Genomic DNA, 71,046 nt, shown 5'->3' with positions numbered 1-71,046 from the left:
AGCTCAGTGGTGAAGCGCTCGCCTGTTGGGCAGTCGTTTTGGGATCGATCCTCGTCGGTGGGCCTATTGGCCTATTTCTCGTTCCATTCAGTGCAACACGACTTGTATATGCAATCCTGTCTATGGGAAGATCCCTGCCTACTAACTGATTGCAAACATATTTTATTGTACAAAGAACAAAATAATTGGGCATAAGTTTGACAACTTACGAGGCCCTCTTCTATATTCATACAATATACTTGGCGACCTATATTACATAGCTGTAAATATAAACTACATGTATATATTCAAGGATAACCAGTGTAAGGAAATGTATTATATACAAAAGAATGTGAAGGAAAGAAAAAAAAATGATACAAAAGATTACACAAATAGTACACCACGTGCAGTTAAATTCGCTATCACATTTACAAATAATCCTTATGGTAATTTAAATAATACTTTATTAATCAAAACGATGAGGGTTTTTTTTATATATATATTTGAACATAAGTAAATATTTCTTTATCATTCGCATCGCTTAATAACCTACTAATAGAAAACTGTAGCGGGTTTCCTCTTTGTGACTATATATAAAAATTACCAACTGTTTGACATCCAATAGCCGGTAATTAATAAATCAATGTCCTTTAGTGGTGTTGTTAAATAAAACAAACTCTCTTTCTCTCTGTGGGAAATTGGATATACAAGTCCCTTGCGGATTTCCTCGGACTACGAGTCACAATTACCGAATGTTTGACATCTAATAGCCGATGATTAATTAATCAATGTCCTTTAGTGGTGTTGTTAAATAAAACAAACTCTCTTTCTCTCTGTGGGAAATTGGATATACAAGTCCCTTGCGGATTTCCTCGGACTACGAGTCACAATTACCGAATGTTTGACATCTAATAGCCGATGATTAATTAATCAATGTCCTTTAGTGGTGTTGTTAAATAAAACAAACTCTCTTTCTCTCTGTGGGAAATTGGATATACAAGTCCCTTGCGGATTTCCTCGGACTACGAGTCACAATTACCGAATGTTTGACATCTAATAGCCGATGATTAATTAATCAATGTCCTTTAGTGGTGTTGTTAAATAAAACAAACTCTCTTTCTCTCTGTGGGAACATTGGATATACAAGTCCCTTGCGCATTTCCTCGGACTACGAGTCACAATTACCGAATGTTTTACATCTAATAGCCGATGATTAATTAATCAATGTCCTTTAGTGGTGTTGTTAAATAAAACAAACTCTCTTTCTCTCTGTGGGGAATTGGATATACAAGTCCCTTGCGGATTTCCTCGGACTACGAGTCAGAATTACCGAATGTTTGACATCTAATAGCCGATGATTAATTAATCAATATGCTATAGCGGTGTCGTTAAACAACAACAACCTTTAACTTTAACTCTCTTCCTCTCTCTCTCTCTCTCTCTCTCTCTCTCTCTCTCTCTCTCTCTCTCTCTCTCTCTCTCTCTCTCTCTCTCTCTCTCTCTCTCTCTCTCTCTCTCTCTCTCTCTCTCTCTCTCTCCTTTGTGGTTATTTTGGCTGAATACAAAACAGTTGTGTGCTTCACATTAAACCCTCCAAAATTACCATGTTAGACGTTTTAAACATCATCTAATAGACGTAGTTATAACTTTTTATTTATTATTAATATTATTCAAATCGTAGTTTAACATGCATTTATAGACGCTATTTGACGACTTCTGTCAAACATTAATCTTATCTACAGGAGTTGTGTGACAATAAACACGTTTTTATCTTTCGCTTATTGACGAGTTGATATACAAACTAAATCTGAGGAAGCAGTAGGACATGGCGTGTTTATTATTGTCATATTCCTGTACAGTCAGGTTTCCAGTAGCAGTAGGTAAAGTCAGAAAACAAAATATACGATTTGTTTCTTCGTTTTAAATCGTCTAACAAAACATCACGGAATGATATATCAGCAGTTTTCGGTTTATTAATTTGTTATATGTAAAAATGGTTACAATCTAATTAAAATTAGCTCCACTATTACATGTGGATCTAACAGCAGCACGTTGGAGCTCATGTCCAGTTGACTTTTCATTCGACCAATCAAAACCTTACTTGCAAAATCATGCCAGTGATTTGAGTGCGAGTGCGAATAATTTTTACATGCTCATATACCACTAGAGTTTCGGGACAGAAAATAATTAAGCGGACAATTTTGAAATTTACATCCAAAAATTAAATAGTGGGCCTTTAAAATTTTGATGCGCATCTCTAATTAATATAATTAATAAAGAAAATTCTACTCATTAAATTTGGTCGCTAGATTAGATCGGGTGGTCAAAAAGAAATTAGATAAGATCCATGGCCTGACTCAGGATGGAGGGGGGGGGGGGGGGGAGAGTTGAAAATGGGCAGAATTTTGAAAATAGCAATTAGTAAGAAGGTTAATAGAATTTTTTTTTTTTAAAGTTACAAGCCAAAATTAAAAAGAATTGACTGCTCGGTCGAATATTTATATAATTTGGAGCATTTTAGAAGGACAGTCCAAAAATAAATAAGAGCAAGAAGAGAGGATCGGACTATTTAATAATATTAAAAAAAGAAAGTAATTTCGACATAAACTTTTGAACGAAGGTCTAAAAGTTTAAAGTCCGATCTATATGTCCACGTGAGTGGCCTCGTTAAGGCCGTTATGGTGCACAGCTTGTAAGGACGAGGCGGGTTGCATCCCGTCAAGAAAACCCCTAGATTGACAGTCAATAGATGTTGAACGTGTAGTGCTGTGCTGAAATACAGATTTTGAGAAGCCGGATCCGTCTGAACGAGAGAGAGAATCAGACTAGGGTATAGTCCAGTCGTCATGGGTTGGTATAGTGGTGCGGACGGGCCCGACTCCGGAGGATACGAGATGGTATCACAATAAAACAAAGTAAAGTCTAGAAAAGAGTAGTAGGGGCCGACCCCGCTTCCTTTTTCTTCTTAGAGTCAATCTTCCAGTGCTGCTAGGAAAGGCTCGAACATGTAGAGACTAAACGCGAACAACCGTGGCGTTTTGCAGAATGGCCGTCATACGAGTCACGAAAAAACCCAAGTCAACATAGTCAGACGGAGAAATGACGTGGAGGCAAGGAATCTGCTAAAAAAGAATCCAACCTTGTGGTGCAGACTGTCGAAACGAGAAGCGTTCCAGCGTTCAATCAGTTCCAATGGCCGCATACATCCCAGTAGAAAACTTCACTTCGTTGACAAAAACCAAAAAATTGAAGGATCCCCAATTCGAGCCGCGAAAGAACGTGCAGTGTGTACAAACACGTCTTACCGCGACGAACTCCAGACTGGGAATGCAGTGATTTGAAAACATTCGGGATTATGTCGAGAGTATACGAAATGATTCGGGTAAATTACGAAGTATGCCGGAAACTAATTTCAATATAAAATTTTATATAAAATTCGTTTTAAGACGAAAAAAAAAAACCGTGATGGTATAGCCATAATATCTGTTTATACTAGTATACAATCCAGAGTTTATTACTGCACTTTTCCCCCTGTTTTTTCAATGTTGAAATAGACCAACAAGTTCGCCTATTGCATAAATAGTCTCGCCCGATATTTTTAGAATTTGTATGTTCCCGAATAACGCTATAAAAGGCGACGTGTAATTGGTCGATATTTAAATTGTTATTTATAGATGAAATGTCACCTGGACATGGGAGTCCACGCAATGCTGTTAGATCTACTGGTATACCAGTAGAGCTAATTTTAATCAGATTGGGATGGTTAACACATCAATATATTTATTATTCTAATTAGAATTTGCATTTTGATATTCGCATTTGCAAACATTAGCATTTGTTATACATACGGGGCGGGATGTAGCCCAATGGTAAAGTGCTCGCTTGATGCGCTGTCGATCTATGATCGATCCTCGTCGGTGGCCCATTGGGCTATTTCTGGTTCCACCCAGTGCACCACAACTGGTATGTCAAAGGCCGTGGTATGTGTTGTCCTGTCTGTGGGATGGTGCATATAAAATATCCCTTGCTATATAAGAATATATGTCAAAATTACTAATTGTTTGAAATCCAATAGCCGATGATTAATAAATCAATGTGCTCTAGTGATGTCATCTTGTTATGCATACAAAGTACAGTTTGCTTTGAACTTCCAAAACCAAATCTTGTATATCCGTGTGGTCAGTATATCCTCACCTACTCGTCACCATCGTCACGTGACTCGTTCGTTTCAATCAATCATAAAAATGCATTTCTACCTCAACCTTGGCCGATTCACCTTATTTAAATTAAAATGCTTCAAGGATGTCAGAATTTCCATTGGTGCATCTGCCCTGGTTAAATTATATCTTTGTGACAAACTGACATTAGTGTAGGAACTAGAATACATTTTTATTTTTGAAAGAAAAAGCTGAAGCTTGTTTTGTTTAACGACACCACTAAAGCACACTGATTTTTAATCATCGGCTATTGGATGTCAAAACATTTGGTCATTTTAACATATAGTCTTAGTTAGGAAACCCGCTACATTTTTTTCATTGGTAGCAAGGGAACTGTTATATGTACCATCCCACAGACAGGATAGCACATACCACGGCCTTTCATATACCAGTCGTAGCGCACTGGCTGGAATTATAGTTTTTACTGCTATGTGATCGACACGTAACGGGGACTGTCTTACGAGACGGGATCTGGCACAGTCCGCAGAGTGCTCGTCTGAGATACTTGCATCGTAGGATCGAAACACCTCAGTGGAGCCATTCGTTGATTGGTTTTACCCGTTCCAACCAGTGCCCCACGACTGGAATATATACGGCTGTGATAGGTGCTGTTCTGTCTGTGGGGAAATGCATATAAAAGATTCCTTGCTACAAACTGAAATTTCCTATAAGACTTCGTGCCAAAAATGACCAAATGTTTGACACCCAATAACCGATTATTAATTAAGCATGTGCTCTAGTGGTGTCCTTAAACAAAACACATTTTTTTCAATAGTCGGTGATTAATAAATCAATGTGTTCTAGTGGTGTCGTTAAACAAAATAAACTTTAACTTGTATTTAGTTTTTAGAATATCGAGCAAACATTTATTACTAAGGTCAAACGAAACATAGCACGCTCATCCGGGTAACCGACTGTGTCTCCCGTTAAGTCAAGCTCTGCCTCGCTTTCACCATTTTTCATCAGTTATGTTGGAGGTAGGGTCAAATAGTAGTAGTATGGCCAAAAACAAGTACGCCTCACACGGAAGATATAGTTTTGTTTAACGACACCACTAGAGGACATTCATTTATTAATCATCGGCTATTGCATGTCAAACATTAGGTAATTCTGACATATAGTCATCAGAGGAAACCGGCTACATGTTTCCTTTAATAGTAAGGGCTCTTTTATATGCACTTTCCCACAGACAAGAAAGCACATACCACGACCTTTGACCAGTTGTAGTGCACTGGTTGGAACAAAAATAAACCCCAAAAAACAATCAGTTGAATGGATACACTAAGATGGTTCGATGCTGTGACGCAGGTACCTCATGCGTGCACTCAACCGACTCGGCTAAATCCCGCCCCTGATATTTAGACATCTGATTGGCTGATAGGATCTTCAGACCAGTCCGTGGGTTCACCAGGAAATGCACTTGTTTATAGGTCAGATTAAATATTTATGAAAAAAAAGGAGATAAATGTGCTCTTTGGTGTCGTTATGCACAGTATTTGCATTAAAACTAACGAAGCATACATAACATAAACTAACACCTCTACATGGAGACCATTAGTATTCCCCATTGCATTTTTATTCTTTTGAGTGTCTATATAAAATTGTATCATTACAATTATTACCATTGCGTAATGCTTATATGGTTGCAGTTTAAATAACTGGCTTAATATGTAGAGGGCTCATACTGTGCTACTAATGATACGCCATGCAAAATAATCTGAGCGCACCCGTTGTAAGTTGGGAGTTGGGGAAATTACAACGCAACCGTTGAGTTGACCAACTTCGTCGTAACAGTTGACAGTCTAATCCTAGCATAAAAGAAGTCGTCCTGTAGTCGTGGTACTATTAATTGTTCGGTACATGAAAACCATGAACGGTGATATTAGTCTGCCAGCCAAATCTGAAAAGAGGCCTAGTTTAGGAGTTAGTCAAGTCGTAGGGTAGAAATATGCCAGTGGTACCAGCTGTTACAATTTGATTAAAATTAGCTCTACTGGGTCTACCCTGGTAGATCTAACAACATTGCGTGGACTCCCATGTCCAGGTGACATTTCATCTATAAATAACAATTCAAATATCGACCAATTACACTTCGCCGTTTATAGCGTTATTCGGGAGCATACAAATTCAAAAAATATCGGGCGAGGCTATTTATGTAATAGGCGAACTTGTTGGTCTATTTCAACATTAAAAAAACCAGTGGGGAAGTGCAGTAATAAACTCTGGATTGTATACTAGCATAAACAGATTTTATGGCTATATCATCACGGATTTTTTCTCGTCTTGAAACGAATTTTATATAAAATTTTATATTGAAATTAGTTTCCGGCATTCTTCGTAATTCACCCGAATCATTTCGTATACCTTCGGCATAATCCCGAATGTTTTCAAATTCTTTTTAATTCACTGGCATGATTTTGCAAGTAAGGTTTTGATTGGTCAAATGGAAGGTCAACTGGACATGAGCTCCAACGGGCTGCTGTTAGATCCACATGTAATAGTGGAGCTAATTTTAATTAGATTGCAGCTGTTAGGGGGGTCTAACGGCGTAATGACCAGGGTGGATGTAGGCTCTGAAAGTGGTGCAATTATTTTTTACAGAAGCGTTTTCATGGTTACCAACAAAAATTACCACTAATAACTAAATTCGTTCTAAATCGTATAACTTTTTTTATATTTTAGAAGTTAGAAACACATTTCTGGTGTTGATTGAAAGGTCTAATCATCCTCTAAATATTAAGTACCCATCATTGTTAGTGTGGAGCTAATTTGCATAAATTATGACGTCACAAACAAGAAAAAGTGTCCTTTAAAAAAAAAAAAAATCGTTTTTAGTTTTAGCTGTGCATTTCCGGTGCATGTTTTAGTAGAACATATCTGTGGTATAAAAAAATGTATATTATATGGAATGCATGGTCTTGGTAATGTTGATTAAGCCTTAGTTTTCATAGTGACGTTAATAACCATGTTGGTAGTGGAGCAGTTATCTTCCACTGTTAAAAATCTCTATAACTCATATAGTGTTTTTATTATAGAAGCTAGAAGTTAAACACACAATTCGGATGTTGAATGAAAGGTTTGATCATCGTCTAAATACTAGTATCCATTATTGTTATTGTGGAGCTAATTTGCATAAATTATGACGTCAAAAATTTAACCGGTTTCCTCAAAGACAATGTGTCAAAAGGATTAATTAATCAATGTGATCTAGTGGTGTTATAATGGATTTGTGACTATTTTTCTTTCCAAACATAATCCAGTAGTTATGATCTCCAACCCACTCAATTTATTGAAACCAAGAAGGCGCACGTACAGTGTAGAACTAGGAAAGTATATTATCTACCAAAAGAAGAATGGACAGAAACTGAGGCACAGTTCAGTCCATGTCTTAAATCATTCCTTGCTGTCCTCAAAAAACAAAATCATGCTTTAATATGCATTCAGTTTAATGGACTGGAATCTTTGATACAAGTCTAAGACTATAACGAATATATATTATTTATCAAATCACAAGCTCGTGTATTTTGACATAAGCAATGATAATCGTCATTTATATCAAAAACAAATTTGATGGTTTGGCAGTCGCCGGTCGACAAGCCAAAGATTACCTCGAGAATCGTTTGACTGTGGCTTAAACTCTTGCAAAAAAAACCCACACCAAATAGGTGTTTAGTCCAAGCAGGAGTTTTCGAATTTCAGTCACAAAGAAAGATTAGTGGTAACTTCACTAAGCTGACTAAATTAGACGCAAAGTACAATAAAGCTTGTCACTATAAATATACCAAGTCAGCAAGGCAGCTGTAAGCAATCATGATAATACGTTTGAAGAACTTGTTTCTTACATAGAACTTGAACTTGCAAAGGGCAAAGCCTTTGATATGAACTGCTTGGTCAATCGTTATCAACTGCCAAAACAATGATGAAGCTGACCACACGCACCAGCATATGTTAGAGACAAGGTAGATTGACATATTACACATTCAAAATCTTGGGCACCAAAACACCCAGACGTCCATCGAAATACAGGATCTAATCAATTAATCAATAAAATGAAAGAAATGAAAGAACTGCTAACTGTCACACAGGTTGAAACAGGTATCCAAGTGAAAGATGGAGATACCTTTACCTTTCAAACAATTAGGCTCTTCAATGCTGCGTTAATAACGTATAGCTCTGAAGTCATAGGAACGAAAATACCACCAGCCTCCTATTCCTCATTTGAAACTGTACAGTTGTTAGATGATGAAGTGGGTACATTTCTATATATTGGATCCTTTCAGCATTCATGTTGGATGTCACAACAGCATGGACAACTAACAATGTTGTGATTTTCTACCAATCACAACTCAAAATGGTTTTGAAGGCATTTTTCGGAAAAGGATAAAACATCTAGAGAGAAATGAATACACACCCTATCATGTCTGCCACGTTATTGATTTGAATCTGTATTTCGATGGATTTTATTAAAATCAAATCTGATTTCTTTTGGTGTCCAATAGTTTCAATGTGTAAGGTGTCATTGTACCTTTTCTCTTAACTTATGCTTAAAGCGGCAATATCCGAAACAGAAAATCCAATTACATTTGGTGCATATACGACGCCGCACTCCGCATTGGTTTCACTACGCTGGCTTATCCAGGTCAAAAACAAAGCCAGTATTTTGAAAGTGGGACACTTTTGACGGGCTCGTACCGATCTCGGTTTTCATTGGCTTATCACAAGTATAGAATTCCCCAACAAGAGATCACATGAGATTTCGCAATTTTTGAACAAATTAACTGTCTTGATTGAGGGGTCGTCTCATATCTCCAAAACATATTTATATCCATAGACGTATGGTACAACGCCTTTCCAGGGGTCGGTGGGTGGGGGTTTGCCTTGAAATTTTGACAGTGGCCAGCTGTTGGCATACGCGTTACATGTAAGGGGGTGTTACTAATTACGTAACGCTCTAGGGGTAGAGGAAGAGGGTACTGTATTCGATTTACGTAACATTTTTCAAGACTATATGTTATTTTTATTCATTAATTAGACCTTAAAAGGTGTTTTTTGGAAATGCGCGGTCAGTCTAGGATCGATCCCCATCGGCGGGTATATAAAAGACCATGGTATGTGATATCCTGTCTGTGGGATGGTACATATAAACAATCCCTTGCTAATTCTTGTTTAGCGGGTGTCCATGGCGGTGTGCAGGGATTTCAGCGGGGTTGGGGTTATAGACTGTGTTGAGCGAAGTTTATATGGGGTCATGCTCCCCCAAAAAATACATTTCAAAAAAAATTTAAGCTTGGGCAAGTAAGGGTTTCGACCTCCAATACCCTCCCCTTGCACATGCACCCGATTCCTCTCTAAGATTATATGTCAAAATTACCAAATGTTAGACATCCAACAGCAGATGGAAGGAAGGATATGATATGTTTTAATTAACGACGCACTCAACACATTTTATTTACGGTTGTATGGGGTCGGATGATTATTAAATCAATATGCTTTGATGTCGTTAAACACCCCCCCCCCCCCCAACTTTACCCTTTCCAAACAAAATAATATTTATTTGAATTTGTCGATTTTAACACGTAAAATTAAGAAGTGAAAACGTTCATTGTCTACTTTAGTATATTTTATTTTAAAAATATATACATGATTAATGTGTTACTAGTATACAAATTAAACTTTGAAAGTAATTGAATGTAGCGTATATCAATGTCGTTGTTTGTTGTTTTCCTACTCTTCTTCTGTGGGATAATCCCGCCGATATTTTGATGAATTTTACACCAGTGGTTACGGTTATCTAAACGTCAAAATTGCAATGCATGTCTGTATAACTTAATTTCATAAACAAACAACAAGAACAAAAATCATCCAACAACTACAGAATATATAATTTAAAATAATTACTGTATAAATGAGTACAGGTCAAACCGATTAGAAAAATGTTGTCCACTACTTTTAATTATAATTATTTGTAATAACAATTGTCCTAAATAAAAATAATAACAACAACAAGACAACAGTAGTTACGGTAGTTTTTTTTATAAAATTATAAATTTAAGATTTTAGTAGGTTGGATTATAAATACATTATCTCACTACCAAGTACACATGAAGTCATGCACACTTCTTGGCTAATGTCTATTTCCTCAAAGTAAAAATCTACTTTTGTAGACACAAAATCAGTTTCAAAGTTTTGGATGAGTTATTTAGATAGATAAATGAAGGGCAAAGCGCTCGTTTGATGCGTGGTCGGTTTGGGGTTGAAACCTGTCGGTGTGTCCAACAATCTAATTAAAATTAGCTCCACTATTAAATGTGGATCTCACAGCAGCCAGTTGGAGCTCATGTCCACCAATCAAAACCTTACTTGCAGAATCATGCCAGTGATTTAAAAATAATTTGAAAACATTCCGAATTATCCTGAGGGTATACGACATGTTTCATGTGAATTACGAATGCCTTCTGAATTTTTTTTTTTTTTTTAGGATGATGGGAAGGACTATAGTTTTAGAACTATTCAATCCAAACTCAAAGAGAAGGTAGACTTTCACATTTTCATTTATTTTTTTAAAATAAAAATTCAAAAGATCAAAACTGTTCGCAATATATCGCTATTAGTTTGTAAAGTGTTCCCCAAAGGATCATAGTACCAAACTTTAGAACAGTCCAGTCAAACAGACTTCAAAGGAGAAGTTGACAGATCATAGTACCAAGCTTCCAAACAGTCCAGTCAAACAGACTTCAAAGGAGAAGTTGACAGATCATAGTACCAAGCTTTAGAACAGTCCAGTCAAACAGACTTCAGCATATCAATACAACCAGATTAAAGTAATCTGATATGGTGCAAATCCATGCTGAATATGATGCTGATAACCACCAAGATGTCTTCTGAGAAATACATTAATTCAACATATTCATTATCTGAAAGTATACTAAGGCTAGATTTAATTAATTCCAACACTTATTTTATGCTGCATTTATCAAAAAAATTGAAAATTTGAAAATTTAGGATTTTCACCAAAAAATTTGGGCTTTTTAGGATTTTGAAGCTTTAATAAGGAATATTAGGGCTGCTGTCAAAAAATAAGGAAAATTAGGAAAATAAGGGCCCGCTTGCAAGCCTGTTATTTACAAACTGTACACACATACTGAACTAAAATCTCATATACATACATTCAAATACATAAGACAAGCAACCATGTAACAAGGCTATGTAAATTAAATGTTGTTTAATCAGAAGAAAGGAATGAAAGAATATTTTGTTTAACATCACTTAACACATTACTTACGGTTATATGGCATCAGACCACATAGCTGAGAGAGGAAACCTGTTGTCACCACAAAATAGACTACTACTGACGATTTGCTGCAATGGATCTTTTATATACATAATCCCTGACATGACAGGACATACCATGGCCTTTGTTACACCAGTTTTTAACAACTGGCTGGAAGAAAAAAAATAGCCCAATGGACCCATCAAAAGGGATCGACTCTAGACCGACCGTGCATCAGATGTGTGCTTTACCACTGTGCTACACCCCAACCCTTTGTTTAATCAGAGGCATGTCTAACAAGGTCAATGCAATACTTCATTTAGAGAATAACAGAACAAATCCAATGCTTCATTACTACTCTTGCAGATTAGCAATGTTTGGTCATTAATGCACACAAAAATAGTATTTTTCTGTTATTTCCAAAACACTTACTTTTTTTCTTATGTCAAACCAAGCTGAATTTTTTTTTTTTTTTTAGGATGATGGGAAGGACTATAGTTTTAGATCTATTCAATCCAAACTCAAAGAGAAGGTAGACTTTCACATTTTCATTTTTTTTTTTTAAATAAAAATTCAAAAGATCAAAACTGTTCGCAATGTCTCTATTAGTTTGTAAAGTGTTCCCCAAAGGATCATAGTACCAAGCTTTAGAACAGTCCAGTCAAATAGACTTCAAAGGAGAAGTTGACAGATCATAGTACCAAGCTTTAGAACAGTCCAGTCAAACAGACTTCAAAGGAGAAGTTGACAGATTATAGTACCAAGCTTTAGAACAGTCCAGTCAAACAGACTTCAAAGGAGAAGTTGACAGATCATAGTACCAAGCTTTAGAACAGTCCAGTCAAACAGACTTCAAAGGAGAAGTTGACAGATCATAGTACCAAGCTTTAGAACAGTCCAGTCAAACAGACTTCAAAGGAGAAGTTGACAGATCATAGTACCAAGCTTTAGAACAGTCCAGTCAAACAGACTTCAAAGGAGAAGTTGACAGATCATAGTACCAAGCTTTAGAACAGTCCAGTCAAACAGACTTCAAAGGAGAAGTTGACAGATCATAGTACCAAGCTTCCAAACAGTCCAGTCAAACAGACTTCACAGGAGAAGTTGACAGATTATAGTACCAAGCTTCCAAACAGTCCAGTCAAACAGACTTCAAAGGAGAAGTTGACAGATTATAGTACCAAGCTTCAGAACAGTTCAGTCAAACAGACTTCAAAGGAGAAGTTGACAGATTATAGTGCCAAGCTTCAGAATAGTCCAGTCAAACAGACTTCAAAGGAGAAGTTGACAGATTATAGTACTAAGCTTCAGAACAGTCCAGTCAAACAGACTTCAAAGGAGAAGTTGACAGATGTGGAGGTAGTGGGTATCCTTATAAAACTATAGACTCTATACTGGCGAAGTCAGCATTTTTGTATTGAGGGAACCAACCACACTGGAAAGTGGGGACAAACACATTGTCTGCGAGTTATGTTATGGGGTGACAGAAAAATACATAATGTGTTCTGGGGGGAGGGGCACTGCTACATGGTCTTCCCACATAAGTGGCACCAGTGCTATCAAACAAATTTCAAAATAACAATTATGTTAGACACCATAGTATTGAAATATTCATATGAAATATTCTGTGATGTCATTAACATTCCTTTCCTCTTTAAAAATAATAATAATAACAACAACAATAATAAATCCTGTTTTTTATTTACTTTTTAATCACTGATGACACTTATTTACAAACTGTACACACATACTGAACTAAAATCTTATATACATACATTCAAATTCATAAGACAAGCAACCATGTAACAAGGCTATGTAAATTAAATGTTTAATCAGAAGAAAGGAATGAAAGAATATTTTATTTAACATCACTTAACACATTACTTACAGTTATATGGCATCAGACCACATAGATGAGAGAGGAAACCTGCTGTCACCACAAAATAGACTACTACTTCCGATTTGCTGCAACAGATCTTTTATATACATCATCCATGACATGACAGGACATACCACGGCCTTTGTTACACCAGTTTTTAACAACTGGCTGGAACAAAAAAATAGCCCAATGGACCCATCGAAAGGGATCGACTCTAGACCGACCGTGCATCAGATGTGTGCTTTACCACTGTGCTACACCCCGACCCTTTGTTTAATCAGAGGCATGTCTAACAAGGTCAATGCAATACTTCATTTTGAGAATAACAGAACAAATCCAATGCTTCATTACTACTCTTGCAGATTAGCAATGTTTGGTCATTAATGCACACAAAAATTGTATTTTTCTGTTATTTCCAAAATACTTTTACTTTTTTCTTATGTCAAACCAAACTGATTTTTTTTTTTTTTTTAGGATGATGGGATGGACTATAATTTTAGAACTATCCAATCAAAACTCAAAGAGAAGGTAGACTTTCACATTTTCATTTATTTTTTTTTAAATAAAAATTCAAAAGATCAAAACTGTTCACAATATATCGCTATTAGTTTGTAAAGTGTTCCCCAAAGGATCATATTACCAAGCTTTAGAACAGTCCAGTCAAATAGACTTCAAAGGAGAAGTTGACAGATCATAGTACCAAACTTTAGAACAGTCCAGTCAAACAGACTTCAAAGGAGAAGTTGACAGATCATAGTACCAAACTTTAGAACAGTCCAGTCAAATAGACTTCAAAGGAGAAGTTGACAGATCATAGTACCAAGCTTCCAAACAGTCCAGTCAAACAGACTTCAAAGGAGAAGTTGACAGATCATAGTACCAAGCTTTAGAACAGTCCAGTCAAAAAGACTTCAAAGGAGAAGTTGACAGATCATAGTACCAAGCTTTAGAACAGTCCAGTCAAAAAGACTTCAAAGGAGAAGTTGACAGATCATAGTACCAAGCTTTAGAACAGTCCAGTCAAAAAGACTTCAAAAGAGAAGTTGACAGATGGATAGAAGAACAATGGACAATGGGTTTTGTCACAACAGGCATCGCAGTTTTGGAACTGAGCCAAATACACTTACATTTTAAGATTTAAATTAAAAGAACAAACTAGTATATATAAATATAATTATCTTGGAGCTGTGTTGGGGTGCGTGACTGGGCCGGGTACTGGGATAACAGAATATTAACTAAACTCTGCCCAGTTTTTCGCCCTTTACATAATTATATCCTCGATATTATTATTTTTATTGTGGTATATGAAATTTTAGTAAATAATTTAAATGTTTTGTGGGTCTATGTTGGGGTGCGGAGTGGGGGTGCGGAGTGGGGGTGCGGAGTGGGGCTGGTCCATACATTAATTAAAATGAAAGCCTAAGTGGACCTTGCTTTACTTCCCGCTCCTTACATATACTTTAATAAACTTTGATGATTAATTATTATTAATTATAAATTTAATATATAGTTGAATTTATGGTAAGCCAAATTTTCATTTTGTATAAACCCACCATTGGGCAAATAAAAGGTTCTAAACTCTGACTAATTTCAGATCTGGTTCAAAATTTGTCTTAATAGTCCGATCAAAATATTTTTAAATTAGTGAGCCGTCTAAATTGCGTACAAATTTAAACAAATAAAAATAAAACATTTGGATATACATAAACAAATTTAGTTTTTGTCTATTAATTTTACAAAATATGTATCCATTAATTTTTTTGGTCCAAATTTCAGTTGCTTTCTTTTACCCCTACCCCCTTTTCTCATTTGGGACACATTTTCTGGCGGAAGTCAAGAGTCTGTGCCCCCAGTGAGTGTGTTTGAACATTAATTTGATATAAGCACATTAAATTCCGACATTTGATCTGACAGTTTTATGTGGGCATACATACATACTTGTATCATATATTTTCTTTATTTTGTTAAAAGCCTTCCTTAAGGGTTAACTTTATAATAAAATTATGAACTATGAGCTATATTATACATGGTTTAACTCTATTTCGCTGTTTAATTTGCATGCCTAAAGTATTATTCCAATGTAGCGCTGCAAAGAATTTTACAAAATACCTAAGCTAAAGGTTCCAAACGTTATCAGAAAAAAAAGGGACCATCACTACATTTTTTAATTAGCAACATGGGATCTTTTATATGCAATTTCCCAGAGACTAGACAGCACATACCATGATCTTTGATATACCAATCGTGGGTCACTGGTTTGGATGGGAAAAAACCACTCCGAGAATGGGTGCACTTACATGATGTGAATGGAATGTTTCCAGTACCTACATGTACACTATACTGACTCTTGGTCCGGTTTTCTTTTAATGGGTGCACTTACATGATGTGAATGGAATGTTTCCAGTACCTACATGTACATTATACTGACTCTTGGTCCGGTTTTCTTTTAATGGGTCCACTTACATGATGTGAATGGAATGTTTCCAGTACCTACATGTACATTATACTGACTCTTGGTCCAGTTTTCTTTTAATGGGTCCACTTACATGATGTGAATGGAATGTTTCCAGTACCTACATGTACACTATACTGACTCTTGGTCCGGTTTTCTTTTAATGGGTCCACTTACATGATGTGAATGGAATGTTTCCAGTACTACATGTACATTATACTGACTCTTGGTCCGGTTTTCTTTTAATGAAGGATTTTCAATAGATTTTATAAAACTCAATTAGCCTTTATTGAAAATGAAAGCAGACAAACATGTAGTCATCTCGTGATATTTGACTACCACTTGGTACAACCTTTTTGTCAGGTTTTAACTTTACAATAGATTTAACCTTTGAAATACTGTTGCTGCTGCTGTAAATAATATAGTGAAACCTACATGGTACTGTCATACAAGGAATCCATATTGGGATATATCTGAATACAAAAATTGTCTTAGCTGCTAATCAAAATCCTTTTTTCTCTGATGACTGCTTTCTAAAATATTTCACTGGAAATAAAATTAAGTTTTTCAGTTTATGAAAGATTGCAACTTTTTCAATTTTGTTTTCTTTTGTTGCTTTCCACATGCCAAGACCTTTCCTTTCCGCAACCGATTCCAGTTTGAGTAACCTTTCAAGAACTTGCCCATGCAGGTGACTGTCGGAAAAAGGTTGGTCTTCAACAAAATGAACTTTACCAAAACCCATTTTTATCAGTTCTTCATTGACGTTTACTTTTCGCAAGAATCCCTGAAAGAATTTAATTAGCAAATACAGTGAACCTTTGATATCTCTACATGGGAGAATTTGCTGTTTAACGACACCACTTCAGCTCATTGCCAAATTAGCCAATTACTATTTTTTATACAACGTGGCTATAAGTACAACATTCCTTAAATTAACCACATTTCAATAATGTTCAAGGAAATACTCTACATATCAACAAATTGGCTCAACCACAATTCATTCCAGTGTGAGCCCTTGTGTGCACTGATTAGTCCAGGGCTCGAAACAGCAAACTGCAGAACACAGAAAGCAGTCATTGTTTTAGACCTGGCAGGTGAAATAACAATCCTTAGAGCACAGCTGAATTTCTAGTCCAATGGGAGCTTCATATTTGGTCACGTGAAGTACATTTATATCCCGATAAAGTACTTCAGACATTCACTTTATAAGCGGTATTGCTGCACGAGATTTTGGCTCTGCTCTAAGACAGTTAGAGGACGAGTAACAATACTTTATCGGCGTATAAAGGTAGTGTCGCACGAGAAAACGCTCGGCTAACGCCTCGCCTTTGTCTCGTGCGACACTACCTTTATATGCCGATAAAGTATTGTTACTCGTCCTCTAACTATTACAGAGACAGATGTATGTATGATCATCTCATCTTCTATTGTGCTGAGACTGAGCTTGTGATTCTCTTATATTTTATAATGCTATAAATTACATCTCATTCTCAGAGCTCCCAATTTATCCACTCACTCCGAGTTTTGCTAGTGATGAAGACAGACGTGTCGCTCTGCTCTCTCGTGTTACCCCCCCCCCCCCACCCCCACCCCCACTCATCGAAACCTATGGATCAGTGTTAGAATACCGTGTCGCCTACACCGGGTCTCGGTCAACCGTGACCCTGGTGTACGGCGACCGGCTCAAGAAGAAAGGAAGGTGGAGGAAGAGGAGACGTGCGCCAGGGGTGGTTCGGGGGGGGAGGCAACACCGGTGGCTAAACTGCCGGCAGCGGCTCCTTCTGCTTCGCCGCCACCCCAGGGATTGTCAAGAGGACTGTAGAGGCACCTGCCCCAACGGACCTGACTACAACCACGACGGAGCCAGACGATCTGGACACAGCGATTTTTTATTCACCGTACCGGCGACCGGCTCCACCATCACCTACTTCTGCGCTTCCGGCTGTGCCACTGATTATACAGGCGACACCCATCGAGGCGCCGGCCCGAAAGGCAGCTGTTCCGAAGCGGAAGGCAACCATCCCCCCGGGCGGCCGACTTCACTACCGCCGCAACCTGACCTTCAACAAGCTAAACATTGGTCACTACAGGCCGGCCGATTACAACAGTGATATGTTCAGCTCGTGAAGACGAACGTGGAGGACGTCTGACGACTCATTAATGCACCGAAGCATGAAGCATACCATCAGCTTCCAACAAGCCATGCAGAAGGGGAGTTCGCATTCCACAAGGTCAAGCTGCGTGAGGGACAGGACGCACTTGTCATCGCCGTTCGCCGTGCGGGACGTTACCACCAAGGACTGCTGTTGAAGGAGATGGACAACCCAACCATACATCTAATCATGAAGGCAGTCACGGGGAAAGACTACCGTCCACTCACCAGTCAGCTAGCATCCGACCCGTACCGGCAGTTCCTCCCCCAGCTTGACACCGCCAACTTCATCGGGACTCCCTAGTCGTCAACCACCCTACCAACCTCCTTTGCCTCCGTGAGTATGGACTTAGTCAGACTTTAAACTTTTTGGCCGTCATCTCTAAAACTTTGTTTATTTTTTTTGTAAATAGTCTGACACCCTTTCCATTCCCATTTATCTACTCACCCTATGCTATCTTATTTCCAGAAGGCTGTATTTTTTCTTTTAGCAGCCATATTTCTTTTGGCCTGCTATTTTAAAAGAATTACTACCCATATTTTCTCATTTAAAACTAATTTTGGGTAATATTGTGATAATATTTAAGTTTACAGAATAGACTAGTGATGTTCCAATGATTAATTATAATCGAAAAGATATACAGCCAAGATGACAAATTTAATAAATTAATATTTCTAAACAAAGACAAATAAAGTCAGGAGAAGGAGGGGGAGAGAACGAGAGAGAAAGAAAAAGAAAAAGAGAGATCGGTTGGAGAAAACTGATTATATCTGATAATCGATGATAAAATTGCAGACGATTCCCAACACTGACGTGTGACGATACCATATTTGACAGGCAATAGGATGATGATCCAGTGAAACCATAGCAACAGTTTCATTTCAACAGATCCTTTTGTTTTGAAATATGTTTTAGGGTTAATGCTGGCTTAGTTATATGTACACAACATAAACCACATTAAGGAAGTAAAAATAGATATTTCATTAACATACAGGTGCACGAATCAGTACTGAACAATTAAGATGTCAAATATATAGAGGTTATTACCAGAGTGTTTTTCGGTATTGTCAATATCATATATTAGGAATAAACATTATTTTTATTCCTAATATATGATATTGACGATACCGAAATACACGAGGGTAATAATCTCTTTATCATATAAGCTCAAGCTTAATACAACGTGTTTTTGTAACCTGTACACGCAACTTTAATTCCAGTCCGCCATTACTAGACATTCAAATGACGTAAGAATATGTGGCGCGGTGTATTTTTGAATGGAAATGACGTCAAACTCGAAAGACGTCATTTTGGATGTCCTTACATCAAAATAAAGTTATGCCTAACGTTTTTTTGTTTTCTGAATGCTGGACAGCTTTCAGTGTCAAATTGCCATTGAAATGTTTTTATTTGACGACTATGAATGCATACGTCAATCATGGAGTGTAAGATATTATATGATAAAATTATTTATCATATAATATCTTACATTTTCAGTGCAATCAAAGTATGTGATATTTTTCAGATCGCATACTATAAAAATGTGATAACTTTGCAAATTAGATGTAAATTAGTCGAGGTCTCAGCACTAGGTTTATTGACATTTAAGCAAATATACTTGAATATCAAGTAATGGCGGACTGGAATTAAAGTTGCATGTACACTTAACAAAAACACGTTGTATTACGCTTGAGCTTATATGATAAAGAGATTATTACCCTTGTGTATTTCGTTATCGTCAGTATCATATAATAAAAATTAAAATAAGGTATTATGCTCACCAGAGGCTTGCATAATACAATTTTTATTCCTAATAATATTACGAATAAAAATTGTATTATGCGAGCCTCTGGTGAGCATAATACCTTATTTTTATTTTTTATAGTAATATATGATATTGACGATACCGAAAAACACTGGTAATAACCTCTATTTCTGAAAAAGGACCTTGTCCATTGTACTGGTTATTATATTTTCAAACTCATCCATCAGAATTTTCACTTCATTTGTCAAGCAGAACTCTGTTATAAGACCAGGAGGTGAGATTGTGAATTTATTAAAACGGTAGCTATGTTAGTGTTTTGTATTAGTAAATCATGGTAATACTTAAAGTTTGTCTTCTTTAACGACACCACGAGAGCACATTGATTAATTATTGGCTATTGGATGTCAAACATTTTGTAATTCTGACTGTTAGTCATCAGAGGAAACACACTGGTTGGAACAAGACAAAACCCTATCAGTTGAATGGATCCACCAAGGTGGTTCGATCCCATGATGCAAACACCTCAGGCAAGTGCTCAACTGACTGAGCTACATGTAAATACTGCCACCCATGGTAATAGATGCGGGACAGGGAGCTAAGATTTTAAAATAAATAATTTCATAATACTACTTACAGGTTTCCTATACACAATACACTGTACCGATGATGGTGAGGATCGGAGGAGTTTGAACCATACATGTCTGTCTTTGATGCTATCAATAAGCCACTTCCGACCACCAGGTGTCACTGCAACGCCAATTATTTCAACTGGAAGTAAACCCTCTAAAATAAAGAGATATTATACATATATAAAACTGTACTTGTATTTATGCTTTGTATTAGTAAATGCATTTATGGAACGAGGGGTGGAAATAACCCTCTGAGAGAAAGAGAGAGAGAGAGAGAGAGAGAGAGCGAGAGCGAGAGGGAGAGCGAGAGAGAGAGCAGGAGAGAGAGAGCGAGAGAGAGAGAGAGAGAGAGAGAGAGAGAGAGAGAGCGAGAGCGAGAGGGAGAGCGAGAGGGAGAGTGAGAGAGAATGCGAGGGAAAGAGCTGGAGAGAGAGAGAGAGAGAGAGAGATTACAGATATATATAAGTGTAGTTTCCTGTTGTATTTATGCTTTGCATTAGTATATTTGTTTACTGAAAACAGTAACCAAGTGTATGATCTACAGCAGGGCTTGAAATAGCAGCCTGCAAAAAGCAGTCTATTTCTTGACTGATTTATTAATCATCGGTTGTCAAACATTTGGTAATTCTGACATATAATCTTATAGAGGAAACCCACTATATTTTTCCATATCTTACCATCATTTTGAGATGATAGCCACGTGGGTGTTTGTAGTATAGGCTGGTGTTGAGTTAGTAATGACCCTGTGTCTGTCACATAGCGGACATTTCCTTGTAGCGTCACATTCTTTTCTATGTAGCTTGTAGGTATTTGACCCACTGATGTGAACTTTGTAGTCTGAAAATTAAAGTTTGTTTTGTTTAATAACAGCACTATAGAGAACATAGATTTATTAATCATCAGATATTGGATGTTAAACATTGGGTTATTTTGACAAAGTCTTAGAGAGAAAACCCGCTACATTTTTCTATTAGTAGCCAGGTAGAGATGGGCGGTATTGAAATTTCAGCTTTGGTATCAGTATAAGTATTTTTGGGATGATTTAACTCGGTATTGGTACGGTATTCGGTACCGATACTCTGTATCGGTACGGTATTTGATATTGATACAATACTGATACCAATATCGAGCAGTATACTTGGCTTTAAATGCATGCCAAGTTACATGCAAGTCTTACCCGCTAATTTCATCTAAATAAAATTAAATTCCATACACAAGGCCCTTATCTCTGTCTTCTTTTCAGCTACTTTGTGTTCTTCAAATATATTGTTAGTGCTTTATTAAATAGAGTAAAAAAAAAATCAATACCAGAATTTCTGTATTTTGAGATTTGCTCAGTACGTTAAATCGGTATTGAACGATATATACAGTATACAACCCAGCTCTATAGCAACGGATATTTTATATCTCACAGACAGGATAGCACATACCATGGCCTTTGATATACCAGTCATGGTGCACTGGCTGCAATGAGAAATAGCCTAATGGACCCACCAATAGGAATCAATTCCAGACTGACTGTGCATCAGGCAAGCGCTTTAACACATAGGCTATAACCAGCCCGAAAGTTTAAGATACAAGTATTTACTTCAAATTAAAACAAACTATAAACAACAATGAATCATATACCAAATTCAAATAATTAAAGTTCTGTAATACTAGTATTCATTACAGTTTAAAGGCATGGCATTGAGCCAGCCATAGCAACAAACATTTGTTAAATTGTTCAATGAATAGTAATGAGGGAACGTCACTTTATATCAACAGAATTCAATATAAAATATGATCTTGCTTATGTTTTTATTAATATGTATGTGTCAAATTTAAAAACAACATATCAATTTTCTGTTGTTGTTTTTTAAGATACATCTATCTGGGTATGAACAATGGTATGTTCATACTCCAATGAACCTAAAGTTTGTTTTGTTTAATGAAACCATGTCAAACATTTGGTAATACTGACACGTAGTTATCAGAGGAAACTCGCTACATTTTTTCATTAGCAGCAAGTGATCTTTTATATGCACTTTCCCCCAGACAGGAAAGCATATAACATGGCCTTTGGCCAGTTTTGGTGCACTGGTTGGAATGAGAAAAAAACAATCAGTTGAATAGATCCACTGAGGTGGTTCAATCCTGCGATACAAGCATCTCCCAATGAACCTAAAAAAAATAACAGGCAGTCCTTAAAGGAATTCATAATTGTGATGAATGAACATTTTATAAATTCAACTATAAATCATTTTAAAATCATTGATCTACATGTAGGATTTATATTAGTCATAAATGGACATAAATGTGATTTTTAAAACAAGAAAGCAAAAAGGAGTAAGCATTTTGATATTGTGATGACCATACATGAAGGTGTAACTATAAAACATGTTCTGTTCATTTCGACTTTGGTTTGGCACCGCAGGGCACAATATTTCACGCGAACCGCCGTTCTGTTCGCGTGTCAGTTATGCAAAAATTAAATTTACGCGAACCGCAAATTGGTTACGTCATGACCTGTAAATATTCAGAAATTAAAACTTGCAAACTTCACGATTACAGGAAGTTTATTCATGCAGACATACTACTAATATTCCGACAAATGTTTTAGGCTGAATTTTAGATACTTGATGCGCAGCAAACCAGTAGACAACGTTATATTGCAACAGTTGTAACTTGCGACCAGTCTAAATTTTTAAAAATATTTTAAAGAAATGTGCTCGGACCTCTAGGGATGGAACCGGCCTCGGTGGCGTCGTGGCAGGCCATCGGTCTACAGGCTGGTAGGTACTGGGTTCGGATCCCAGTCGAGGCATGGGATTTTTAATCCAGATACCGACTCCAAACCCTGAGTGAGTGCTCCGCAAGGCTCAATGGGTAGGTGTAAACCACTTGCACCGACCAGTGATCCATAACTGGTTCAACAAAGGCCATGGTTTGTGCTATCCTGCCTGTGGGAAGCGCAAATAAAAGATCCCTTGCTGCCAATCGGAAGAGTAGCCCATGTAGTGGCGACAGCGGGTTTCCTCTTAAATCTGTGTGGTCCTTAACCATATGTCTGACGCCATATAACCGTAAATAAAATGTGTTGAGTGCGTCGTTAAATAAAACACTTCTTTCTTTCTAGGGATGGCTAAATTATCTGCTGCTATTTTATCTCTAAAGGTAGTACTAAACCAAATAACTTCCGGCTGGGTCAAAGTTCGAGGTGCACCCAACTTTTGATAGAGAAGTGAAGACCACAAGTCCTGTGATTGGTTATAAATGTGAGTGTGTTGGTTGTAACAAAAAATAATTTCATCTGGGCTAAAAAAGTATGCAATTTTATTTCATCTAGTGCCACTGTGTCAAGTAGCCTTGTGCTTGGAACATGTATGGGGTACCTGTAAAAAAAAGTACTAAAATTTTGTGCGGAACTAGGGTAGTCATAGACGCTACCCGTTATCTCAGAAATGAGCAGCTTGACACCCACTTTTTTGCGATTCACTTTAAGGGTGAGGGGTGGTAGTATTTATATCCGTGGCGTCTGTCGATTGATACATTGCAGGTAGGAGTTGTAGCCACATATGTTACTATTGTCGTCTATGGGATTTGATTTGGTAGCACATATTCAGTGCATAATAAAAAATATTATGATTTTGTGATTTTATTTAATTAAACTATACTGGTTGATTAATTAGCCATCACTGGACCACACAAGTTCACAATTACCTTGACCTTGACACTAATCACTGTACATGGCTCTGAATGGAGTTTGAATCAAAGTTAGCACTGAGGAAAAGTTGGTTTTGGCCTATAATTCATACTGTAAATATTTCAATAATTTCTTTTTACATGGTATTTGACTTGCCATACACAACTGCTGTTAAATATGGTGTTATATATAGGCAACCTGAATTAAGAGTTTAATACCAATTTATTTTTATATTAAAAATAACATGTGTCAATAGTGGGTTAATGTCTTTAGTTTCCATTAACATAGTTAATTTTTCATGTATGAAATTCTGAAAACTCAAATTTGTAAAGAACTTGATTTTTATTGTCATTTTGACATATTTATAGAGTGCTAAGTTATATTTTAGACAAATTTGTAGTTTTATGCAAAATTTAAAATAAATTTAAAGAAAAACTTCACCAAAGACATAATTAAATTTGTTGTCACTATTGTGCCTTCTGTTCTTAGTTATACATAACAATAAGCTTGTTAAACATGCCTTTAGATCTCCAGATCAAATATTTTTTTAAATAATCACTTAGTTTGCTCTCACAAAGACCATTTTAGGTTTATACTGGATTCAGAACCAATTTTTTTTCGATTTGATTATCTGCCTTGGAGTAAGTTGATAATTAATTTTATTGTTAAAGCTGTATTACCCAATGTTACTAGCTAAATAAAATGCTGGATTACTGATTGTAGGAATACATCCAATATACATATTGTATTGATCTGGATTAGAAAATAATGCAATAAAATAGATGTTCGGGTAATTATGTCATTTAAAAATAGTTTTTTTTCAGTAATTAATCAAAAATAAATGTGTGAAAGCTGGATGATAATTCCAGATATCACAAATATTAAAAGCTCCAACTACAGTAGGCTACAAATAAAATATAGTCAGGAATATGGGTGGCTCCCAATGGTTTTGATGGTTCATTATGAAAATCAGCATGGCCGATGGATTTCAAATTCCCACACCTAGTAACTTGAAGATGGCCACACCCTGCATACAGGATTTCCTCCCAACACTAATGTCCAGGACATTAAGTTATTACTTCATACATGTACAGTCATGTTTGTGTTTCTTTCCTCAGACAGTGTATTTTTTTAATACTGATATTTCTTTGATGTACCTGTTCAGGTCTCCTAATCTAGGGGTCAGTCAAGTGCATGTGTTTTAATGGAATTCTTTAAAGGGGTAGAGGTACTCTGACTATCTTTGTTGTCTCTACATATATACACACACACCCAACTGACAGTAAATATCTTCAGGAGTTTTATTTTAAAACATTTTGTTTTTTAATATGACATATTGCATTTGTACAAAACTGTATACAATATACACGTATATGCCTTATGAGGTGTAAATTATATTAGGTTGCACTCTAGAAACAACAGTTTCAGTGAGGCTGTTACTTTATGTCAGAATACACCAGATCCTGGTTGTCATAAAAACACATAGCTGGACACTTTTTGAAAAATGTATGTTATCAGTATAGGTAGTACTAAACCAAATAACTTCCAGCTGGGTCAAAGTTCGAGGTGCACCCAACTTTTGATAGAGAAGTGAACACCACAAGTCCTGTGATTGGTTATAAATGTGAATGTGTTGGTTGTAACAAAAAATAGTTTCATCTGGGCTAAAAAAGTATGCAATTTTATTTCATCTAGTGCCACTGTGTCAAGTAGCCTTGTGCTTGAAACATGTATGGGGTACCTGTAAAAAAAAGTACTAAAATTTTGTGCAGAACTAGGGTAGTCATAGACGCTACCCGTTATCTCAGAAATGAGCAGCTTGACACCCACTTTTTTGTGATTCACTTTAAGGGTGAGGGGTGGTAGTATTTATATCCGTGGCGTTTATGTCGATTGATACGTTGCAGGTAGGAGTTGTAGCTACATATGTTACTATTGTCGTCTATGGGATTTGATTTGGTAGTATACACCCTAAAGGAATATATGTAGACATAATATTGAATTGTCTATATTTTTACATATGTTAAAAACAGTTTTAACATAAACAGGAATCCAAAAGTGTCACAAAAAATGAAAAATACTAACATCGCATAATGAGCTTTTAAAAAAAAAACATTTGGAACGTCACTGTAGTATAGAAGTACCATCGATAAAGTGAAAGTAGCATAACCAGTGCAAAACGAAAAAAAGGAATCTCTTCAAATGATTATGATCTATTTCAAAGGTGTAGCGCCCATTACGCACAGTACGCATGTGTGTAATGCAAAAACATAATCCAGTAATAGGTCGAGGCTGTATGTAATTGTTCTATAAAATATCCTCTTAAAATTGACTCGAAAAAAGATAGAAAAGGCTCAGAATGCATCTACAGCGGTCCCGAGTTTCAAGATATTCACAGATGGAGGCCTCTAAAAACATGTCTGGTTACGCCCCTGTATTTTGTTTCAGTACTGAGGCTGATACTCAGTTCTTTTATAATATTGTTAACTTTAGCAAGCATTATAAACATTTGTTGTTTTTTTTAAATGTTTTCTTTTGTATTTTTTTTAACTTTATGTTTGAGCTAAACACTATGTATTTAAAATATAATTTTAACATAATTTTGAGGTAACCACGGGTTACGCAAATATAATTCATGTAACTGAACAATTGGTTACCTAGGTGAAAACCACGTGAACTGACTTCCGGTTACCTCAAATTTCGAAATATTGTCCCCTGCACCGGCTATAGGCCTATACATGTACACATGTAGCTTCAACCAAATGGAGCTCAATGCTAAAACTCAATGTTTCAAGCTAACACAAGCGTTGATGCTGTCGCCACAAAAACAATATAGAGTGCAGATTTTCAAAGCTATCTTAGTGCTAAGATATCGTAAAACTGGCATACTCTATGGCATGCATCGCTGTGATGTCATGGCTTGTCATGTGCAAACCAATTGAAATAGTCATACTCTATGGCATGCATCGCTGTGATGTCATGGCTTGTCATGTGCAAACCAATTTAAACAGTCATACTCTATGGCATGCATCGCTGTGATGTCATGGCTTGTCATGTGCAAACCAATTGAAACAGTCATACTCTATGGCATGCATCGCTGTGATGTCATGGCTTGTCATGTGCAAACCAATTGAAACAGTCATACTCTATGGCATGCATCGCTGTGATGTCATGGCTTGTCATGTGCAAACCAATTGAAATAGTCATACTCTATGGCATGCATCGCTGTGATGTCATGGCTTGTCATGTGCAAACCAATTGAAACAGTCATACTCTATGGCATGTATCGCTGTGATGTCATGGCTTGTCATGTGCAAACCAATTGAAATAGTTGAAATAAATAGGTATGATTCAATATGTTCGGAGACTTAAGCACTTACTTATGCAGCAAGTCCAATCGTCGAACTCTGTAGTGATTTATGCCAGATAAGAAAACGAATTGCATGGTCATTTTATCAAAGTGACTTATCATATACGTGATACAGGCAAACAAACAAATTATCATTAAAATTTAACATTCATTCACTTCTTTGTAACAAAGAAATAAATGCAGAAATCAAATCTTCACTGGCAGAAGATGAAAAGTTAATAGAATTGGTGCGTGAGCTGCAATACTTTATATGCTGTGGCTATAGATGGGTTTTTCCATTTGTCGCCCAGTCATGACATCGTCGATAGATGGTGTAACCATATGGCCTCCATTAAGGGAGTGAAATTCATGCCACAATAATATGTGAGGGTATTGCATCTGGTTGCAATTTCAGTTTTAAAGATTTTATTGGGGGGAACATTTTGTGAAAGCAAAACCTGTATATTGGATAAATCAACCTCTTTTAAAGATTGTACCTCTTTTAATCGGTGGAAGTTTGTTAATGATTAAAAACATAAATAATAAAGCACCTATATACACGCCAATACAATAGCATAGCGAAGAAATTAAATACATGCAAGTGTAAACAATTTTGATGGTTCTTTACTGAATGCATCCTAAAATATAGAAAAACATTTCAGTTATATGTATGTTTGTAAAAAAAATCAGCTGGTGTACCATTTTAAAAAAGAAACATATAGATGTTAACATTTAGCTGTTACTATTTTTAGCTCTGGGCTATTCCAGATATAATCACATGGGGATGAAGTAGGATGCAGTTCAAATATTGCTTCTTTTTTTTTTTTTTTCTTTTTTTTTTTGCTTTTTAGAAATACAAATTAAGTTATTATGGTGTTAAATGTGTGCCAATAAAATGGTAAATAAATAATTTACTGACATAACAAGCATGCATGCCACTCTGAAAATCGCACCCCCACTGCACCCCTTTCATCGATTTGTTTATTATTGTTAATATTATTTTAAATTTTTTAAATTATTTAATTTTTTTCAATTAATTTTTTTCATTAGAATTTTTTTTTAAAGAAATTAATCATCCACAATACACAACCCTGAAAATGCATCTTTGATTAGTCACAAAATGCTCTCTATAATTAATTGCAAAACGAACCCCTTTGAAACTTCCTAGTAATTATACCCAAGACAAATACAAATAAAGCTGGTGTTAAGGCTGGGGGGGGGGGGGGGGGGGGGGGGGGTTCGGGGGGTTCTGAAAGATCACCCAGGGGGGTACCAGACATTTGTAAAGTGGGGCCTACAAAATTGTAAAAAGGGCAAGTTAAGTATGACCAAGGCAAATAAGGCAAGCTCCCTTTGAAAACTTCTTGGTGACACCCAAGAACAAAACAGGAGCATAGGCTGGGGGGGGGGGGGGGGACATCTAACACATACACCCTCCCCACCCCAGCACTGACGCTAAAATATTATTTTTAAAGTACAACATATTAGGCTATACAGGTATACAGGGAAATTATATTTGCTTGCATAATGTTTAAATTATTTGTTATGCTTTTGTATTCGCGTGTATATGTGCTTTATTGTTTGAGTTTTTAATGGTTAACACACTTCTGTCAACTTTATTATCAATCTACAATCTTTATATGAGGTTGAATTATCCAATGTATAGAGCTGGGCGGTATACCATATATACTGTTCAGTATCGGTATCATGTCAGTACCAATTTACTGTACCAAGCAAATTAGAAAAATACCGAAATTTCGGTATTGAAAAGAAGAGAGAGATGAGGGCTTTGTGTATGGAATTTAATTTTATTTAAATTAAATTAGCGGGTGAGCCTTAAGTCGGGCATGGATTTAAAGCCAAATATTCTGAAAATACCGATCAATATCAATATCAGTATTGGTATTGTATCAATACTGAATACTGTACCGATACTAAGGTAAATAACTCACAAAATACCAATACCAAACCTGAAATTTCCATACCGCCCAGCTCTACTGACATACTGGTTTTGCTTTCACAAAATGAACTAAAAAGGTCATAAATACTGAAAATGAACCCAGATGCAATGCCTTCACATATTATCGTGTGAATTTCACTCCTATAATGGTGGACCAACCACATGGTTGTAAACATGGCCACGCACAGCACTTTGATGTCACCGGCTAATATACTGATTAACTGTTGATCAAAAAACAAATACTGGTCCATTCTCAGCTTAAAATTGTCAACAATGTTATTAGACTGGTTTATTTTACCTGCACACGAAAGACTTTTGTTGGCCATGTGCGGGTAAATAAAACATTGTTGACATGACATCATCATTAAAATGGCCAGCTACAGCAATAAATATCAATGATGTCGCATCGTAGACGAATGAGATATAGGTCGGTCTATGAATTCTGAGGAGAGAACAGCAGCGTAGGGGGGGGGGGGGGGCCCACGGGGGCCATGCCCTCCCCCCCCCCCCCAATCAAACCTCTTTAAAGAAAACTAAAATTGTACATACATACATATATATATAGTTTGGCTTTGCCCCCAATATGGGTTGCCCCTCCATATAAAATCCTGGCTATGCCAGTGGGAGAGAAGTACAAGGTGAATTTGTTACATTTAGTCACAGAGTTACGCGTTAATGAAAGTTTGCCCCATTGGTATGAAAATCCAGGCAATTGGATGGGGGTCTAAGACTCCCCACTTACCCCCATCTGTGGAACATATTTATGATTATGGACAAAATAGTGTGTATAATAGGGCCATAATATATAACACCAAAATAATTGTATTTTTTCTTGATTTTAAAACCATATTTACATATGGTTGAGTTTTAAGAACCATGTTGACCGTTTATTTTAGGTAGAAATCAAAACTAAACATGAAAATTGTTTTCATTCGACAGTTTGTGTCAACAAGAGAAAACACATTTTTAAAAATTTAATAAAAATTCCACAATATTTCTCTATTAGTTTGTCCTTTAATTTTAAAAAAAGGAAAGTAATAAAAATACAAATGTTTAAAATTTACAAAATATCCATTACATTGTGAATGGTAAAAATTAATGGGTCAGTGTAAGTTTCAGAAATATTAAATCAAAACTGTACAAAGGTTAGACTTCAAAGGAGATGCCACACAAATCAGCATTAGAAAAGCTTCGCTGACGAACGTCATAATGGAGCTAAAAAAGGACATGAAATTTTAAAGATTTAAAAAAAAGTAATAACAAGAAATTTGTTTCGTTGAAAACTATTTTTAAATGTCAATTTTGTTATTCAGATGTGAGGAAATTGCATTTCAAGGCATCTATAATTCAAAACACTTCCCAGAATAGCATGCAGATTAGTCCACCACCCCCCGACCCCCAGTTCACTCGCCAACTTCTGGATCCAAAAAATCATTTTAGATATCTTGAAATGTATTTTAACATTAAAATGAACACATCTGTATGTTTGTTATTGTTATTTGTTTGTTTCTTTTCTTTTCTTTCTTCTTTTTTACTTCCTTTTGTGTGGTTTTTGTCTGGAATTTTTTATTTAATTTTAAATTTTTTCATTGGGTTGTCCTTTCCACAAATTAGTCCATGAGCTTTTTCTCTTAGTCCTACCCACAGAAAACAACAACAACAAAAACCAACAACAACAAAACCACCTTAAAATAGTCCGAAATCACAACTAGAAAAGTACTATTGTATTAATCTATATTTCAAAATTTCCCAGATAGCATACTCACAGATCCCCTTGAGCAATTCATGCCTGTACATAAGGCATTACATTTTTTTTCTTTCTTTCTAGGACTAGTCAAAAGCTAGATTTTCTTTTTTAAAAATGCCTAACATAGTAACATACGTTTGTTGTCAACAATATGAACAACATTTACTGAGTCATGTTATGATTTATTAAGAGAGTGCCTATAGGATATAGACTGATTGTTCAGTGAATGCAGTAAACGTACGTGTATTTGATGGTAATATTTTTTGTTGGGTAAACTTAAAATATAAATTATGAATTAAAATTTACAATATGGTAAGATACATATTTATCAATTAATATCTTACATTTCAGTGCAATCAAAGTATGTGATATTTTTAAGTTCACATACTTTAAGAATTTGATAACTTTGCAAATTAGATGTAAATTAATCGAGGTCACACTCTTAAAGTTAACGTGGAGAAAACTAAACTAATATGGATAGGTTCTAAGAAGAGACGTAGATACAAATTACGTAAAGAATGGAAATTTGATTGGACACAAACGTTTGATTTATTAGGTATAAAATTTGATATTGACTTACAAAATATGGTACATATTAATTATAAGAATAAATTAAATTCAATAAAGAATCTGTTAAAAATTTTGTCTAGTAGAACTTTAACACCATTGGGGAGAAATATAATATTAAAGAGCCTTATTTTACCAAAATTAAATAATCTATTTTCAACCCTTCTTAATCCACCTGATGACGTTATTCAAGTACTACAGAGACAATTTTTTTCTTTCATATGGAATGGAAAACCTGATAAAATTAAGCGTACTGAAATGTCAAAAAATATGAAAGATGGTGGTATTAAAGTTACATTAATAGAAGAATTTAATAAAGCACAAAAAATTGCTTGGATTAAAAGATTAGTTAACACTGATTCAAAATGGAAGGGATTGATTACTGGTATTCATGAGTATAAATTTTTAGGTAATATAATGGTTTTTGACTCTGAAGGAATAGAAAAACACTGTCAATATATTTATAATTATTTCTGGAAAGAAATATTAATAACGTGGAGAACATATCTTAAAAAATGCAAATCAAACTCCATGTTTGAAAAGATAATGTTAGAATATATTTGGAATAATAATGACATACAAATAAATGGAAATTCAATATTCTATAGAGATTGGTTTGAAGGAGGGATAAAATTTATTAATTATTTATTTCACGATAGAGGTAAATTTTTAACTTATCATGAATTTAAGTTGGTTTTTAATATCAATACTAATTTTTTAACTTATCAAGGTGTAATTAATGTGGTAAAACAATATTTCAAATTGTGTAAAGTTAAACTGAAAAATAAGCTGCTGTCTCCTATATATTGTCATATAATATTACAATGTTAAATACAACTGTTAGAGGAAGTAAACATTACCATAATACTCTACTAAATTCGTCATTCTCAAAATCGGCGTACAAGTTAAAATGGAAAAACATTTTTAACTGTACTTTTTCAGATTCTGATTGGAAAAATATAAATATAATTCCTTTATGCTGTACTGATAGTAGTGAATTGCACTGGTTTCAGTTTAAAAATAATTCATAATATACTTCCTGTTAATACCTATTTATATAAAATTGGTTATATTTCTTGCCTGAAGTGTAATTTTTGTAATTTAGAACTTGGTACAATTATCCATTTATTTTGGGAATGCACTTTAGTCAACTCAATTTGGACTGATATTCAGAACTGGATTCATGTAAAAACGGGCAGCAACATTAAATTTAATAAAGAAAATGTAATTTTTGGTTTTAAAACCAGAAATAATGATCCCATTAATGCCATTGTACTTGTTACAAAACACTTAATATTTAAAAGTTATTTCAATGCACATGTACCCAGTTTGAAATGAATCCAAAAAGAGTTGATTGAATACTATTATGTGACAAAAGCAACAGCTTTTTCCACGTGCAATTATGATAAATTCACCAAATAAGGGTCAATTTGTCACAATTTATTTAAAACTTAGATTGTATTTTTTCTCTTCTTTTTAATACTTAGTATGTTCTCGGTCTCCTTTTGAATTTTTTATACATGTATTTTGGATTATTTGTCACATATATTTGATTTTCTAGCTAAATATATCTTTAACTACTTTATTTTTCATGTAGTTAAATATCTTTTTGTCATATTCACTGTATATACACATGTATCTGTATGTGGATATCATGTCAATAAAAATGGGAATAATAAAAAAAAATAGATCCCACTTATTCTGTGTTTTGCTTTTAAAAATACTGATGGCTTCAATTATCTCATTAAGAAGATTTGGCGATATATTCCCTTATTCAGTGATCTGATACCATTTCAATCACACCAGCATTTTATTTACTTGTTTTATATAGATGGGGGTTGTTGCTGTTGTTTTATTTTAACGATGATGATAATAATAATAGGCCTAATAATAATGTTTGATTGTTCTGTTTAACGACACCACTAGAGCACATTGATCATCAGCTATTGAAAGTCAAACATTTGGTAATATTTGATATATAGTCTTAGAGAGGAAACCCGCTACATTTTTTCCATTAGTAGCAAGGGATCTTTTATATGCACCATCCCACAGACAGGATAGCACATACCATGGTGCACTGGCTGGAACGAGAAATAGACCAATAGGCCCACTGATGGGAATCGATCCCAAACTGACAAAGCATCGATCAGGCAAGCACTTTACCACTAATAATAATAATAATGATAATATGCCTAATAATAATAATAATAATAATATTCTGTTTATATAGCACTCCCCCATACATTCCGCCATTATATTAGGCATATCACATGACAACATACTTCACGCTGATTGGTCAGTGCAGTAGTTTTGTCACCAAAATTGTTGGAGTTTGCTGCACATGGATGATTTTTGTTGTAGATGGTGATTTTGTTCAATCTCTCCAACAATTGTTGGCAACATTTTTTTTTTTTACAAATTGCCGTACAAGAGCAAAATTTGTCGAAAAACATTGCTGACAACAATGTTGACAAATTTGGACACATTTGGAGCTATGTTTAGAACTTGGCACGGGATGAATATAAAATTGCATATTGCTTATCTTGTATATGTAATAGTTATACCCATATTTTACGAGGTGTATTAGTGAATATCCTTACAGTTTTGGTCGTGGGGCCTCCGAGGTGAAGCCGAGGAGGTTCTCATGACTAAAACTACTGGGATATTCACCGATACACCGAGTAAGAGTGGGTATAACTGACTTATACCCCACTTAAGGTCGAGTTAATTATTATATGGCAAATAAAATTAATAACTAGAAAGTAGTAAATAATGAAACGAAAATAACGTGGACCAGACATCGTGAGCCTCACATTTTGTTCTGGAGCAGTGAAACTGTCTATTTAAGTTGTTCGTGTCGCACGTGCAAACACAGTTTGAGGTAGTTTTATCAGTGTGTGTGTTAGGGCTGTACTGGTATCGGAATATATTAAAACGTAGTTTATATTTCTCAGGATGGGAATAGTATGGAGAATTAAGTACTAAAATGCTATTTCCGAGATCATTTTTATATTTAGATTGTCTAAAAAAAAACTTTTATGATATGTAGAACTAGAAATAATATTTAATGATTTTTTTTTTAAGTTTGGGGAATTTACTGGATAGGGGTTAGTTAACACCCCTACCACACTAACTACAGCTCCGCACACTGCATGATTTTAACAGACATATCATGCTGTAAATATCTCAAGGGAACTATTGTGAATAAGTGCGCATGTGTAATTAGATGGCTCTTTTTATTGGCTGAAATATTACGAAAACATAATTTGAACTTTGGTATATATGCAAATGATGTCAGCCAGCAAACTAATTTTTGTAGATGGCTTGTTCTATTGGTTGAAATATTACGAAAACATAGTTTGAACTTTGTTATATGCAAATGATAAGTGTCACCAAGCAAAACAATTTTTGTCTTATTTTGTAATGGTAAATTGTGAAAGATGGTCGTAGGTGTTAAAATAAGCCAGCAAGGACCAAAGGACTTTGAAGGCCAGAATGGAAATTTGTTTTGTTTAGTTAAATGGACTTTATTTCCTGTGCATTTTAATTTGGACAATCAAGAATATTTTAAATTCTAACTGCAGGAGGAGAAATGTTTTTGGAGACAGTTACGCTACTGATTCCCGCAAACATGTCTAAGAATATGTGGTGTTGTATGACAGCTGGACATGTATCACAAGGGGAAAATTTGTCTACACCCCCCCAATATGGATACCTAAAGACTTTAGTCAAGTATTGAAGGATTTAAAAGACAATGCGTTCCAACCGAACATCGCAAGTGTGAATGTGACGGAAAGTGTTAGTAACGGTCGCGCCATCGTGCGCTTCTCCAAATGTGAACACGTGCTCATCAACTATAAGAGAAACTACGGAAATACCTTCCGGATTTCAATGTAAGTTATGACAATAAAAGTTCATTGTATTATTCATAACTTTTGTTTGGGTTTTTTGTTTTGTTTTAAATACAGGTGTAGTTAAATGAAAAATGTAGGTGTATCGTGATACACCTAAACTTTTCCTCCAAAAGTGTAGGTGTATAAGTGTAAGTTATTGGTGAATACACCTTCACTTTTAACAAAAGAAACCATGACAACGAGACCGGAAGTGGAGTATAAGGAATGTAACAAGCCAGATATCATATTGCTTACCATGTACATGGAATGTAACAAGCCAGATACCATATTGCTTACCATGTACATGGAATGTAACAAGCCAGATACCATATTGCTTACCATGTACATGGAATGTAACAAGCCAGATATCATATTGCTTACCATGCATATGGAATGTAACAAGCAAGATATCATATTGCTTACCATGCAAACCAGATACCGCGTAAGCATGCTGCGTAAGCAAACTGCATAAGCTCACTGCAATCGTGCGCATGAAATTCTAGCTTTAGAATTCACTAGCATACTTACTGCTCTGGTTGATTTTAAGATCAGAACACATCCCAAAATACCAAGACCATAAAAACCATACTAAAAAAAGAAGAAGAAGAAAAAAGATATAATAAATTTTTTTATCCTATAACTTACCCATATTATCCATGTCATAAACCCATTTGATATTTACCATTATTAAATACATAGCAATGAAATATAGAACTATAGAAAACATAAAAGTGATATTGGGTGAAGTCATATTTTCACTGTATTTTAGCTACAGTAAACATATAGAAATTAGGGGCCCAATTCAGTAAACTCTCACAACTTTGCGATCTTGCAGTGCAATGCTAAAAGTCTTACAAAGTGGATGCTTTGTTGTCTAGCAGAGCCTAAGAGAGCTTTGTGAATTAGACTCCATATTTATATTTTTGTGAACATTAATGTATCAGTTATCTCCCTTGTAAATTATTATGGATCTGGTGGTATTTGAAAAATAAAAAATGTAATTTAAACAATGTTCAGTACCTCTAAAAAATTGATATGAAATGCAATTATGATAAAATATCTAAAACTGATTGATACGAAGCTAAATAATGTCACTGAATGTAAGATTTTAAACTTGCTGTTCCATTTGTTTTGTATTTGTGGGGTTTTAATTTGGGAGGATCATTTTGTCAGGTATGTTTGCACAGCAGTATTATTAAGTAATTATTAATTAATTTTTGAAGGTCAAGGTCAAAGCTCATGTCAAATGATAACTTTCTGGGAGTTGATTTTTTTAATGTTTCGTGTATTCATCTACTCAAGACCTTTAAAGAACAATTAGAATTTTTGTCTATCTGTATTAATAAAGAAGTTAAAGTCTTTTAAAAATGGGTGGTACCCTTAACAAGGTCAAAGTACAACAACCTGTATCACGACAATTAATTGAGTTACAAGTCTAAAACATTTTCCATTGACTACTGTAAGTGTACCAAATTTCATTAAAATCTGAGACGTGATTGATTTGGCATGGAATGCCCCCACATTCAATTCAGTTTCAGTATGTTTCTTTTTTAACTGGTACTGGTGCCATACTCTAGACCCTGAAATCAATGGTCATCCAAGAGACTATCTTTGTAAAATTCTTAGTCGCCCTTAGCCAATAAAGGTCGCTACGGGCATCTGGGCGACTGCTACTTCATTTATTCATTTCAACTTATTTTCATGATGTTTATATCCAACTAAGGTTCAAGCATGCTGTCCTGGGTACACATCTCTACTATCTGGGCTGCCTCTCCAGGACAGTGGGTTAGTTGTTAGTGGTAAGTGAGAGAGAAGAGAGTGTAGTGGTCTTACACCTACCCACTAAGTTGTTAAAACTCGCTCTGGATGAGAGATGGTACCGGGCTGCGAACCCTGTGTAGCCCATTCTCTACTAAGCGTGCATTTCATAAATAGAAAAACCCCAAAAATGAAGTTTGTAAAATGTAGATCATTGTTTGTTATTTTGATAGATACATGTCTTAGTGAATGGAATCTGACAGGTTGGCATCTTAGAAGCCATATTTTGTAAAATAACTTAGTATATATGATACCACCTGTAATGTACGTGAAAAATATGTTATTTACGGCGGGGAATATTATGACGTCAGCTTCAGAAAGACGTATGACATCAACCGGGAATGACGTCACTAACTTGAATATTGACGGTTTGAAAAGTAAATAGAAACAAGCTGTTCTTACAGGCAGGGCCATGAATCACTTTATTGAAATGTAAGCATTGGTTTTATGAAGAGAACTATACCTTATCCAGGCAAGACCTGAGGAAATCAATTATTAGTATTTACAATTTAGGCCTACAGTAGTTTATTTTTATTTTTCGGTAGACTACGTTTTTATACTAGTCTACGAGTTACTTTATAATTCTACTGTAGAAATATATTAATCGTGATAACCAATAAATGTAATTTCATTATTAAACAGTGAGTGTGTTATTCTATTCACTCAGAATTATTGGTAAACTGTGCTGTTGGGTGGTTTGACGGGGAGAGAAACCCAAAACACTACTTGAAGATATTTAGAACCTTCTCACACCCCTACCCCCTAACACAGCACCCATTACAGTAAACAACATATACGTTACATACTGGTTTTCACACCCCTACCCCCTAACACAGCACCCATTACAGTAAACAACATATACGTTACATACTGGTTTTCACACCCCTACCCCCTAACACAGCACCCATTACAGTAAACAACATATACGTTACATACTGGTTTTCACACCCCTACCCCATAACACAGCACCCATTACAGTAAACAACATATACCTTACATACTGTTTTTCACACCCCTACCCCCTAACACAGCACCCATTACAGTAAACAACATATACGTTACATACTGTTTTTCACACCCCTACCCCCAAACACAGCACCCATTACAGTAAACAACATATACGTTACATACTGGTTTTCACACCCCTACCCCCTAACACAGCACCCATTACAGTAAACAACATATACGTTACATACTGGTTTTCACACCCCTACCCCCTAACACAGCACCCATTACAGTAAACAACATACACGTTACAAAACAGGTGTTTGTTTTGTTGAAAGATATGTCTAATTAGGACATAAATATACATATCTGAAACAGATCAACTTAATTACGAGCTTAATATGAGAAATGATAATTCTTCCACCTTAATCTGAATAAATTTTCCATAAAATCAATCAAACATTGTGATGACTATAATACACTTTTATTGTTAAAAAAAAAAGACCAACATTTTTCTGCTAAACATTACTCCAAACTAATGTCTATGCTTCTATAACATGTTCTCTGCAAGTGACAAACATAGCTGCTGTCACATGGTAACATATCTGTATTAAAACTAAAATTTAACCAATTGTCAAAATTATTTTAACTGAATGATCTACCTATAAGTGGTATAATTAACTCTTTAAATGCAATCCATTTTTCCCCTGACTTTGATGACAATTTTAGGATGATCTGACACCAAACTTTCTGGTTTGATGTGAAGGGTATGTGTGTATCCATCGTCTGTAGAACCTAACCAATGTGGCAAACACCGAATCTCCAACACAAGGTGGAAATCATTGGGATTCTCATTATCTGGTTGGAATGCCCACTGACAAACTGCAGCCAACTCGACCTCATGTTCTGAAGTGTGGCTGTTTCACAACACTGTGTTGTACCCACCCATTGCATGGATGACAGACCTCACTACGTAGCAAGATGTCTCAAGAGTATATATATCTATCCTTCTATCATATACTGTAGATTGAATAGCACATAAATTCATTATACATAGACTTTTATTTCTCTAAACAGTGGTATTAATCAGCAGGTGCATCAACTGATCAAATTGGAATCGTTCAGGGGTTTTATTTTCCATTCTCTGTAGGATTTCTGCCCGTGTTTTAACCATTGTCGAACTGAAATGAATTACACTGAGTAAAGTCAAATCCAGTATAAATGAAATTACATCAATGGTATGTACACTGTTGACCAATATATGCATTATTATTATTATTATTATACAAAATGAATTTTTTTCTAAAAACGTCTTGCACTATATATGTTACCGCATTATAAAAGATACGTTACCACAACTCCAGACAAACCTGATTCGATTAATTTAATATTACAGCTGTTTTTCATTTATGTGTACATGGAATATGAAAACAACGATATAGACAGGTTTTTTCCAATTGTCGTCCAGCAGTTTATGATGTTGTCGATAGATGGCGTAACCGCACGGCCGCCATTAAGGGAGTGAAATTCACGCAACAATAACATATCACGGCATTGCATCTGGATGTAATTTCAGTATTTATGACTTTCTTGGAACGTTTTGTAAAAGCAAAACCAGTCTCTCGGATAATTCAACCTAATTTAAAGATTGTATATTCATATCAATGTCGGTGGATTGATTTGATTTGATTTCAACTTATTTTCGTGCTTATATCCAATTAAGGTTCAAGCACGCTGTCTTGGGCACACACCTCAGTTATCTGGGCTGCCTGTCCAGGACAGTGGGTTAGTTGTTAGTTTGTTAGTGGTCAGTGAGAGAGAAGAGGGTGTAGTGGCCTTACACCTACCCATTGAGCCCTTAAGAACTCGCTCTGGGTTGGAGCCGGTACAGGGCTGCGAACCCTGTACCTACCAGCCTGTAGTTCGATGGCTTAACCACTGCGCCACCAAGGTGGACATCTGTGAATGATTAAAAACATAAATAATAAAGCACCTATACACGTCAATACAAAAGCATAGCGAATAAATTAAACACACGCAAGTAAATAAGTTTGATGGTTATTAAGTGAAACTTTACTGAATGCATCCTAAAATATAGAAAAATATTTCAGTTATGTACGTTTGTAGAAAACGTGGTGTACCATTTAAAAAAAAAAAAAGACTCACCTTAGATTTAGCTGTTACTATTATTAGCTCTGGGATATTCCAGATGTGATCACATAGGCTTAAGTGGGACGTAGTTCACACTTCCAAATATTGCTTTCTTATTTTTAATTTAATTTTTATATATATATATATATATATATATATATATATATATATATATATATATATATATATAAATATGAGTTTTTATGGTATTAAATGTGTGCAAATAAAATGATAAATAAATAATTTACTGACATAACACGCATGCAAGCCACACTAAAAATCGCACCCCACCCACTTGTCAAATTTAATTTTTTAATTATTATTATTATTTATATACATGTATACATGTATATATATTTATTTATTTATATATATATATATATATATATTTATATATTATTTTATTATTATAAATATATTTAAAATTATTATTTTTTGTTTCTATATAGGGAAAACATTTTAATTAAATTAATCATCCAGAATAGTCAACACTAAATTAGTCATTAAATGTTCTATATACTAGTTAATCACAAAACAAACCCTTTTGACACTTACTGGCGATGCACAAGACAAGTACAAACAAAACAGCAGCATAGGCTGGGGGGTGGGGTGGGGGGGGGGGGGGGGGGGTGGTCATGTGATACCCCCGTCCGCTGAGGCTAAAATACTGTGTTAAAGTTCAATATATTAGGCTATACAGGTGTCCAGAGAAATTATATTTGCTTGCATAAGTTTAAATTATTCGTTATGCTTTTGTATCAATCTAATTAAAATTAGATCCACTATTACATGTGGATCTAACAGCAGCCCGTTGGAGCTCATGTCCAGTTGACCTTTCATTCGACCAATCAAAACCTTATTTGCAAAATCATGTCAGTGATTTGAAAAGAATTTGAAAACATTCAGGATTATGCCACGGGTATACGAAATGATTCGGGTGAATTATGAAGTATGCCGGAAACTAATTTCAATATAAAATTTTATATAAAAAAAATTTCAAGACGGAAAAAAACCTGAAATGGTATACCCATAAAATCTGTTTATACTAGTATACAATCCAGAGTTTATTACTGCACTTTTCCCCCTGTTTTTTCAGTGTTGAAATAGACCAACAAGTTTGCCTATTGTATAAATAGTCTCGCCCGATATTTTTAGAATTTATATGCTATAAAACCTATAATGAATAATACTATAAAAGTCGAAGTGTAATTGGTCGATATTTAAACTGTTATTTATAGATGAAATGTCACCTGGACATGGGGTTCCACACAATGCTGTTAGATCTACTGGTGAGACCAGTACAGCTAATTTTAATCAGATTGGCTTTTGTTTCACGTGTATATACATGCTTTATTATTTACGTTTTTAATTATTAACACACTTCCAGCAACTTTGATATGAATCTACAATCTTTAAATGAGGTTGAACTATCCTACATACTGGTTTGCTTTCAGAAAATGTACTAAAAAGGTAATAAATACTGAAAATGCAACCAGATGCAATGCCTTCAATGTTATTATTGTGAAAGTTTCACTCCCTTAATGGCGGACCGATCACGTGATTTTAAACATAGTCGCGCACAGTACTTTAACGTCACTGGTCAATAAACCCATCTATAGCATGCATATTATTATTATGTAACAAGAAATAGACAGGAATTCACCACATTGATGCAATGATTACACTTGATTTTAATTAGATACAAGATATATCTAACAAAATTTGTTTAAAACACTAGATCTTGGTTCTCAGATTTATCCTGGAACACTTCCAGATGACTCATAATCACACCAACGTCACAATACAGCATGGGGTGGGAAAATCTAAATATCTCAAATGCAACTGACATTTTATCACATATCTGGTTGCATCGTATTTAGCCACCATTATGCAATTTCTGTGAATTGTATGTATGTATGGCCAATACACAGTGTATGTCCATATATATACAAGTGAAATGGCACTACATAATAGACACAATGGACAAATGTTGCAACGTATCTGTTTAAAATCTTGTTTAAAATCTTGCGTAACACAAAAAATACAGACATTATATATTCTTAACTATATTTTATAATAAATTGAAGTTTTAACTGGATGTACTATATATATTCTGTAAATGAATTAAGATTCAACCTGCACACATTGTGATCTACATCCAGTTATTCTATTCCGGTAATGTGGATCTACCTTACAGATATGTTACAGTAACATATTTATCATGGAATTTGCGACAGATGTATTAAAATTTTCTCCAAAAATATTTCCCCCTGAAATTAACAGCAAATGATGTCCAGTGGTGTTACTATTACTAGGTCACACGCAGGTGTAGTTGACAACTACAAGGCAGGTTACTGATGGCACCCTTGCTTAGCAACAGAGCAAATTTTGCTAAATGCAGCTATTCATTGACACACTGTCTACAAACTGGGGGACCGAAGATTATATATAAACATATATATATATATACCGGGTACATATATGTATATATATATATATATATATATATATATATATATATATATATATATATATATATATATATATATATATATATATATATATATATATATATATCAAAGATACAACAAGTACAGTGAAACCTGTCTTAAGTGGTCACACAAGGGAGTAGATAAAAGTGGCCGCTTAAGACAGGTGGCCGCTTATTACAGGATGCCACATATAAATATTAAAATATTTGTTGTTGTTTCTTGTTTTACCGTCTGTACTGCTAATTAACGGAAATGTGTGCTTAATTCACAGTTGATTATAAATGAACTTCAGAAAAAATGCAACTGGAATGTATTAAAATTAATCGTTCTTGACAAGTTTGTTTTCTTTTTCCATTTAATTCCTACTTAAAGCCACACACCCTAGTTCCATCCAGCGAAAATAAATTATAATTTGGTTAATCTACAAACCTGTAACACACTTAGATCATGTTTTTATCAAATGGAGTGAAAATGCAGGTTTTATATCGATAAATACCATGGGAATCCCCATGTCCCAATTGCTTGAATAATTTTGAAAGTTAGTATTCTGATGTCACCGGTAGATGTTGCTCGAAGCACAACAATGCCTACGTCACGACAAATTTCACAGAGTGCGCACAGACTTGGGGTGCGTTCTTTTCACCTCTCCTGGACATGTTCCAACTGTTCTGTCCTGGTTGTATCCCCTCTCCAGATATCGTAAGACTTAGCAAAATTATTGGTTTTAAGGGTTTGTAACGTTTTGTATTGAGACACTTACTTGTCTGAACTTTATTGTTACTGAAAATGTTCACGAACTGTGAAGAAAAATCTCACAAATGAACAACAACAAATCGGATGTTGATTGCGCGAACTGTGCACGAGAAAACAAAACGAACCAAAATGATAATGGTCACATGGTATACCAACGTCTGTGACATTGAAATGGAAATATCCCGTCTAAAAATAGATTAGACCTTGTCTGCTCAACGGTTTTTTCTCAAACGTGCGTCCGTTTTTAAGAAATACGAAAAATGCATTTTGTGGTATTACAAAAACCAGGATTACCAGGATTACCAAAAAACACTTCAGGTGAATGGAAATGTATATTCTAAATAATAAACGGTAAGTAAAGTGCAATTTTATTTGTGAAAAAATGGGTTTAATAGCGAAAAACAACGCCGTAATGGTTAACAACTAGCCGTAACTAGGGTGTGTCCCTTTAATGTGGTGTATTGTCATAGTAAGTGAATATACATATGTCATGCGTAGTCTGCCCAGAGGTAATTAGATGCATTGTAGAGTCATACTTTTTGAACAGATACGCGGTTGCAATGTCGGGACTGAATGGGTACTAGTATTCCTGAAGATGTGAAGATCAGCTCTTTGAGCATTGCACCTTATCGCTGTTGTTAAAATATCCCTTTTATATAACAGTAAACATTTACTGTGGCCGCTTAATGCATGTATTTTAGCAATTTGGGATCCGATTTAGGTGGTCGCTGGCCATGTTACACAGGTGACTGCTTATTACAGGTGCATTTACATTATAAATCGTTTGGGAGAGAAAAATGTGGCCACTTAAGGCAGCTGACCGCTGTTTACAGGTGACCGCCAGGATCGGTTTGACTGTATATGTGGTTTTTGGTAAACTTATGACAAACATATAGCAAATAACACTAAACATAGGTCAGAGCGACATAAAATGGGCAATTTGAACACTGAGAATGGGCCTATAGGGGACAATATTTCAAAAACCTTAGGCAACCGGAAGTCAGTTCATGTCAGTTTTACTTACATGTTGGTAACTAACTGTTCAGTCACATGAATACATCATAATCGGTGAGTTAGGCCTACCTAATCCTAAAAAACTTGAACTATGGTTCTGTGCTACATTGGTGGTTCAAAAACAAACTGATTTTCACTTTTATTACTGATATATGGTACTTTTAATTTTAGAATGTAATTGTTCACCACGTAACCGATTGGCGGTTCTCGTGATTTTAAAGTTGCATAACCGACATGCGAACAGAACAGTTCTTGTGAAATATTGTGCCCTGCTTTATCTTTGATTATAATAGTTTCATTAACCTTTCATATTTCTATTAATCCTTTATAGCAAGTTCTGGGAAAAGGTATGTGTGTGTGTGTGTGTGTGTGTGTGTGTGTGTGTGTAAAGGAAACATTAATAAATGAAAAAGCATGTTTTTATTTAGTTAATAATTAAATTAATTAATTTATTATTATTATTAAATCAATAATTTATTTAGTTATTTATTTATTATAATTACTAATATTATTCAGTAATTTATTATTATTTATCAATTAAGTATTAATTAATTTTATATTATTTAGTTTTTATTATTAATTTTTTTTTTTTTTTTTTTTTTTTTTTAAATATTAGTTTATTTATTTTATATTATTATTATTGTTATTAAACGTGATAGTCTATTAAATATCGTATATTTATTTATCCATTCATTCATTCATTTATTCATTCATTCATTCATGCTTACTTGCAATTCGCGGATGTGCGAATCAAAAAAGTTAAAAAGATCGTCCTTCCAGTGTCGACTTGTCAACTCCGTTCGATTTGTTCCGTGCTGAGAGTTATCGTTCTTGGCGTGTGACCGACTTTCATTTTGCTTCATGGCGACTTGGAAAATTTTATTGCTTGTGTTTCATGGTGATTTTACGCACCTTTAGACGTCAGTGATGCTTAAGAGCTCCTAATGAATAAACATCTATCGGTGTGGGGTTTTTTAAATAATAAAAACGGAAATTTACATGATTCTGGAAGTTAGATTTGTTCTTGATGTAGGGGGAGATAACTATAGTTTTCTTAGATAGTATTCACTACAAGTACAAGTTATCAGTCCCCTGTCGGTCCTTTTGTTTGTATGAAATTTTGTATACAAAAGATCACTTACGACCAGGGGCGTACCCAGCCATTTTTGATGTGGACTCCAAATTTACAGTCGAGCACCGAAGGTGCTAGTGTTGTAGGGGGGTCTGGGGCATCGCCCCCCAACAAATTTTTGAACCTAGACGTCATATGGTGCACTCAGGCGACTTTGAGAACTAATTTTACACCTATAAATAAACTTGGAAATCGCAAGTTTTAATGCGGCAATTTGTAAAATGTCTGAACTATAGATAGCATCAGTGCATCGTCTGAATTGCATCTCACTTTAAAATATCTTTAGCTGTGTCCGGGTATGAAAAGGAGTACATCTACATGTAGATCTACCTGTGTCTTTACTTGCAAATAACTGGTTAGTACTGGGGGTTGCCAGGAACACTTAGGTTAACTGACTGCCATATATAACTGAAATACTGTTGAAAAATGGCGTTAAACCCAACTCGATCAATAAAAATCTGTGCCTTGTCAGCAACTGCACCTGCATATACTACGTTGTATATCTATATAGCGGATCATTCGACTAATGGAAAAATATAGTGGATTTCATCTCTAAGACTATATTTAAAAATTACCAAATGTTTGACATCCAGTAGCCGATGATTAATACCACAACGTGCTGTAATGGTGTCGTTAAACAAAATAAACTAACTTTAGCTAAAGACTAAAGTGTCAGTAGACCAGGGGTGGGGAAAAATAAAATTGTCATCGGTCAGATGTACACCAAAGGCCATGGTATGTGCTATCCTGTCTGTGGGATGGTGCATATAAAAGATCCCTTGCTGCTAATCGAAAAGAGTAGCCCATGAAGTAGCAACAGCGGGTTTTCTCTCAATAGCTGTGTGGTCCTTAACCATATGTCTGACGCCATATAACCGTAAATGAAATGTGTTGAGTGCGTCATTAAATAAAATATTTCTTTCTTTTTTTGTACTGAAAACATTAGAATGACATCACGTATTTATAAGGCGTCCTCGTTTTCTGAAAATATTTTGGAACATTTAACGTAGAGTTTTGCAGCGCTTGCGTAAAAGCAAAAGTAGGACTACAACTTTTTACTCGTTATTGGAAATACAAGTATACAGTAAAATAGATTTTGAGCCTTAATAAAAACACGAAAATAACAGAATAAATCTTTAATTTAATATTTAAACAAACTTAAAATTCTGTATCTAAATTTAGTATATTGTTAAACTGTCTGACTGGCCGTATCTTATCAATGCAGAAACACACAATTATTCTAATAGGCCTTTAAGCCTAATAGTTGTAGGCTGAAGAAGAAAAAAACCCAGAAAAAAAAAACATTTAAGGAAATATTAATTACATAATTTTGCTAACAAGTAGTGAAGTGATAGTCTCGAAGAATAATAGTATTTCCTGGATACAGTCTTGGATGGCATTGGTGTTACACATTGTCATTGGTGTTACGCAAGAATATTTTTGCTGTCATTTCTCAAGAAACTTTATTTTTGAAATTTAAATTGTTTATTTAGGAAAGCATACATTCTACCTTTATGACTTTAATGAAATTTATTTTGAAGGACTCTATATTTTTAAATAATTAAAACTGCCTCAGTGTATAATTTAACTCACATACAGAATATCCGTGTGGAAATGCACAATTACACCCTTGGATAGTTTTTAATTATAAAGTTATTCCATATATGTTATTAGGGACACCCAAATAACACATCCATATGCTCTTGATCACTGTAAACCAATTGGATCACATTGCTGAACTACCCCACTTGTCCGGTAACACCAATGACATAATGAACTTGTTCATAGAGTAACATCTGTCTGCACGTGCAGGCCGATTACAGTTCTGCGTGGCCAGATATAATTTTATGTTTCTTTGTTCATCTAGTTTCAAAAGTTAACAATAAATATTTATATCTTTTAATTGTTTTATCTTGAATTTGTATTTTGAAAAGTGACGCTTTCTGTAGAATGACCCGTATATAATTTTATCCTGAATCATGAACATGAAAAAATTTGATCATATCAGCGAAAAACACCACAAATGTGTGTGTGTGTGTGTGATGAAATAAATAAGAAAAAAGAAATAAACAAATTATGAATTTTAACTCCCATATATGTATAAAAAGTACGAGTATTCAGTAGTGTGTCGAGAAAATTAATAAAAGATGCCACCGTTGGAACATTTGATAGCCCGAGCTGGGATACGTTTGGACTAAACAATTACTAACATCGGCACTGCTTAGAGGATTTTCACATCTACAGATAACCACAGCAAAAATAGGTTTAAACTTTTTTAAATTTTAAAGTTCTTTATAATTATTGGATACACTACATTGACCAGTTAACAATAAATACATTTATATATACTATTTCAAGCAGTTTGTATTTCATAAAAGACTTGCCTCAGACTCGGACACTCAACCCGACATTCATTCATTTATTTCAACTTATTTTTGTGCTTATATTTTGACTTTATACTACAATGGAATGGCTTTGTTCAGAAGGTGTGTCCAAAATTTATGAATATGGCAACTAATTCTTAATATTACAAATAAACGCCAAATTGCGACGGGCGGTCAAAAACAAGGAAATTTTAATCTTAATATTTAAATATATATTTTTAGCCCCAGAAGAATTAAGCGGAGAGAGTTTGAAATTAAAAACGTATAATAAACAATGTAAACAATATTTATTAATGATAAAAATGAATTTATTAAAAGGAGCTCCAGTTGGGGGAAGAAGAGGAGCCACTGCCAGATAGCCCCCCCCCCCCCCCCCCCCCCCTTCCGGAATACATTAATTGTCTCTTAAAAGAACTTTGGATTGATAATACTTTAAGTGCTATTCAATTAATATAATCCACATTCAATATTAGTCCCCTATCGGTGACGTCCATCCGGAGGAGGTTATAGGTTTAATCTCCGTCCTTCTATCATATCACCTCGGTGGATCCATTCAACTGATTAGTTTTTATTCTCGGTCCAACCAGTGCACCACAACTGGACAAAGGCCGTGGTATGTGCGTTCCTGTTTGTGGGAAAGTGTATATAAAAGATTCCTTGCTGCATTAGGAAAAATGTAGCAGGTTTCCTCTGATGACTATATGTCAGAATTACCAAATTAGCCGATCATTAATCAATCAATGTGCTCTAGTGGTATCGTTAAACAAAACAAACAAACAATAAAACCGGCATTAGCGTGGAGGAAATTACGAGCATTACCAAAGAGCCTATTGAAATATTCATATGCTATTTTTTCGCTGTTTAGTTGGCTGTATTTACTTCTAAAACATCACCGTTGAAACTTTTCTGAACAAAACATTTGCCGGTGTAAATAGTATGTCCTAAATGTTGTTTATAAGGGTGTGACACCGACAGGAATGCCGAAGTAATCACGGCAACTATGCCGAACGACGAATCTTCGCAATGTACCCGCTATCGAGCACCATCGCTCCAGCCAGTGCATCACGACTGGTACATCAAAGGCCGTGGTATGTGCTATCCTGTCTATGGGATGGTGCATATAAAAGATCCCTTGCTGCTAATCGAAAAGAGTAGCCCATGGAGTGGCAATTTTTATTCCTAATATATAATATTGACGATACCGAAAAACACTCTGGTAATAAACTCTTTACATGAAGTGGCGACAGCGGGTTTCCTATCTCAATATCTGTGTGGTCCTTAACCATATGTCTGACGCCATATAACCGTAAATAAAATGTGTTGAGTGCGTCGTTAAATAAAACCTTTCCTTCCTTTCTTCCTTTATCGAGCACCAATTGTTGCATGTTACTTATTTTCAAGTAATTTGACCTTTCGTTTCATAACATAGACAATTTATTCCTATAAAAAGGAATGAACATTTTGTGCCTACTTATGGCCTGAAATTCATATTATTATTATTAATTGTTGTTGTTATTGATATTACATAATTCTTATCTTAAACTGCGTTGAATTGAATTGGCGCGGTTCGAAACAAGTGAAATTGGTAATAATGATTGTATTGCCATTATTAAGCCAATATTAAGCCAATATTAAGCCAATATTAAGCCAATAGGGGCAGAACGTAGCCCAGTGGTAAAGCGCTCCCTTGATGTGCGTTCGGTCTGGGATCGATCCTTGTCGGTGGTCTCATTGGGCTATTTCTCGCTCCAGCCAGTGCACCACGACTGATACATCAAAGTCCGTGGTATATGCTATCCTGTTTGTGGGATGGTGCATACAAAATATCCCTTCTTTTTAATGGAAAAAATGTAGCTGGTTTCCTCTCTTAGACTATATGTCAGAATTACCAAATGTTTGACATCCAATAGCCGATGATTAATATAGTGATGTTAAACAAAAAAACTAACTTATTAAGCCAATAAAATATATACAAGAACTTAGAAGCAGCAGTTGTAATACACTTGAAAATGTATAATTTAACTGCTTGCACTATAATTATTTTATATGGCGGAAGAAATGAAACACGATAGTAGTGACCAGGTTTTTGTTAATAATGCGTTGTTTTTGCGTCGCCAGTAAAACTCAATGTACGACAGTAAAACTAAAGTTAATGGTCGCATATGGTCAAATATAACATACATGTAGTTACCCACTAATTAGCTTTATTATATGGGCAACTCGGAGTGAGTTTGAAGCTTTACACAGTTTGACCATTAATGACTTCGATATAGGGCTAACACAAATATTGATATGCTCCGAAGTTAGTTAACATTTTATAAAGTAATATATTGTAAAGTTACATGCATGCAAAACACTATTACTTCGACTGTGTGTTAAATAAAACACCATGGACTTAATACGTAGTATACACCATTTATATCCCTTGGGCCATGACTGTAAAATGTTATTAAAATATTGTTGAGACCCACACACAAAACTAATTTTATGGTTTCATTTGAATAGAGGTTCAACAAATGTCACGGATGCACGGTACTACTGGGTGCTTCAGCAACAAACGACCACAACTGAAATGGCAGATTTGGTAGAATAATCCTCAGGACGGAGTAGCAGGTGAATAACAGGGAAATGCCCCCCCCCCCCCCCCCCCAAAATTAAAAATAATAATAATAATAATAAACAAATAAAATAAATGAAAAAACCCAACAAAAACAAAACAACAACAAAAACCACAAAAAAATAACAAGCAACAACAACCCCCCCCCCCCCCCCCCCCCCAAAAAAACCAAGTTTGAAAGTTTTGGATGAGTTATTTAGATAGATAAATGAAGGGGCGGGACGTAGCCCTGTGGTAACGCGCAGTTTGGGATCGAACACTGTCGGCGTGTTCATTTGGCTATTTCTCGTTCCAGCCAGTGCACCATCACTGTTATATCAAAGGCTGCGGTATGTGCTATCCTTTCTGTGGATGCCTTGCTGTATTAGGAAAAATGTAGCGGGTTTCCTCTGAAAACTTCGTGTCAGAATTACCAAATGTTTGATATCCGATAGCCGATGATTAACTTACCAATGTGCTCCAGTAGTAGTTAAACAAAACACACTTTATTTAGATAAATGACATTTCATTTGTACTATTTTTTTACAAAAAGAAACCCAAACAAATATTCATATTTATGTACTTAAACCTCTATCATATTATATCCTACATTTTCACATACTTTAAGAATTTGATAACCTTGCAAATTAAAAGTAAATTAATCGAGGTTAACATTTAAGCAAACGTAGGCTACTAGGGTGACACTCCATAACTGACGTATGCATTCATCAAATAAAAGCATTTCAACAGCAATTTGAATATCTAGTAATGGCGGACTGGAATTAAATATATGATATTGACGATACCGAAAAATACTCTGGTAATAAACTAACTCTCTCTCTCTCTCTCTCTCTCTCTCTCTCTCTCTCTCTCTCTCTCTCTCTCTCTCTCTCTCTCCACACACACGCACGCACGCACACACACACACACACTACTGGGTCATTCTCCATTAACTGTAGCAACCAATAAAGTATGAATGTTGAAATATAAATATCTTCTGAGAATGTTAAAAGTGACCTGCCTGCATAGTCTTAAATTGTCTGTAACTATTTAAAAATAAATTCCCCTGTAAAGAGTCACCCTTTTAACAGTGGCGGATGTTGAAGTAAGGAAGTCGTACTGATAACGTACGTGACCCGTCATGCCCTCCTTAGGAATTGTACCCTATAAATATACAAATTGGTCATGTTAGGAAGTGAACAAAATACATTTTCTGAACAAGAAGAAACATCTTTAATGAAATCAACTTGAAAAATACAACTTTCTTTACTAATTTGTTCAAGATCGATGTTTGTAATAACACACTCTGACTACATTTTGATACACAGATTGATACCTTATGTTCCAAACTGCATAGAATTGGTGACAGACTTGCTCCAGGTAAATTTCACAGTTTATCTGCACCTAACAACACATGAAATAACACAAAAGGGAAGTATACTACTCAGAAGTGTTCACTTATTATTGACAACTGTATCAAAAGAAGAGGTACGGATAACGTACGTGACGTTAAATTAGGATATGGTCGTTTGTAAAAGTTTCTTGCAATCTGTTTACAGTTACTAACAAAACTATCCATCACCATGACCTTGGCTAACATGTAGAATGATAATCTAGCAAATCATGTGCATATTGCCCATTTAATTAATGAATGTCACTGAAAATATGCCTGTAATACAAATAAATTGTTCATAAATTGATTTTTGACCAACAAGTAAGTGCTTAAAATAAAACAATTCTAACAAAACACGTACAGGGTTATCTCCCCTAACTATGACATATATAAGATACCAGCACATTATCCCCAAAGGATACACGAACGGTGTATCCTCACAACATCTGGGGATAACGTACGTGACTCGGTTTGGTTTAAAATGATTGTTCCATAGTGCCATCCACATGTTCAAAGAATAACGTCATGGTTAGGCCCTATGTAATTCAATCCCTTTAATCCAAACCAAGTACCTTCATTATAGCGTCCCACACGGGTTAACTTGAAAATGGCGGCTGCGGCTTGTTACAGGAGTAGGTTTGTCAATTAAGGAAATGACATCAGTATTGGCATACCATACTACATCATCAAACATGGGCCAGAAAAAACGATTACGCCCAATGCGAGACATTGCCTTCACTTCCAAGTCGTCCTCATCTACGGCTTGTACCATTCCAGGATAGAGCTTGCCATCGTATAGTACTATCACCCATTTGTTCAAATAGGCGGTTGGATGAACAGGGACAAGTTCGAATGGTTTCTGATGCACGGTCTCCACGGCAGGGCCAGATACTGTCGCAGCCGGAATAGTTGGAGGAGAACTGTAAATAAACTGCACGAATTTGTCTTTGCACCCGCACCATGTTTTTTTAAATTATTTTTTTATTTTTATTACTGATGCATTCCATCCTAGCTAACTAAGGTAAGTCAACTAGGGTTCCAGAAGCAAAGACATGCAGGAAAACCGATACCCAACTATCCAGATAGCCTGAAAACAAACCAAGTAAGCCTACTAAAATCCTATATTTAGGGGGCGGGAATCAAAATTCTTCAAACTAAATACCTAGATTGGTGCATATATGTATACAATTGCTACTTGCCACCGTTAGTTTCGTTTATTGCATTGGTAATAAAGTTAAGTATGCCAAGCACTAGGCTTTTTAAACCAATACCTACACTATAAGGGTTTAACCCTTCAAATTAGATAGCTAGGCTAGTTTAACTCCCCCTTCGTCATTGTATTCAATGCTATACAAGGACGGAGGGGGATTGGTGGTCATGAATGACCGTTGAACTCACTAGAATAGGGACTTCAGACAATTAGGTACAACCTTAACACAAAACTAGGATTCACACACAGACTACACGCTCACTGCATCAGTACACAGTGTGCATTGACTAATGATTACAATGCACCCGCCCCGATTTAATGGCCCAGCACGTACTCGAATAAGGAACCGGACAAAAGAATACCGTCCCGAGTACACAATTGCAATGCACCCGGGGGAAGCTGAACAAAAGAATATCGGCCTCCCCAACCCAAACCCCCAATACTTGCTGCTGGTAATAACTTGGTACTTGGTGATGCCTCGACCAGAAGCGGTCAGGCCCTTTATAAGGGCCCTATGGGCAACCTAGGGAGACACCACAGCATCGTAAAGGTCTAAAATTAACAAGCTACTCTCGATTCACTAATATCAAAACCTATATTAGCTCGGCCATTTACCTTTCGACCCACCGTTCAAAATTGCGCCAAATTCCCTCAATCAAAATTGCGCACCCTTTTCTCTTTGGCATTTAACTGCTCCATTCAAATTCCATAGCACCACCATCACCCCCACCCGCCTGCTACCGATTTGATCGGGCTGCTGGTGCTCCCTTGCACCTGCCAGTACAGGCGGTCCCTCCTCTCCCCTCCCCCCACCTTTCCTGTCATGGACGGAGGAGCCGGCAAAGTCCGGCTCTTGTGCCCACGATAGGCGTGCGCTACAACAGTTTGTTCTGAATGTGCACGTAAAACCCTATGACATGACATGTTGGAGGAGGGGTAGTTTGTGTGACCTCCACGGCAGGGCTACTTGTAGATACTGTCGCAGTAGGGGGAGGGTTAGTTACTGCATTACGATTTATTTCAGGGCTTATTTTTTTCAAACCTTGATTCTTTATGGGCTATATGTAGTGAACTATCAGTACATGCAAAAATATCTATTGAATCTTTAGCATACCTGATGTATTTAAGAATAAAATCGGGGTCCAAACATGTGCGCCATGCAGACGACAATTTTGCCCGTCGATGTTGTATCTAAAATGTTGATTCAGCCTGGAACGCAGACTAATGGATGTCGGATAACGTACGTGACAGTTTCGTACGTGGCATTTGCAGTAAGAAGGGCCTGTAGTCATACATGCACTAGATTTTATCAGCATTTCTCTTCTTGTGCCCTTGTACATCTCAGAAACTCCAAGCCAAACTATGTATTAATGCGCTCAAGTGTACTTTTGTAAGACGGGAACGTTCGTACATGACACCCTTACAGACACGGTCCAGTATTATGGATTAATTGTCTTTCTGCATCTTTAATGTACATTTTTCAGAGGAAGGATAAGCAGATACACATAATTAAGTATATTTACCAGAATTTAGTCATTAATCCCAATCGATCTAGGCCGTCAGGCCTACGTAGTTTCCTCTTTCAAATTGGATAACGTACGTGACATAGAATTTGCGACATGATTTATTAGTGAATATTCCATAATTTAACATGATTTTAAGTAGAGTAGACACATGTTTTGAAAAGGTGCCATGCTGTTGTGCTTACCCGAGTATAAAAACATACTTTAGAGGTAACAATCATGTATTTGTGATGCCCGTTTTATGCTGATCCTCATTTGCGACATGGGTATTTTTAAGGGTCGGCATTTTCCGACGGTCCTTTTGGAGGGAAAGGAGAGTAATGGCAGGTTCAATAATGACTCAGAAGTACAGGGAATGAACTAGACAACTCAGAAATAGTGTTTATTTTATAATACATTTAAATATTACTGTACAATCAGAGGTCAAAGTGCTGCGACAACTATTTTCTACAGTTGCTACAGTTAAAGGAGAATGACCCTACTACTACTACTACTACTACTACTACTTTTAACTTTTAATACATAAACTATTCAGTGGATTTTTATTTATTTAAAAAATAAAAGCTTACCTGTTTTTTTGCAAGTTTCGTGTTCCATTTAGTTTGTTTCTATGTTTTCTGTCAACAGATCCAGTGTCTTCTGAGAAATATCAAAACTGCTACTGGGAGCGAAACGGGATACTTTCAGAGAATGTCTTTGATGAATCGTCAGAATGTTACGAGAAGTAAATGACCAACAATGAATGACTAACAAAGAACTATCTGAAAGCAGCACCAATAATGTTACCATGGAATGAACCTGGCTAATGCATAGAGTAGCTAGACTATATTTAGCGAAGTATCACAATGTGATGGAAGAAGACTGGTAATAACCTAACAAGGTCATGGTAATTCAGTATTAAGCATAGTGTCTCATTAATTTTATTTATTTTGGAAAATACCTAGTAGGGGTAAAATATATATTTCTAAATGCTTCGTATGGATTATTACGCCAGGAGTATATGGTTTTAGGTCAGTGCCCACAGTTTAAAAACCTAACTGGCTACTTCCCCTCTAATCAGGAACTAACGTAACGTTTTGCCGTGGGATTATACTACATTTAAAATGGTTGGTTCATCAGCATATCAGCATATTATGAGGCTCTTTGATATTTACTTCGTTATGCAAATGGTCTTGGGATTCAATCGTCTGTATTAAGATTTTAAAAAGTATTAATTTATAGTCAAAATGGAAAATACTACGGCTTTTAATATGCCAGTCGTGAAGCATTGTTCGAAAAAATAAAACCCTAATACTGATGGTAGAAATAAGGGCACTTCATTGCGTAAACTGTCAGATTTTTAACCCATTATGTTCTGTCAATAATAACTCATAAACACGTGCGTCAAAGCAATAATGAATTCAGGATCGTTAATTTTAAAAAAGAGTAAACTTATGGTAGAATCAGTAGATGAACACGTCCATAGTAGATCTATTGAAGAAAAGGTAATGTTTAGCGACACCTCGGTACAATTAGAACTGCTTATATTAGATGTCACCGGCCTCGGTGGCGTCGTGGCAGGCCATCGGTCTACAGGCTGGTAGGTACTGGGTTCGGATCCCAGTCGAGGCATGGGATTTTTAATCGAGATACCGACTCCAAACCCTGAGTGAGTGCTCCGCAAGGCTCAATGGGTAGGTGTAAACCACTTGCACCGACCAGTGATCCATAACTGGTTCAACAAAGGCCATGGTTTGTGCTATCCTGCCTGTGGGAAGCGCAAATAAAAGATCCCTTGCTGCCTGTCGTAAAAAGAGTAGCCTATGTGGCGACAGCGGGTTTCCTCTAAAAACAGTGTCAGAATGACCATATGTTTGACGTCCAATAGCCGATGATAAGATAAAAAATCAATGTGCTCTAGTGGCGTCGTTAAATAAAACAAACTTTACTTTACTTTATATTAGATGTCAAGCGTGTAACTGCAATGCATTGTTTTCAAAGTAAGCTTATATTAGATGTCAAGCGTGTAACTGCAATGCATTGTTTTCAAAGTAAGCTTATATTAGATGTCAAGCGTGTAACTGCAATGCATTGTTTGCAAAGTAAGCTTATATTAGATGTCAAGCGTGTAACTGCAATGCATTGTTTTCAAAGTAAGCTTATATTAGATGTCAGATGCAATGCATTGTTTTCAAGCGTGTAAGATGTCAAGCGTGTAACTGCAATGCATTGTTTTCAAAGTAAGCTTATATTAGATGTCAAGCGTGTAACTGCAATGCATTGTTTTCAAAGTAAGCTTATATTAGATGTCAAGCGTGTAACTGCAATGCATTGTTTTCAAAGTAAGCTTATATTAGATGTCAAGCGTGTAACTGCAATGCATTGTTTGCAAAGTAAAGGAATAAATCCGCAATAGGCATATTAATTATTGTTACCAATTCGAATCTAAGGATCAAACGTTTGTTTATATGCAGTTTACCGCACATTACCTCTAATATACAAGTCGTAGAACGTTGGTTTTGAGGAAGCATGCCTGGCCAGTTTGGTACATCACCAAAGAGTTGGAAGGACGAGGGATTATTTAAGATTCCTATGGTTTTAGAATAATTAAAACGCGTTCTAATGTGGATTCACAGCCGATTCATCCGACTAGCAGGTTGAGCAGAAATGGTTTTGCTTCATTTTAGAGCAAAAGGCTCATTAGTTCAGTCGTTTATGTAAAATATGGGTACGTTTTGCTCGTTGGTTTAGGGAGAACAAAACCGAATTTATCTTGTGTTGGATGTTGTCGCCTTGTTATAGCTAGTTTACTGAGTGTTCACTAATTAAATATTAGTACTAAACATTTATTAAGTCAATTATAATGTTCCACGTGCTTATGTCTGAACAAACACCTGCATTTTGAAAAATGAACCAGGGACATGTACCTGTCTGGCACACACACAAAAAAGAATGTATAGACCCATGTGTATCCCTAAATCTGTTCTTTTTAGGACATTTATTTTTATTTTTATCTATTTTTATTAATCACCGAAGAAACAAAAACACACTTCTGACTCTCTTTTTTTAATTTGCTTTTATATAAATAGTTAACTCTTAAATTTAGTTAACACCTGTCATCTTGTTCTATATGTTCTTTTTGTAATGTGGTTTCTTTTGTTTTGATATGGGGAAATTAAAATCATGTTTTTATAATTTTTTCGCAAGGTTGTCTGAAATATGTCAAATTCGTAGCTTAGTGCAGTCAGTTTAATATAAATAAACATAAATATGAATGAAATCACAAAATAAGATATTAATTATGTAGTTAAAGTCCAAAATTAGTTTAATAGCATAAATAATGTTTTATTGATTAGACTGTGGATTTTTATCTAATGACTGTATATAGTTACTTGAATTATTATTATTATTATTATTTTTTTTTTTTTGAAGTATTAGTAACTAGTGAACGAGATGTATTATTAGTAAAATCCGACAGAAAGCTGCCTCTCCATGGTAGGGCCCAACATGGAGCGCCAGCTATATAACGGCCATTTTGTTATAATGATAATTCCAAGGGTTGCTTTACGAGCATCTGTCATCTTTGCTTTGGCAAACAAACACTCATATACTATCTTCTTTTGTCATTACATCATATTTAATTATGCATATTAAATAGACTGTACGAAATTACGAATTTGACATATCCAAAACAAAAACAAAAACATTTATGTAATAATCACTAGGTGATATGAATTATTAAATGTAGATGTAATATTGTTTTAGCCAATCAGAAAACAATGAAATCACGTTAGAAATAGAATAGATGACAAGAGAGGACATATGTTAATTAAAGGTGACAGGAAACCATTAAAGTAAAGATCGGATGGACTAACATAGAAAAAACTGTCAGGATCTTGCTAAATACGCATAGTCCTGTGAAAACATTTGCACGGTACTTCTTTATGAAACTTACATTCTTGATTAGTTTCTACCAAGACAAGACTAGACAAGACTTTATTTACACTCGGGCCGTTACACAACGGCATAGGAGGAATATATACATAAACATTTTGTTATATACACGTGACAAGATGGTTGACAGTAAATACATTAATTATAATACATACACAAACACATATACAAACATATACAATCACGCATATCAATATAGTATGTAATAATACAAATATTTAATACATATATACGGGTATCTAAGTACTTATAAACGAATAGATTGTTAAACTTGTATATGGTGCAGTGGATAATGATAGTATTCTGTTAAAGGGACATACCCTAGTTTTCAAACACTAAGACATATTTGTCACTACTATAGCCGTTGTTGATAACTCAAATCATACTTTATTTAGATTGTATGGCTTAGATTATCAATTTCTGTACATTCGAAGTGTTTTTGGTCATCCTGGTGTTTTTAATATCACAAAATGCATTTTTCATATTTTTGAAAACGCACGTACGTCTGAGAAGTAACAGTTATGGAGTTGATTTTTAGTCTATTTTTAGACGGCATTTAGTCCAGTTAGTTATGTTCAATTTTTGATGCTTGCTGCCCTTATTGCTCAAGTTGATGAAATTTTGGCAGTATGTTTCCATGACCAGCCTGAATAAAACATCCATTGGTAAAAAGGTTTTCGGTCATCGAATCACGGCAGCCATCTTGAAATTCAGAATGGCGACGATTTGTCCAAAAATCGATAACTTATAGGTAATTGGTTATAACATGGTAAATTGTCATGCTAGAATGATTATTTACCACTCAAATTAAAGCATTTGAAGTCTTCTACATGATCAAATATGAAGTATTTACAAAATCTGAATATACGACCTACCAGGGGGTTCAAATGTTTCAATGGTCCCTTTACCCCCAAAATAAGGCCTTGTTTCAAAATAACCCCTGTATCACATTAATTTTTTCATTTGTGGCCTTTTTTAAGCATTGGTTACTTTGGAGACATAGACAGGTAGTTTTTGAGAAATTTTGAGTATGATAGATTAATTAGGGAGTTAGTACTGGGGGTACCAATATGTACCCCCATTTTGTCACACTGCGAAATCAGTCCTTTTTTAACAACACATCTGTCACTAAGAATAAAACCCTTTAAAATGCTCAATATTTGAACTTGATAAATTACCCACCCAAAGTGAAGGAATGTACCTTCTATACAAAATATTAAAAAGGGGGGTGGGTGGGAGTAGGGGTGGGGTTATCATGACCTTTCACACTCCCAATTCCATAAGCAATAGAACATCATTGGGTCATTTTGAGGAATCAAACTTTTTAACTTAATTTAGACATGCTGATTCCAAATATATCAGTTTCCAATGTCAATTTTGAATTTTAGACCTTCTAAAATACAAAACAAAATGGCCGCCAAAACATAGTTATGTAAATTGTTCTTGGTGTTTGCATATCTGTTTTACACAAGTTTGTGAAATGAGGAACGAAGAACAAACCTAAATCAAATATATCCATTGGTAACATTTCTTCTACATCCATCTTGAAATTCAAAAACTTATTTAGACATCCGCCTTGAAATTCAAAATGGCTGCTATTTTTATCAATTTGTCATATATCTTTGCTTCTAGAAAACATAAAAACAAACGTTTAGTCTCTACAAGTACCTTTTTGATGTCAAGGAATTCAAATAGTGTATAATTAATGACTTTGCTACTTTAGATTTTGAGCTATTTGTGAAATAAAGGCACATACCTGTACAAATTGGTGTGACTTTTCATTAATGTTGAACTGTTCATAACATTAGGAAAGTTTTTGTGTGTAAATAAACGAACAAAAACACATGTGTTTCAATTGTACATTAGGCATCAACTTCATCAGTAACAGTATGTGTATTACAACAGTCCTCGTCAGCTTCACACTTACACAACTCTGTGCATTCAAGATTGTGTCCCTTACAGGTATATCTACCGGCACATTTGCTCACACCACAGTTGCATCGAAATAGTTCTATTACAGCTTCTGGTGCAGCCTGAATCTCTGAGAGTACAGGCGCAAATACACCACCCTCCTTGGTCCAGCCTAGTTTGCATGGATCTGGAATTTCGGGGTTTAGAACCAAGTCTTGAACCCAGATATTTGCTTGAAGATGTGCCCTCCGTGTATGCTGTTTCCATGCACCAGATGTAGGTGGTAGTTTTTCCACACCTTGGCTAGGGGATAGTCTTTTGAATTTTTTCCATCTTAGAGTAGATGCATCAGTTGCCGAAATGTCTTTCGAGCTGAGTAACATACAGTAAAACTCTTCACACTTTTCAATGACCTCTCTGGGTGGTTCATTACCAATTCCAAGCTGGCTAAGAGCATCAATGATAGGAGGTGGAGCTTTCATAAAAAAATTCAATCCTCGCTTTTTCCCTACACCACTGATTTGTCCTGTAGTGTCACTTCCAGCTACTGCATGGAACCCTGGTAAGGCTGAGGCTCTTTCAGGACCTAACTCATCATGAATTGGTTGCAATTTCACCTGCTTGTAATTTATACCTGTGCCTGTAATAATTTGTGTATTGGGTCCGAGCATGTGCAACCTTCTCAGTATAAGTACCCAACAATCAGTGTCTTTGGTGTAGAAATCAACCTCATTGCCAGGTATCTCATTGCCAACTTCAAGTGCATTGAGAATCATGAGCGTGTCTGCTTCTTCTTGTGTACTAACACCAGTGATGGGATGGTAATATGGTACATTTGTTAGAACATCTTTCCTTGTGACTGTGACCACTGGCTTCTTACACAAGAGAATGAGTTTATCTGCAAGATATATTGTCAAACGATCCTTTGTGGTTTTGCTAGCCAAGAATCTTTTGATGTCATTAATTGGAGTGGTGTCATCAATATACAAGTCATCCCCACGACCAAGTTGACTGGAATATCTTATGTCATCTTTGATTGGTACTGATCTATAGTAGTTATCAAATATCACTCGCCCGCCAGTGTACTTATCTAAGAGTGAGTCAGTGAATACAGGAAATGCCTCTCCTAAGTTCTTGCAGAATTTGAATTTGGCAGCATGCATGAGTGTTTGTACTGCAATCATCCTATCTATAATAAGGTACCTTGTGTCACTGTTTGGACATGCAGAGTTTGTCTGTGGTATTGCATCCATGACAGCCATGACAAGATCGCTTTTACCTTTGCAAGGATTCAGGGTACCATCAGCTTTCATAATGATGTGGTTAACTATGTGAAACTCATGTTGGGATATAGCAGCCTGTAAATCAAGATTACGGTCTGACTTGGCAATGACTAATAGTCTAGAGAACAGTGATGTTGTTGATCTAAGCTGATATTCCTTGGTGTTGCTTTTCAAAGTTATTTTTTTATGAAGATTATCCCAGTTTAAAAACTTCACTTTGGACATACGATCCCACAAATTCACCTAGCCAGATATTCGGTCTTCAAGAAAAGAAACTTTAGCAGAGTCTCCCAGTGTTTCCATGCTAAGAATACTGGTTTGGACTTCTTCACGCAAGACCTGTTTTGTCATGAAATTATGCAGTTGGTTGCTTTGGTTACTGAATAGACTGTGTGGCTGCAGGGATGCTTTTAACAGTTTTACTCTTTCTTCTTGGTGTGCAACTGTGGCAGCAGAATGATGATGGTGACAACTGGTATCTACAGCAAGTGTGGCTCCAAACATTTCCTGTGCTTCCTTAGAGAGCTGGCCCAGTACTGGAGCTGTCAAACAATATCTAAGAAGAGTGGCTGGCTTGTTTGTGATACTTCGAAGTCCCCCTTCTCCTTTAAGGATTTTGTTGTTATGCCCTTGAGCTTGATCTACTCCGATGCTTGTGAAAGGAATTGGCTTCTTTGTTATGGCAAACTCTCCAGCCAGCAGTCTCTTCCACACAGCAGGATCTTCTTTTTCAAAGGCATATGTTCGTGCTATGAATTCAAGAATGTTCTGAGCATAATCGAGTCTGTTATAGGTAAAGAAATACGTTGTCAGATTTTCCAAGGAGGCAAGGTACAAGAAAAGATCTGGATGCTTCAAAGAACAATGAAAGTTTAGAAGTGCTAGCACTTGACGCAGGTACATTCGAATCCAACTCTATAGAACGTCGCCTGTCAAAATCGTTTAACTGCATCTCTAAATTCATGTTTTCAATGTCAATCAACATCTTCTGGTAAGCTTGTTTGATTCCGATCTTCCTATCAACATCATTTTTGATACTGAATGCTTCAGCCAGCTCCTTGACACTGTTTATTAAGACATCTTGTAATGCAGGCTTGTCATTAAAAAAAACTCTTCAAGCCACAGGTCAGCTAATGCTTGCAGGGTTACTTCGTGTGCTGCTACAGCACGATTATAGTGGGTTCCATTGATGATTTGATTGACAATCACTTGACTGTACATTCCAGATCTGAACCAGGCTTCATCTATGCCACTGCCTTCGATTGTTTTTTCTAGACATCTGATAGCACACAAACTAATGTGGAATGCACCAGGTAGCAACCACCATTTACCCCTGTACTTCCCATCCAAGTATTCTAGTTTGCGGGCTCTCTTGTAAAGATCCATGTCAAAGGTTACCATGACCTTACTTGAATTGTCAGGACAAGTGATCTTGTTCAGTTGATACACATTCTCTAGTACTGTCACAAGTGTAGTGCATTGATAATAGGCAACGAATGGCTGCTGTCTAGTGAAAGGTCCTCTGACTGAGCTGTGTGTATCATCGAGTTGTATGCACGCCAAACAGGTATGGGTTAGGAATGTTTTCATCCTTCGGTGTTTTGCTCTAGATATGTATCAGGCTGAAGATTGATACTTTCAGTCTCTGCTAACAAGCCTTCTGAAGCTTCACTAGGTGTTGCCATTTCGGAGGTCTGTATTCTTAAACGTTGTATATACTGAAATATCAACCAGAGTAGGTCAGTTGTTTGAGCATTTGCCACTTCTTTGGAATGTTGTCTAAGTTTATAATCTTCATACTGTGGACTTAAACGTGGCTTTGGATTTCCATGTATAATGCATGGCTCCAGGTGTAGAACTGTGGGAGGGACATCTTTCAACAAGTCACTGTTGTTACCAACCAATTCAACCTGCTCTGATACAGTGTCATACGGAATTCCAGGTAATGTTGGTTGATAAACAGACGTGGCTGTTCCATGAAATGAATCCCGACCGTCATATGTATCAACTTTCATGTCAACATTGTCAGAAGATGCCCTTACTGGGATACCTTTGATTAATCCAGGAGGTATGTAGATTCCATCATGTTTTCTCATAGTTTCCAGAACACTGTTGGTAATCTGACCAGTAATCTCCAGGTAGTATGAGATACCTACAGCAGCAGCATTCATTAATGTGAGACCATTCTTGCTACGATGCATATGATAATTAAAGAGGGACAGTGCCACGGCTGGTGGTGTTTCATGAAGTCCGGACAGTGGATGAAGCTGATACTACTTTGTAGTTGACTTGGCGATCTGATTTCATATTTTTAAGAATATGCTGAGATATGATATTAGCAGAATGTTCAACATCTTCCTCACACTGTTCAGAACGCCTTATTTGGACCCTGTAACACCCACCGAATGAAAACAAGCAACTCTGGCGGAACTCCTGTTCCAACACAGTCTTTCAAAGAACCAGTGAATTTCCAAAGATTTTTCCTAGCCTTTTTTTCTTTAGAATTTTTGTGGTTTGTTTCACATTTTCAATTTTATACTCCAGTAATGCTTCTTGATAAATCTGATGAATCTCTGGCATGCTTATATAAAGACCTTCATCTATTTTCTGTTGAATGACTGAGAAGAACTCAACTTCTGCAGCAATTAATGGAATATTATCCTTATATTCATCTGTGTTAGTTGATGTTGAGTTTCTCTCAATTGATTTTGATTTACGCTTTGGGCGTTGAACATACTTTTCCCAAAATTTTGTTCTACAGCTGTTATGGTACATTACATCACGTGAAAGTAAATCACCAGATGAAAGTACATCTGCCAATCTGATTTTCCACACAGAATTGCCACTGTTATGTTATCTCTTGAATTTCTTTTCTTTTATTACTTGTACAACAACTGTATATTTTCTCCGTTTCTTTTTGTTTAGCCTCTGGGTCCCCAGGGTGAAGAGGTTGGCAGAAAATGCATTTTGTTTTGTCATACAATGTGGTATTCAAACGTGTAATATGTTTCTTACGAGAAAGATCTGCAGAGCTGTTTGAGCTAGAGGGCGGTCTTCCTTTTCTACGTGATGTTAGAACATTTATATCATGTGTACCAACAGCTAATTTACTGCGTTTTTCATCTCTTTGCATATGACTGATTGCCTTTTTGTAACAGTCTCTATGCCAACTAGCTTGATTTGATTTGATCATTGAAAGTTCTATATAGAGTGTCTAATAGCTTTTCGTTTGTTTCAGACTAGCATAGCAAACACAGGAGAAAATCTGTTGGCCGTTTCTTCAGTGGAGGCTCTTCAGGTGATGCCATATTCTGAAACAGAAAAATAAAACACTATTTAGTTGTAACTCACTCAAAAACGACATGTTCTAAACTGAAATGTATTTGGCCTGGAGAAAGTTAACCAAGATTAAAATGTAACAAATACTAAATAAAACATTCTATGGAACTATCGTAAATGTATAATTTGTAAATTAAAAGAAAAATAGTTAATTAAAATAGTTCACCTGGGGGGTGTTTCTTAATAATGATGCCTGTTTAGAAAGTAGTATATTTTCAATAAGTTTGTGTTGAGGGAAATTCCAAATAGGTGATTATTAAAATAAATAGTTTATTGCTTTATTAAAGTTTTATCATTTATTTGATATTTCTATCAATGTATCAGCTTGCAATTAATCATATACACAAGTTTCACTTACCTGTAAGCATTCATTTATCCAAATTCCTTCATATTGATAATGTTGTTTACTTCTTGATTCACCAGAAATGGCACTTCCTGTACTACTAGTGTAACAACAAATGCAGATTTTATAAAGTAGCCTAGGCATGAAAATGACACTAGTTTAACATTACATATTTCATGGGCATAAATTAATTATATCATTTCTAAAAAAAAATTGTAATATATAAAATATCATTAATCAGGTATTCAAAAAAATGTATTGGTTCATAATTAATAGTTTAAAATTTAGAGGAGGAAAGACATCAATAATGCAATATTTGAATTCTGTGACCTGAAAAATATATATCTAGAAAAACAATTTCTTTTTATGATATCCTGGAGCTGAGATATAAGACAATTATATTTAAAATTGCCGCCATTTTGAATTTCAAGATGGTTGCCAAACCATCAATAATGCAGTACATTTATTACAGTTATCTAACCTCAAAAATGTAAAATCAAAAAAAAAAAAAAATGTTTCTATGATAATCAGGAGCTGAGATATGTAACAATTACATTAAAATTGCCGCCATTTTGATTTTCAAGATGGCTGCCTTGACATGACTAAAACGAAACATATATTTGAATATTCTCACCTCATAAATGAACACTTTAAAAAAAAAAAATATGTGTCTGTGATAAACAGAAACTGAAATATATGACAGTTATATTAAGAGTCGCCATTTTGAATTTCAAGATGGCTGCCATGATCGGATGACCGAAAAACAATTTACCAATGGATTTTTATGTCATGACACCCTTATGGAGGTAACTAAATGAAAAAATCCAACTTGAGGAAAAAAGGCAGCAAATTTACATAACTAACTGGACTAATTTCACCATTTCAAAGTCACAGACTCATGTTTCACTCAATTGTAACTTTATCCAAATGTGTTACAGGTTTGTTATAAAATTAAACTTAGTGAATTTTCACGGGTTGAAACTAGGCTGTGTCCCTTTAAATATGTTTGGTGTTGATGGTGTTTGTAGTCAAGGGCGTTTGAATTCATTAGTTATTATATTTATGAAATTTAATTTCTTTAGGGTACTAATTCGTTTATTCTCCATTAGTTCTCTAAATTTATAAGTACTTGGTCGCGTATAATAATATGGGTGTAGCAACTGGACTCTTGAATTATGGGGGAAAAAATGGCAAATAAAAAGATAATGGAACTCGTCGCCAATGTCCATTACATTACATAATGTGCAAATTCTATCTTCTATGAGTATATTATTCCAACGTCCAATTTCAACGGGTAGGTAATGGTTAGACGTTCTAAATTTTAAGAGTGCTGTCCACAGTTTTTCTGGTAGTTTATTGATATAGCTTTCGAAAAATAGTTCTTTGTATAAACGATAAGTGTTGCCTCTCGGCGACAGTGATATTTTATTTTTCCATATTTGTAAATACTGATCACAATGTCTTTGTTTAATTTGTTGTGAGAGACAATTTACTGATATGAAAGATTGTCTTATCCATATATCACCCATTCCCAAGTTATTCAGTGTGTTTTAACAGTATTAATCCAGTTATAGTTAGTTCCATTAGTAAGGTGGTCATTTAACATAATTTTGTATAAAAGAGTAGACAATTTTTATTGTTTTCCTGAGTTTCCATTGAGTCAAACATTTTAAGTTTACATTCGGTTGATAGATAGTTGTCCTTTGATTTTGATAGTACAAAGTACATGGCCTTGGTAGCCTGTTGTTTAAGTATATTCTTAGTAACTCGGAAGTTGTTTAATTTTGTAAAAGTAATTCCTAAGTATTTGTATTCTTTCACATTTTCTAATGTATTATTTTCAATCTTAAAATTATGTTTATAATCTCTAGTGATACCGTTAAAAATCAATATTTTCGTTTTGTTACTGTTTATTTTAAGTTTCCATTTATTGCAATATTGATAAAACATATTTATGGTGTGTTGCAGGTCTGCTGCAGAGGTTGATAATAGGGCAGTATCGTCTGCATATAACAAGCAAAGCATGTGTAAAGCAATATCTATTGGGTGATCTTGGTTGTCTGTTGTAGGGGGAAACCCCTTCACATCCATGGCTAGATAAATAATCTTCTAAATCAGAACGAGCTAGTTTGAACCTTAATTGAATGTAAGTACGTTAAACCATATCTACAAATCTACCTTCTTGATTAGACTATTTATATTTGTACATCGGGTGTGTTCTTGGTTACATTGCTGTTTATGGAAGCTCGATACGTTGTCTTGATGTAACCGTTTCACACGCGCTTCTTAATACTAGTACTTGGGTTTTCTTTTACTTTTTGGTAAGTCTAAGTACTAGAATCTTTAAGATACACATCCCATTGAATTATCACAATGTGTGACAATTCAGAACACTTCTCGTTTTCATGTAAAATGTGAACATTTTGTTTGGTCACTGAACTTGGCTTTACCTTTTAATATTAACTGCAGACTGAATAGATGGAAATGTTCTTCAAAAAAATAAAAGTAATCACTCTCGGATCACCACGCGGTCATACACTGGTATATATTGACAACCGCAATGCATTTAAACGTGATATACGGTAAGCTCGATTCTTCTTAGTGGGTTTTCTCATTTCAGTCAGTGTTTCGTTTCAGGTATAAATAATTATACTGTGGTATATGTGCTGTAGTGTCAGTGGGGAGCTGCGTATAAAAACAATTGCTGTCGATAACATACTAAAATTACAAAAATTACTATTGGGTTTCAAACGCATGTCAGAATATGAATAAATTCATGATTAATAGGCATTATAAACATTTTAAAGTTACATTATAAAATCTAAACAGCTGTGCACAAATAAAAATAGCAGAAGTTCATTTGAAGAGAATATCCGAGTTTTCTGCAATTGTAAGACATCTTCCATTAACAGAATCGTCCTGTTTTGAATATTAGTATCTGTAAATACAATGTGTTTCTGCTTGTCATAATGTTTGTAGTAGCCGAAACTTCAAATGATTTCGTACATACGAAAACATACATATTAGGTAGCAGAATGACGGATGAGATACTAAAGCAGTAGGTTGCACTATACCAATTAATTTCCGGCTGGGTCGAAGTTCGAGGTGTACCGAGGATTTGATAGAGAAGTTAACACCACAAGTCGTTTGGTTATAAATGTGAGTGTGTTGGTTGTAAAAAAAAGTAGTTTCATAGGGCTAAAAATGTATGCAATTTTATTTGATGTAGTACTGTCAAGTAGCCTTGTGCTTGGTGTATGGGTACCAAAATTTTGTGCTAGGGGTGTTGCAGAAACATCTGGTTATACCGAAAATGAGCCATGAAAGGTACCATTTTCTGCAGTTATACTTTGAGGTAGGGGTTGTAGTACTGATATTTATGGGTCAGTTTGGTTGATATATTGCATATAGTGTTTTTAAACACAAACGTTAACATGGTCGCCTATGGGATTTGAATTGGTATAGTCCAACCTATAGCACATATTCAGTGCATAATAAAAAAGATTATGATTTTTGTGATTTAATTAAATTAAAACACCTATTTGATTAATTAGCCGTCATGCAAGTTCACAATGACCTTGACCTTGACAATAATTACTGTATAGCTCTGAATGGAGTTTGAACAAAAATTAGCACTGAGGAAAAGGAATTTGGCCTATAATTCATACTATACAGATTTGAATGTTCTTATTGGTAAATATGTTAATATATCTAGGCAGTCTGAACTTAGATTTTAATAGCAATTTATTTTTATATTAAAAATAACATGTGCCAATATTAGGATAATGTCTTTAACTTCTATAAACATAGTTAATGTTTCATGTGTGTACTTCTGATAGCTTAACTTTTTAAAGACCTTGATTTTTATTGTCCTTTTGGCATATTTATAGGGTGCTAAGTCATATTTTAGACAAATTTGTAGTTTTAGGGGAAACATTTTTTTACTTTGAAGAATTTTTTTACCAAAGCCATAATTAAATTTTTTGTCACTATTGTGCCTTCTGTTCTCATTTATACATAACAATAAGCTTGTTAAACATATCTTTAGGTCTCCAGATCAAATCTTTTTTTAAAATAATCACTTAGTTTGCTCCCATGAAGTGTATTTTAAGTGTATACTAGATTTGGAACCAATTTTTCCAGATTTGATTATCTACCTTGGTGTAATTTGATGATTTATTTTATTGTTAATGCTGTATTATCCAATGTTAATAGCTAAATGATATGCTGGATTACAGATTGTAGGAATACATCCAATATACATATTGTATTGATCTGGATTAGAAAATAATGCAATAAAATAGATGTTCGGGTAATTATGTCACTTAAAAACAGGTTTTTTTAGTAATGAATCAAAAATAAATATGCGAAAGCTGCATGATAATTTCAGATATTACAAATTTTTAAAACCTCCAACTACAGTAGGGTATACATAAAATATAGTCAGGAATATTGGTGGCTGCCAATGGTTTTGATGGTCCAATTTGAAAATCTGCATAGCTGATGGATTTGAAATTCCCGCACATGGTAACTTGAAGATGCCCACACTCAGCATACAGGATTTTCTTCCAACAGTGATGTGCAGGACATTAAGTCAACTTCATACAGATGCAGTCATGTTGGTTTTTCCTTCCTCAGACATTGTATTTTTTTAATACTGATATTTCTTTGATGTGCCTATTGAGGTCTTCATAATCTAGGGGTCATCAAGTACATGTGTTTCAATGGAAAAGTTTAAGGAGTTACTCTGAATAGCCATGCTGTCTCTACATATATAGCTGAGCACACACACACATCTGACAATAAATATCTTCAGGAGTATTATTTTTAAAAAAATTATTTTTTCAAATATGACTATTGCATTTGTACAAAACTGTACAAAATACATGTGTTTTGTGAGGTGTACATTAAATTAGTTTGCACTGTAGAAACAACAGTTTCAGTGAGGTTGTCAGTTTATGTCAGAAGACACCAGATCCTGGTTGTCATAAAAAACATGATTCACCACCTTTTGAAACATGTATGTTATCAGTATAGGTTGCACTATACCAATTAATTTCCGGCTGGGTCGAAGTTCGAGGTGTACCGAACTTTTGATAGAGAAGTTAACACCACAAGTCCTGTGATTGGTTATAAATGTGAGTGTGTTGGTTGTAAAAAAAATTAGTTTCATCTGGGCTAAAAATGTATGCAATTTTATTTGATGTAACCACCGTGTCAAATGAGCCTTGTGCTTGGAACATGTATGGGGTACCTGTAAAAAAAAGTACTAAAATTT

General features: G+C 35.4%; 1 protein-coding gene across 3 annotated transcripts; it reads right to left on the bottom strand.

The window, feature by feature from the left end:
- Nucleotides 1-13,155: 13,155 nt before the first annotated feature.
- On the bottom strand, nt 13,156-45,756 carry LOC121387516 (protein C3orf33 homolog). 3 transcript variants are annotated; one of them, XR_005959835.1, is made up of 6 exons: nt 45,450-45,756; nt 36,077-36,136; nt 21,025-21,184; nt 20,353-20,501; nt 16,002-16,584; nt 13,156-15,918 (listed from the first exon to the last, which is right to left on the bottom strand). XR_005959835.1 is itself a non-coding variant. In XM_041518659.1 (5 exons), exons 1-5 carry the CDS (start codon nt 45,582-45,584, stop codon nt 16,300-16,302), a joined length of 789 nt encoding a protein of 262 aa, XP_041374593.1. In that variant the 5' UTR covers nt 45,585-45,756; the 3' UTR covers nt 13,156-16,299. The 3 variants fall into 3 exon arrangements, 2 of the variants coding, with proteins under 2 accessions (XP_041374593.1, XP_041374594.1); XM_041518659.1 differs by having other exon boundaries at nt 13,156-16,584; XM_041518660.1 differs by lacking the exon at nt 36,077-36,136 and having other exon boundaries at nt 13,156-16,584.
- Nucleotides 45,757-71,046: the final 25,290 nt, after the last annotated feature.

Source organism: Gigantopelta aegis, chromosome 13, assembly GCF_016097555.1.
Source record: "Gigantopelta aegis isolate Gae_Host chromosome 13, Gae_host_genome, whole genome shotgun sequence".
In the NCBI taxonomy this organism is placed as follows: Eukaryota; Metazoa; Mollusca; class Gastropoda; order Neomphalida; family Peltospiridae; genus Gigantopelta; species Gigantopelta aegis.
Note: the sequence above shows the minus strand (reverse complement) of the source record. Positions and strands in the feature narration are given on the sequence as shown.

Coding starts and splice junctions, on each gene's coding strand:
- LOC121387516 (XM_041518659.1), bottom strand. CDS start 45,584: ATGAAGCAAAATGAAAGTCGGTCACACGCCAAGAACGATAACTCTCAG. Junction 20,502..21,024: donor GCTATCATCTCAAAATGATG/GTAAGATATGGA, acceptor TCTTTATTTTAG/AGGGTTTACTTCCAGTTGAA. Junction 16,585..20,352: donor GTATTGTGTATAGGAAACCT/GTAAGTAGTATT, acceptor AAATTCTTTCAG/GGATTCTTGCGAAAAGTAAA.